Source organism: Musa acuminata, chromosome BXJ1-11 (genome assembly GCF_036884655.1).
Source record: "Musa acuminata AAA Group cultivar baxijiao chromosome BXJ1-11, Cavendish_Baxijiao_AAA, whole genome shotgun sequence".
NCBI lineage: Eukaryota > Viridiplantae > Streptophyta > Magnoliopsida > Zingiberales > Musaceae > Musa > Musa acuminata.
Window position 1 is genome coordinate 25,257,193 of NC_088337.1, and position 71,115 is coordinate 25,328,307.

General features: G+C 39.0%; 6 protein-coding genes and 1 long non-coding RNA gene across 14 annotated transcripts; 6 read left to right on the forward strand and 1 right to left on the reverse strand.

Moving 5' to 3' along the window:
• The first annotated feature begins 4,289 nt into the window (after positions 1–4,289).
• Positions 4,290–27,469, forward strand: LOC135597356 (uncharacterized). Of its 2 annotated transcripts, none has more exons than XM_065090190.1 (7): positions 4,290–4,478; positions 9,381–9,475; positions 9,983–10,062; positions 10,269–10,321; positions 10,392–10,504; positions 26,214–26,275; positions 26,927–27,469. In XM_065090190.1, exons 1-7 carry the CDS (start codon positions 4,370–4,372, stop codon positions 27,219–27,221), a joined length of 807 nt encoding a protein of 268 aa, XP_064946262.1. In that variant the 5' UTR covers positions 4,290–4,369; the 3' UTR covers positions 27,222–27,469. The 2 variants fall into 2 exon arrangements, with proteins under 2 accessions (XP_064946262.1, XP_064946263.1); XM_065090191.1 differs by having other exon boundaries at positions 26,194–26,275; positions 26,927–27,275.
• A 379-nt stretch (positions 27,470–27,848) lies between these two features.
• Positions 27,849–28,887, forward strand: LOC135597357 (small ribosomal subunit protein eS27y-like). Its single transcript, XM_065090192.1, has 4 exons — positions 27,849–28,082; positions 28,216–28,317; positions 28,414–28,442; positions 28,551–28,887. Exons 1-4 carry the CDS (start codon positions 28,080–28,082, stop codon positions 28,675–28,677), a joined length of 261 nt encoding a protein of 86 aa, XP_064946264.1. The 5' UTR covers positions 27,849–28,079; the 3' UTR covers positions 28,678–28,887.
• Positions 28,888–32,902: 4,015 nt separating this feature from the next.
• LOC103971542 (OVARIAN TUMOR DOMAIN-containing deubiquitinating enzyme 1) lies at positions 32,903–43,097 on the forward strand. Of its 3 annotated transcripts, XM_065090199.1 has the most exons (10): positions 32,958–33,268; positions 33,375–33,395; positions 39,359–39,424; positions 39,548–39,631; positions 39,742–39,864; positions 42,005–42,057; positions 42,178–42,227; positions 42,303–42,403; positions 42,619–42,894; positions 42,979–43,097. In XM_065090199.1, exons 1-9 carry the CDS (start codon positions 33,023–33,025, stop codon positions 42,871–42,873), a joined length of 999 nt encoding a protein of 332 aa, XP_064946271.1. In that variant the 5' UTR covers positions 32,958–33,022; the 3' UTR covers positions 42,874–42,894; positions 42,979–43,097. The 3 variants fall into 3 exon arrangements, with proteins under 3 accessions (XP_009383861.2, XP_064946271.1, XP_064946272.1); XM_009385586.3 differs by lacking the exon at positions 42,979–43,097 and having other exon boundaries at positions 32,903–33,268; positions 42,303–42,455; positions 42,619–42,822; XM_065090200.1 differs by lacking the exon at positions 33,375–33,395.
• Positions 43,098–44,166: 1,069 nt separating this feature from the next.
• LOC103971543 (probable protein S-acyltransferase 7) lies at positions 44,167–52,757 on the forward strand. 5 transcript variants are annotated; one of them, XM_065090195.1, is made up of 6 exons: positions 44,167–44,306; positions 44,548–44,907; positions 46,207–46,389; positions 51,049–51,345; positions 51,609–51,842; positions 51,927–52,757. In XM_065090195.1, exons 2-6 carry the CDS (start codon positions 44,806–44,808, stop codon positions 52,461–52,463), a joined length of 1,353 nt encoding a protein of 450 aa, XP_064946267.1. In that variant the 5' UTR covers positions 44,167–44,306; positions 44,548–44,805; the 3' UTR covers positions 52,464–52,757. The 5 variants fall into 5 exon arrangements, with proteins under 5 accessions (XP_064946267.1, XP_064946266.1, XP_064946269.1 ...); XM_065090194.1 differs by having other exon boundaries at positions 44,168–44,306; positions 44,541–44,907; XM_065090197.1 differs by lacking the exon at positions 44,548–44,907 and having other exon boundaries at positions 44,194–44,306.
• Positions 52,758–64,412: 11,655 nt separating this feature from the next.
• LOC103971577 (bidirectional sugar transporter N3-like) lies at positions 64,413–65,618 on the forward strand. The gene is made up of 4 exons (XM_009385634.2): positions 64,413–64,646; positions 64,734–64,895; positions 64,996–65,115; positions 65,199–65,618. The coding sequence occupies exons 1-4, from the start codon at positions 64,413–64,415 to the stop codon at positions 65,616–65,618; spliced, it is 936 nt and encodes a 311-aa protein (XP_009383909.2).
• Positions 65,619–66,447: 829 nt separating this feature from the next.
• LOC135596624 (uncharacterized) lies at positions 66,448–68,275 on the reverse strand. The gene is made up of 3 exons (XR_010480981.1): positions 68,124–68,275; positions 66,759–66,814; positions 66,448–66,687 (listed from the first exon to the last, which is right to left on the reverse strand). It is a non-coding gene; the product is annotated as an uncharacterized LOC135596624 (long non-coding RNA).
• A 2,045-nt stretch (positions 68,276–70,320) lies between these two features.
• Positions 70,321–70,722, forward strand: LOC135596465 (auxin-responsive protein SAUR71-like). Its single transcript, XM_065088509.1, has one exon. The coding sequence runs from the start codon at positions 70,321–70,323 to the stop codon at positions 70,720–70,722; it is 402 nt and encodes a 133-aa protein (XP_064944581.1).
• Positions 70,723–71,115: the final 393 nt, after the last annotated feature.

Sequence of the window (71,115 nt, forward strand, 5' to 3'; positions counted from 1 at the left end):
TTTGAAATAACTTAAAATTATTACAACTAGCATAAGCAAGGAGAATCATTATGGCTTCAAGTCTAACCACAGGAGCGAATGTTTCTTTATAAATGATACCTTTTTTTTGGTTGAAATATTTGGTTACTAGTCTAGTCTTGTTTATAACCACGATACCATATTTATCTTGCTTGTTTCTAAAGATTCATTTAGTACTAATTACCAAACGGTCACTAGGTCTAGGAACAAGCTTCCACACCTCATTTCTCTCAAATTGATTTAATTCCTCATGCATTGCAAAGACCCATGAATCATCTTTTAGGGCTTCGTCAATGCATTTAGGTTCAATTTCAGATAAAAAGGTTGCATTCGTATAAAATTTTTTAAAAGAAGAACGAATTTGAATACCTTTTAATATGTCTCCAATGATTAGCTCCTTAGGATGAGTATCTACATACTTCCAATCCTTATGTAAGGATTCTTTGGAAGAAGATACATCCAAGTTGCTTGGAGGAGGAGAGTGTTCATTCGATTTTAAAGCATCAAAATCAAAATTATCATCAAAATTATTTTTCTTAAGTTTGGGAAGCTCATTAAAAATAACATGAATATATTCCTCTATAACCAAAGTTCTTTTATTAAAGATACAAAAAGTTTTAAACATAGACGAATAACCAAGAAAAATACCTTCATCGGATTTTGTATCAAATTTTCCTAACACATATTTTTCATTTAAAATAAAACATTTACAATCGAAAACTTTAAAATATAAAATATTAGGTTTTTTGTTATTTCACAATTCATAGGGAGTTTTAGAAAGTAATGGTCTCACGAGAACCTTGTTCATGACATAGCTTGCCGTGTTAACGGCTTTAGCCCAAAAATATTTGGGTAAGCTATGATCATTTTAACATGGTTTTTGTCTTTTTGTAAACTTCTATTTTTTCTTTCAACTGCTCTATTTTGTTATGGATTTCTTGGAGTAGAGAAATTATGATTGTACCCATTTAACTCATAAAAATTTTAAAAATCATAATTTTGAAATTCACCACCATGATCACTACGAATAGATGAAATTATAAAACCCTTTTCATTTTCATCAAGTTTACAAAATTTTGAGAAACATTTAAAATAATCACTTTTGTAAGCTAAGTATGTCCAAGTTATCTACTAAAATCATTAACAATTACAAAGGTATATTTACTATCTCCTAGGCTTGTTATATCAATTCGTCCAAATAAATCCATATGGATCAATTGTAATGGTCTAGAGGTGCTTATTTGATTTTTTGATTTGAAACTATTTTTTATTTATTTTCCTAGTTGGCATGCATCACAAACTTTGTCTTTGATAAATTTAATTTTAGGCATACTTTTTACAAGTTCTTTAGTTGTAATTTGTGAAATTAGTTTCATACTTGCATGGCCTAATCTTCTGTGCCAAAGTCATGCATAATTATTTAAAATCGAAAAGCAAGTTTCATTACAAAACTCATCAAGATCGATAGTATAGACATTGTTGGTCCTTAAGGCAATTAAAGATCTATTTATGTGTGGTATTTCTATAATGCAAGCATTAGATTCAAACATGATATTGTAACCTTTATTACACAATTGACTAATATTTAACAAGTTATGCTTTAAATCATCTACTAATAAAATATTTTCAATCAAAATATTTAATTTATTACCTATATTTCCTTTTCCAATAATTTTTTCCTTTATTGTTGTTTTGAAGGTGACAAATCCTTTATCTTGGCTAGTAAGCTTAGAGAAGTGTGTTGGATCTCCGATCATGTGCCTTGAGCATCCACTATCAAGGTATCATCTCTTGCTCCTCGCTTATGATTGTAGACATATCTACAAGAAAGAGGGATTTTCTTTTAGGTACATACTTAACCTTGGGTTCCTCATAAATAGGTCTACCTATCATTGAGTGATTTAGGGTTCCTTCAGGAACTCAAACTAATTTATGTGTGTTAGGATCAAGAACGACACTAAGAGGGGGGGGTGAATTAGTGCAGCAGAAATCTTTCGCGATTTCAGAAAATTGTTCGCTTTGTTTAAAATCGATTATGACGAAAATAGTTTTGATTCAATCTGTTTCAGAGAGAAGTTGAACTTGAATACTTTCGTAAAAGTGTAAGAGAAGATTAAGGAGGTTTGTGGTAAAGTAAATTGCATAAATAAAAAGTAAACTGGAATTTAGAGTGGTTCGATCAAGGTGACCTACATCCACTTTCGGATTCCTCTTCCGATGAGGTCACTTGCATCCACTAAATACCTTCCTTCAATAGGTGAAGACCGAACATCTCTTTACAGCACTTTCTCCTTTTCCCAAGTTTAGGAGACAACCCTTATAAGTCTCACTCCTCTTTCTTAGATGAGTACAAGGCTAAGAGATGAAAGAGGAAAACTCTAACTTTTACAACACTTTTACGACTCAAGAATTCAAGATTAAGCTAATACTTTCATGCCCTTTCATGCAAAAAAGGGTGAGATTTTTATAGGCCCCAATGGCTTTACAATTGAAGTCAAAAAGTGTCACATCCCTAGAATCCGGGGTACTGACGGTACCACCATCGTTACTAGGCGATACTACCTTCGCTGATCTGACTCTAGGCAGTACCATCGCTAAACAGGGGCGGTACAACCGCTGGCAGCATTACTACCGATGGTACAACCGCTTGCAGCATTACTGTCGGCGGTACCATCACCCAATCTGGGCGGTACCACTGCCCAGAAATCTAGGGGCACTACCTTCCAAGCGGTGCCACCGTAGGCCTTTTTAGGGGCTGAATTGGGTGCTCAATTTGACCCGATTCAGCCCTGTTAAGGGCCCAATTGGCCCCTAATTAAGTTAGTGGGATTACTTCCCAATCCTAACTTAATTTACGCTCTAACTACGATAACTAAGACATGATTACAGTGCTGCTTGTTCCGGTGCGTCAATTGCTCTTCCGACGAGCTTTCGGCGCACTTCCGACGAACATCTGACGAACTCTCGGTAATGTTCCGGCGAACTCCCGGCAAGATCCTGGTCTTTATGATGATCTTCTTGGCGAGTTCCGATGAGCTTCTTTGGCAAGCTCCTGGACTTCTCGGTTGGTTCCGGTAGAACTTCCGATGAACGTTCGGACTTTCGTCGAACTCTCGAACTCCCAATAAGATCTTAATCTTGACTCTGGCACAAACCCTGCTTTATGTCTTACTGCTATCGTAGTTAATCCTACATACTTTTCTCAACATATAAATTAGATCAAACAATTTACAATTGACTTCATTATCAAAATATGAGATTCAACGATCTTCCCCTTTTTGATTCATATATATTTATATATATATATATATATATTTGTATATATATATATATACACATATGTATATGATATACATATATGTATATGATATACATATATATATATATGTATATATATATACATATATGTATATGTATACATATACATATGTATATGTATACATATACATATAGGTATATGTATACATACATATATGTATATATATATACATACATATATATATATATATATACATACATATATATATATATATATATGTATGTATATACATACATATATATATATATATATATGTATGTATATACATACATATATATATATATATATGTATATATATATATATATATATATATATATATGTATACATATATATATATGTATATATATGTATATGTATACATATGTATATGTATATGTATACATATGTATATGTATATGTATACATATACATATGTATACATATACATATGTATATGTATACATATACATATACATATGTATACATATACATATACATATACATATGTATATGTATACATATACATATATGTATATATATATACATACATATACATATACATATGTATACATATACATATACATATACATATGTATATGTATACATATACATATATGTATATATATATACATACATATATATATATATATATACATACATATATATATATATATACATATATATATATATATGTATACATATATATATATATATATGTATACATATATATATATATATATATGTATACATATATATATATATATACATATATATATATATATATATACATATATATATATATATATACATATATATATATATATACATATATATATATATATATACATATATATATATATATATACATATATATATATATATATACATATATATATATATATACATATATATATATATATACATATATATATATATATATATATATATATATATATGTTTCAGATACACAAATTTGGCTATCTCAGTCATCCGCTACCGACTCCCACCGCCATCTGGGTCGAGGTCGAGCCCGGCGCCGATTTCGCTTCGAGATGGTCGTTCCCCCTTCTTCCTCCGTCGAGGATGGTCCACTTCCTCCTCCTCCGTGCCCCATCTGCCTCGAACCTATAGACCAAGAAGCCTACTTAGATCGTTGTTTCCGTAAGTCTTCTTTCCCCTCTTTTTTCTCCGCTCACCTTGGTCTCAGACTTCTATCATCTTCGCGAGTTAGATCTAAATGTCGACCGCGGTACCGATCAAGAACCGTTTTTGTTGGAAGTGTACCTTACGAACATTGCAACATCTTCGAGTAATCGGTTTTCCTCCTATCAAACGCTAGGGGAAATATCTTTCATAAAGGTTTATCTATCCGTCCTCGAACAAGTTAGAGATGCATCGCATCTCTAAATAGTTTACGGCCTCAAGTAAAAGATATTCAGTATTAGGATGTGCGAAGGCAAATCTAGGAAATCAAGATTATTGTGCCCAACAAGATTGTACCCATCGTTGAACTGACTCTTTGCCACTATCTGATTCCAATAGAATTGGAATTCCTTGTGAATAGAAGGTTTGTAAAAGCAAAGGTGTCGGGTAGCCTGGAGGTTGTCTTCATAAAGAGGAATTCAGAGTTGACCATGCAATAGTCTGCGTAGAGTGGCTCGAGAAACATGACCTTCTGATGAAAAATGATTTATGAAAGGCATGATATTCCATATAGACTAAGAAGGGTTGATAGGTGATTGTAAGCGGCTGCCATTTGACTGATGGAATAGGAGATTGAAATACAAAGCTAGTTTATACAACACTTCCTTGAGGGTAAATACAAATCTACAGCAAGGGCGATTTGAGTACAAGATTGATTCATGTAATAGTTCATCTAGATTTCTGTGGTAAAGACATTTTTGTTTATGGAAAATTGTCACTGAATTTATCTTGGTAAGTCGAACTTCCATGTTTGAAGATAAAGTTCCAAACAATTCATTTTATTAAATTTTTTATTTGAATAGTATTCTCCTGTGAGACCACACCCAAAGTCTTGGCCCCCATTTATGGGAACTTAATTTTCATTCCATATCACTTACCCATCATACTATTATCAATATGTCGACTGTGAGAGTCCTACTGCAATCTGGTAGACTTATTGGTCCAAGAAGCTGGATAGGATAGGCCTTAAGAATATGACTCAGAATACTTAAGCCTAATTCACTAGTACTCGGCCCATGTAATCATATATATGAGTTCGATCCATCATCATCTTCTGATGAGACTGTTCATGGTTTACGAATCCTATAATAATCATGTATATGATTCCCTACCTGTGGATATACATATGTATACCCAGGTTTCAATTCTTTATAGTAGGAAGTTTCACATAATGCATAATTGCAAATGACTATGTATAATCACAGTAATGTTATGTATAATGGGCTTCATTATTTATGTGTATTTTCCATCCTTAAACAGAAGACTAAATGTGAAACAATTTTGATCTAACGAACAAGAAATTGTACTTTTCATATATGAGGGGCTGTAAATAAAGCAGTCAAAGAAAGGACAATAATTAAGTACTCTTTTCTTTTACTATTACATCTTGGATTTTTTTTTTAAGATCACATCTTTTCACACATTCAGAGTCAAGTAGATGAACATCACTTTATTCATAATTTATAAATATTTATTATAATTTATTTATTCGTCAAATCATAAGTGAAAAAGTAAACATAGTGATGTTAATTTGATGAATCATCCAAGTGGCTCTATCTAGTAGTAGAGGAAGGTTCTCTCTCCACTGGAATTCGATTTAGTATTAGTGGGAGGCTGCTTTGAAAATAAAAAACAAAAAAAATTCAGCAACGTTGAGTAGGAACCCTAAAAGTTAACTGAAAATGAATGCATGATAAAAAATAAATCATTCCATTGGCATATATCAAATACCCGAAGGAGTACTTCCTCAACAGCGGATAGAGAGGTTTTATCCTACGGGCTACGAGATGAGTTTGTATTCTCCCAACAACGAATGGAGGCAAACTCATATCGCACTCTCAACAACGGATGGAGTGGTGTCCCTTACCTGCCAAAGTGGGGACACGTTCCTCCAGACAACAGATGGAGGAACCGTCCAATCATCACGTTTGACGGCCCGTTAATTCCCGGAGGGAATCACCCTACTTGCCCTCGGTAGGGAAATAACATAATCTCACACTGTTCATGTCTATATCGGGATGAAACAACACATTTAAAACATCTCTTTCAAATGTCAACAATATCAAATAATACAAATTAGCTCTCAATTGACTTGAACCCTAGTTCAATCGATCCCATTTAAACTTGATTTACTAGACCATAACTGAACTGATCTCTAATACTCATTTAACTAGTTTGGAACTATCCTAGACTAGTATAATTTGGACTAGATTAGGTTTAATTTAGGTTAAATTGACTTGAATAAGTCAAACCAATTCGGAATCACCCTGAATTGATCTAGACTAATCAAGTTTGGTTTAGTTCAATTAACGTTTGAGCTCAAATCTAACAATTACATAATATTAGACTAGGTTAGGTCGACTCATATACTGATCATGTGCACTCCACATAACTGTGCATGCACCATAGTAGGTTGGGCCAACCTTGGCCCATGGACTGGTCATATGCATCACACATGACTGCCCATGTTGGGCTGGGTTGGGTTAGCCTGCGGTCTAGGGCCTGACCCGCGAATTAGGTCGGGCCTACGGGTTGAGCCTAGTCTACTGACTGAGCCTAGCTAGTGGGCTGTGGCCTGACCTATGGGTTGGGCCTAGTTTGCAAGCTGTTTTAACCCTATGCCTATCCAATTTTATCAATATTGAATTATGACAGCATATATTCATTAACAATAATACATTAAAACGTAACAACAGATTAAAGAATAAGATTGAAAGATAAATTTCAATACAAGGAAATGACATTTTTAATTTAATACAAATTAGAAATCATATTTTCAATACATATGACATGAATAATTTCAACATGATCTAATCAAACAGTAAAATTCTAAATTTTAAAAAAGGATAAAAATTTTCAGATAATATATTATAATCTAACAATAAAAATTTTAATAATTAAAGGATTAAGAAATATTTTTTTTGAACTACTCATAGTATATTTTAATCTAGATAAGATTAAAAGGTAAATTGCAATACGAGGAAATAACATTCCTAATCCAAATATAAAAAATCAAATATCATGTATTTAATACATAAAATATGTATAATTTCAGTGTATTTAAACCTAAAGAAACCTTTAAAGAGGATTGAAGAATCCCTTAAAAACTTTAGATAATATATCTTAATCCAACCATAAGTATTATGACATTAAAAAATTAATAAATATTTTCAAATTATAAAAATTTTAATATTTAAGCAATCGAAATAAAAACTTTTATTTTTAAGAAAGGTAGGGAAACCTATATCTCGTCAGCAGGATGTAACTTTTCGTTCCTCCCGCTGTTGGGCCCGACTAGGTGAGGAACGAAGGAGAGATCTCTCCCCTTAAATAGGAGGAGGTGAGCCTCCATTAAAAGAAATTTATCTTAATTTTTATATTTATTTAATATGAATTATTTCTATTTAATATATTAATAAATGTGATATCATCCTATTTGGAATGCTTAATAGTCATTTCCTAATTCGTAATGACAAACAAGGAAACAAGATTAATATTTCCTAAATTACAATGGTAAGTAAGGAAATAAAAATTGATTCCTAAATTAAATATTTGATTTGATTACATTTACTTTCTAGACACTTTTTGTCTTTTTTTATTTTATATTTTTGCATCTATTTTTTCCAGATTGAAGGAAATTTCCACATGGATGCATTTATGTAACTTGATGAAAGTAAGATCTTGGTCCAGAGATGAGATAACTGTTATTGATTTTAGACCTAAAGTCTATGAGGGTTTTAGGTCCATGGTAATGTGTGCCAATGTTCATGTGAAAAATTAACAAACGGTGGGATAGGAGGAAATAAGGTAAGAGATGCAAACATTGGTTTGGGTTCTTCTCGTCTCACTTTCCTTTTTTTTCCCTCTTCATCTGTTATGAGTAGAGCAGATTTAACAAAACACTGACTATATTTATTTCTCTAATATATTTTTGTTAGTGTCCTGAGTAGTACACAAATGTAACAAACTGATATTTATACTACAAATGGTTCTTGTATTGATATAATTGTACCTAGTAATCCTGAAGTTTGTTACTCGCCAAGTACATGCCTACAGATCTATATGATCTTTAACCATTTAAAGATTGTGAAATTCCACAAGCAGCAAATGTTGCAAACTGTTTGATGGAAATTATCGTGAAGGTTGACTTCAAATTAGGTCAAGGTGATGGAGGACCTTTGGTCATGCTCAAGGAGACTTCCTCTTTAATTATCAACAGCTGTAGTTTGTTCAATAACTTAAAGACACTTTGAGTGGGATGGTCTCTTTTGTTTTACCAACAAATCGTAGATCCCAACTATTTAGTATTGTCTACATGAATGTTTTCTTTGTCATTGATCTCTGCTGAGGACAATATGAATAGCATTCTCACTTTTATAACACGCTATAGATCCCAACCATTTGGGTTTTGCAACATGGATCCTTTTTTACCCTTGTGCATCCATTAACATTATCACCTTCGTGGTATGACTAAACTAACAGGCTTTGTTCCACGAGAACTTTCTTTCTTTGTTAGCTTAGATAAATTTGACTCTAGGAAAATTAAGCATTTCTCCTAGAGTTACCTGTGTTTCAAGTGTTTGTGGCTTGTAATACTTGTTATGTTTCAATTTTTTGGATGTATTTGACTTATTAATAGTATGCAAATATCTATAAAAATATTCATAATGGGGAAAAAAAATTGAATGTCTTATAGTTAGCATTCTTGTAAGTAAACACTGTTTTAGAATGTCATAGAAGATATTCTCAATGATTTTCCTGCTATGATATTTTTAGAAGATCAACAGTTATGATGGATCATTGGTATGCATAATTCTTATTCTTCTATATGATGTGTCACTTTTCACTATTCACTTACAGATGCATTTTGCTATCGGTGTATTTCTCAGTGGATTAGATATGTTGATAGCAAACACGTACAATCTGTGACTTCAGTCAAATGCCCTCTTTGCAAGGTGAGCTTATACATCAAGACATTTAATTAATGAAGATTAAGATATTTGCCAGGGAAGAATTATATTATTTATATGATTCTTTAAAATTTAGGCAATGTAACATGAGATTACAGTAGAAAGATACAATGAATCTCCAATCTAACTTCATTGATCATAATTATAATAACAATGACCTAGACAACACATCTTAAATCATATATCCATCTTCGTTAAAGGGTATACATTAATAAGAACACTCTTTCTAAAATGTTTTTATTATTTTTTGATAAATATTTTCAGATGAAACTGAGTTTTTAATTATTATTTAAAGAATAAAAGACCTCAATGAAGCATATGGTGACAGCCTTTGGAAACAAAATAAGTTCCTGCTGTACTTACAGAAGTGCAACATATATTTTTGTTTGAGCATGACCAACAAGTAATTAATAGTACGTTAATGATATTATTCTTAAACTTGTTTCAGATATTTCATGTATGAGGTACTTTGTTTTGTTATACATCTTGCAGATTGAGAATTTTTCTATTGTTCATGACTTCAATGGTAAAAGCTTTCAGAGACACTATGTGAATCAAGATTTTGGAAAGAGGTTTGTGGGCTGATCATCTTTCTTTCTCTTCTTGATGGGTAAAAGACAAAAGATTCATGATTGATGTTGCTTGTTAGAATATCAGTCCATGAACTTTATAACAAGAATAATAGGAACAACTATTCATAGTTGTCGGTGGTCTTCTATGTGAGTCCTCCGTCACCATTGAGCTTAGCTCACAAGTGTTGTGTTTGTTAATTCTGCAGACATCTTTCAGATGCTCATGATTTTAGAATGAAGTTTTATGTCAGCCAAATAGGTACTTTGCGGGTTATTACTTCCAGTTTCTTTCATTATCTCTTATAATATGAACTGACAAATTTTAGCAGATCATGCAAATGATATGTTCAATGTGGAACAATATTGGAAGCGGCGTAAGTATTTCCAGAAAAATATTTGGATTCAAGATTGGCTAAAGAGGGAAGTTCAGACTCTTACTCAGGTATTTGATCATGACTGTCTATAATTTTTTTAATTTTGTTAATTAGGCATCTAAATTTGAATTTTGACTTGTAAATGTTTTTTTACCACCCAGGCATCTATATTTTATATTCAGAATGATATCCTTTTTTTAATTGGTTCAGAGCTTCTATTGATGAAATATTCTTGAACAATGAGGGCGTAGAAGACCAGTTGACACTCAAGGATGTCTATTCTGTTGGCTATGCAGAACTCATATCGACAACGAGAAATCTTCATGTTTCCTCTGGTCATGCAATTAATTTAAAAGGAGGAGATTAGGAAACATCTTATGACTCAATTCATTTTTCATCAAGGAGTACTTTTATGAAATAAAAATTTATTCATGTCATTTTTTTGGAAAGGGAAAAAAATATCATTTAAAATTCCCCCATTGGGCCATGGAATCACATCAGAGTTGCTAAGCAGATTCGTAACGTCTAGCAAATTACGATGAACTCAACATTGTGGAAGTCTTCCTGGCTCCATCACTAAGAGTCCAATTCTCAGCCATAATGGGTTATGCACCTTTCAAGGGTAATGACTCGCTGGCCCCTCAGATGAATCAACAGGATGGTCCCCATTATTAGTAAGGGTAATGACTCTACATTGAGTAGCCTAGTTAATGCCAATGAATATATTTGATGTTCCCATAAAAGCACCAAGACTATAAAAGCTGTAGCACTTGTTGATAAATATCAACATACCATGTTAGTCATTTTTTAAAATTTTTTTTTGTTAAATCAGGTGTGTCTTAACTTACAAATATGATTTAGATAAACCTTCTTTTGTTGTTTTTAATTAATGAAAACAATATATAGAACAAGAGAATGTTAAACTACAAGTCAGATGCCCTGCTCGAACCATGATTTTGACAATGTATACAAATATTGTCCCGGTCTAGTGATAGAGGACAGAGTTATAAGCTTCAAGAAAGGTTTGACATGAAAGAATCAAGCATTTTCTGGTACTCCTTGATACTTTAGAATGGAAGAATACAAGCATAATAAGTGATTCCTTAGCACAGAAGCATACAAGCATAGTCATTGATAGTCTAGCACAGAAGCACACTTGTAATCACATGCTTGATGATATACCTAGGCATGTCAGTATTAGTATAAGTTCATCTAACACACACTAGAAGTGTCTGATAGATGCTATGTTATGGTTGGCATTAGTTTATTTTACAATAATAGTTGTATTATATGTCTTACTCAGAAATATGAATATTCATCCATGTGAAGAAGGCTTAGAATAGTTTTGTTTACAAATATGCCACTATCAGATTTGACATCTGGTCATATTCTTAAAAGGTGACTATTAAGAACATTGCCGATGATGAAATTTTATGTCTCTTTTGAATGCCAGAAGTTCCATTCTAGTGCAATAAAGTTGTGTTCATTTGTAACTTTTGGAACATATGTTGCCTGTTGGTGTTGTGGAGACCTAAAGTGGCTTTGCCATAATGGTTCTCATAAATATTTCCCTAATTGTTCTGATGGATTTGTTAATTTAGTGAGTTAATCCTGACAGATAGTAGGTACTTATATACAAAGTTTTTAATTTCGAATGATACCGCTCGTACCGGGCGGTATGTATCGGTCCGCCGGCAAACTGGTACGCGGACCGCTCGCTATCGGGCGGTACCGTTGATTGGAGTTGTTTCTGCCTCATTACCACGCGAAATCGGTCAGTGACGGTCGATTTCGACCGTCGCCGCCCACCACGGTGTCACGCACTTAGTTGGTTTTGCCCAAGTTGTGTGGCACCCTTGCGAGTCCGTCCGCAAATGTCAGCCTTCCCGAAACCTCCTATCGTCCCTTAGGACCTACAAAAGAGAAAACGAGTTAGAGAAAGCATCTTACTTGGGATCCACAAGCAATCACTTTAGCAAACACTTCATAGTCAATGCAAATTACAAACATACTATACAAGCTCTAAACGTTCGCACAACAAAGGGTCCAAAATGGCCCACTATAGATCGAAATCCCCACAAGTGCTCACATGACACAACCTTTGTTTGCAAGCCTAGGACGTCCACCAAAACCAAAGAAAATGGGGCTGTTAAGCCTACTGCCAGCCCTTTACATGCTGTGTAAAGCATGAATAAAATCGAAAGACACGGACATACATGAGCATTACATCAAACACCCCATTTACAGTTTTATCCATGACATTCTCCCCCACTTATTTCTTTGATGTCCTCGTCGAAGCCTTTGCAGACACTGCATCTCCTCGCCTTTGCTGAGTCTTCAATCTTCTGCTCGAGTTGCAATGCGTCTCTTGGCTCCCAGCTGGACTCCGCCGCTATTGTTGACCAGTCAAACTTTGATCCACCATGTTGCTTCAGCTCGTCAAAGACTCTTGACTCTGGTGTGGGGTCGGTTGAGTTGTGTTGATCCCTGTTGTTTCCTACGGATCCCTAAGATGAAGGAAAAGACCATCTTTAGTATTTACTAGTCTCTCAAATGCTTCATGCTGCTTGAACTAGGTGGATGCTTATTGGAGTTTTAACGAGCATCGCCTCGCATACTTTAAAGTTTTTGGGTCATTCCTTCGTAAAATTTGCCCATCGATTTTTCTTTCACTTAGTCGTCACTTTCAGGTAGGTTCGCATCACTTCCGTTTTCAATTGACATTCTGTTGGGAAATGAAGCGGATAATCTACTCTCAGTAGTACTAATCACTAATGGTGAGGATTTGACAACTATTGTCTTCTATTCAATTTCTTCGAAGGGTCTTTGAACCTGTGCAGATCTCCTTTGCTGGATAGATAAGATAATTGGGGTACTTGGTTTCGTCCATTTTCTTAAGAGTTGAGAAGGCAAAGGCTACTTGACTTTGCCCGTCTCCTCGAGGGTTGTACTCCATGCATCGAGTTGGTTACTAGCCTTCGCTTGCTCTTTGCTTACACTTTTGAAGCACTCGAAGTGTTTGCACTCCTTACGGTGAGTTAGTTACTATGGTTCACCTTCTCAATGCCATCAAACTTTTGGAATGCAAGAAGTTGTTTTCACCCCAACTTAGAGTAAGTCTTTAGTAGTTTTGGTCGCCTTTGGGATTGCACTGTATTCTCCATCATCTTTGCCGCCTACTCCTCTGAGTTGCAAAGGTACAGCACTTCGTACTATTTACTTCGTTCCGCGGTCAACCCGAAGTCCTTCACTTTCAGTTATCTTGATGAGAAGCTCGTTGACACCGGTCTTACGAAATTTCTTGACCTCTGCCCTTCAGCCTTGTCTCGATACTTGGAGTTTGCCTCTGCATTCTCCACCTTCTCGGCCCCTTTTACGACCAAGCGCTTTCCCTCCATGAGAATAAGGGCGATGACTTCACGGAAGTCCCACCTCTGCGGTATTATGGCGGTGCCATGCCCATGACCCTACTATCCGTCGCCTCACATCTACATCCCTTTCTTCGCGATCGGTAGATATGCCTCTATGGCACTGTAGCACTCCTCCGAGTCCACCTCCATTCTAATTGATGCTTGGCTTTGGGTAGCTAAGGCCCTTTGGACTTGTCATCGCTTTCTCGCCCCTTTCGATCCCCTGCTTCAATACCTTTGTGTTCTTCGAGCAGTTCTTTTGGTCGATAGAAAGACAGACTACGACTCCTATGCATGGCCTCCGCTATCATGTTGCAGAGTTCGCACTGATTCTATTATCCTTAGCTTCCTTGATAGCAACGTTCACTTACTCGGTCTTGTCCTCTGACTTATCAGGCTCCCTTAAGCGAATATGAGCTCTAGAGTATTCCAACTCTTCAGCCGCTGCAATCATACCTCTGCATGATTAAGTCCCCCCTATGGGACTCATTGGTTTTTGGGTAGCTAAGTCCCTATGGGCTTGTCGTCGCTTCCTCGCCCCTTTCGACCCCCTGCTTTAACACCTCTGTGTTCTCCGAGCAGTTTTCCTTGGTCGATAGAAAGACAGATTACAACTCCTATGGATGGCCTCCACCATCACGTTGTAGAGTTCGCGCTGATTTTGTTCTCCTTAGCTTTCTTGGTAGCAATGTTCGTTTCCTCGCCCTTGTCCTCTGACTTACTGGGCTCCCTTAAGTGAATATGAGCTCTGGAGGAGTCAAACTCTCCAATTGCTCCGATCATACCTCTGCATGATCAAGTCCCCCCCCTTCCCCCCATGAGACTCATTGGTACTTGCATTCGGTATACTCGTTCGGTGGTCCACAACCCTTATATGCTGATGACCAAGGTTTTTATCCGATGCACCCACGAAAGACATGCCTCTGCGGTACTATGACATTTGCTCTTTGAATCCATAGCCTTTCTTATCGTCATGTTCGCCGAAGTGGAGCTCCCAATAGCTCCCGATCATACCTCCGTATGATCTAGTCCCTCGCGGAACTAGTTTCGTGTGTATCGCATTGCCACGAACTGTTCCACCACGATCCGCTGCACCATGTCGCCTCTTGGTGACATCTCCATTGCATTTTGATTATTGTTAGATGAACTCAAATTGCGATCCCTCCATGTATGGCCTCTGCTAACACATCATAGGGCCTCTTTCACCTTCGATTGTGTTCGCTCATTTGGCAATCGACTTTCGTCCACCCGCTCTTGGGTCACACCTAGACGAAGCACCGCTCAAGGACAGTCCATCCCCTAGAAGCTCCCAAAGTCCACTGACTTTGCTAAAAATGGTACACCATTGTCTGGATCCTAGGCCTCTACCCCCCACCAACACAATCTCCGTTGCGCATTGCTTCCTTCATGGCAACTTGAATGGCAGCATTGTGGTGTCTTTTCTTCGAGAGTACCCGCCTCTGTGTCCTCTTGTCCCATGCCAAGGCCTTCTGAACCCAACTTCGTCTCCGCAAGTTGAGTCTCCTTAGTTCCTCCATCAAATACGTCTTCGAGATAGGGTGCATGTGCCTCGAAGCTCCCTTCGTCTTTAGCACCATGCAGGATCAGTCAACTCCATCAGAATGAAGGACCTACGGAACAATATGATCCTGCTCTCGCCTCTACAAGAGTTCATGTCCTTAACCTCTGTCCAAGGAAATCTTTGTGCCTCCGCTCCATGTTCCATCTTCTATGTCGTTTTTCGTCATGCGGCTTGGGTACTTCACTAAGTTACACCAAAGTTGCTCTGCTCCTCGATTTGCATTGAGTTGATGGTGGCACTCGCGCCTGTCATTCCACGGGTCAGCCCTCCATTGAGTCCGATCTCCATATCAGCTTCAAGTGTGCCTTCATTTTGTGTTGCCTCGGGTCGCTCCCCCACTTGATCTCGCAATGCATCTATCAATGCATTACCTCATGTGAGATCATGCGATAACCCCTCACCACTCGCTCGGTCTGTTGAGCTTTGTGGGGTTGTTGTCTTGAGGTACTCCTTAACATGTGCGGTCCGTTGTACATGATTCCTACTCTGGAGAACTGAGACTTATCCCTCCGAGGTATCTGTCCCATTGGAGCAACTTCTCTCTTTACATCCTTCCCTCTAGAAGTTTCGGAGATCATCCCCTTGGACTATTTCGCCTTGCTGAACAAACTGTGCATTGTTCTGCCCTCGCAAATGCACTTGCTAGATTGGGACTCCTCGCAAATACAGCCCCTGCTGCACCCCTCAAGGCCTAGCAACATGCTGAATTCACTGCACACTTCAGCCTTATACGGGCGTATCCTTCTCATGCCGAAGAGAAAGTTTCAATGCTCCATGGCACCGAGTTTCGGTCATCTTGGGATGACCACGAATATTCTATCATTCTAAGCCCTCGCATGAGTATCGAATTCTTTGAGTTAGCGATTCCCCTCACTGCTGTGAGCTTTGTATAACTCTTTTGGTCGCTGAACAACCCATTTCACCTTGCATGGTCTCATCCTTTATTAAGCGTCTTACTTGCCTTGAGCACCATCAAGTATGGTTGCTAACGTCGAGCCGTAGCTCGAACTCAGCTATCCTAACCTTTGTACGCTACGTATTCTTCCCAGTTTGCTCATCTTCATGGTGCCTCTTGTGCGAATGGTTGGCCATTCCTCTGAATGCCAATCTCAGATGCTCGCTCCTCTAAGCGACTCATTTTCCCTACATCTCCATGCTCGTTTCTCCCAAATGCAGCCTCGCTAGGTCCCCCACGTTTGCATGCCAAGTGTTTCTATGAGTGCTCGTCCCGCTCTGATACCATATGTCACATACTTGGCTAGTTTTGCCTAAGTCGTGCGGCACCCTTGCGTGTCCGTCCGCAAAGGTCAACTTCCTCGAAACCTCCTAGGGTCCCATAGGACCTACAAAAGAGAAAACAAGTTTGAGAAAACATTTCACTTTGGATCCACAAGCAATCACTTCAGCAAACACTTCATAACCAATGCAAATTACAAACAAACTATACAAGCTCTGAATGGTCTCACAATAAAGGGTCCAAATTGGTTCACTACAAATCGAAATCCCCAAAAGTGCCCACATGGCACAACCTTTGTTTGCAAGCCTAGGACGGTCACCAAAACAAAAAAAAATGGAACTGATAAGCCTACTGCCAGCCCTTTACATACCGTGTAAAGTATGAACAAAATCGAAAGACCCGGACATACATGAGCATTACATCAAACACCCCATTTACAGTTTTGTCCGTGACAATGGGGCGACATTAACTGAGGGAGAAGGAAAAAGCGTTATAATACCTAGAGATCCGACGCCACACTCCCTTGATGATCCCGATCCGTCGCTGCCCTCCCTCGTCGAACGTTGTAGATGAGATGTTGCCTCCTCATTTGAGGCGACGAGGCCTCGGCGTCGTCGGCGACTTCTCCTCATCTGCGGGGGGAGAAGAAGCCTCAGCGACGTCTCTAAGGCTTCGCAGGGAGAAGAAAACAAGGTTTCTTCTCCCCATGCTATCATGGACTTAGTTGGAACTGCCTAAGTTGTAAGGCACCCTTGCGGCAATTGTCACACACTTAGCTGGAATTGCCTAAGTTGTGAAGCACCCTTGCGCCAACTTCTCAAACTTTGCTGGGATTGCCTAAGCCATGAGGCGCCCTTGCGATATATGCGTACGCAAAGGGGCAACCTAGTTGCAACCTCGTGCAGGTCCCGAATGACCTATAAAACAGCAAGTTGATTAGTTCGAAAATGAGCGGCGGACAAGTCCTGACGTTTCGCGAAGAGGGAAGCTTTACAAGTAATTCAGTGAGCACTTTGAGTGCAAGAGAAAAAAAGAGAGGAAGGAGAAAACAAGGACTTTAAAAGGTTGAACGAACAGTTGTAAGTCCGCAAACAGCTGCTTATCGAGTGTCGGGCACGAAGGCAAGTTCTCAACAAGTTAACGTGCGAACTTGTGTAAGAGTGTTTAATGCCCGACACTATCTTGAAGCCCCATCCCCCTTGGTGACACCCGGGGGTTCCAGGGTGTTAATATGGTTGATGTTTCACGTGCAGTTGCGACCTGCAGAAAATAGACCGTGGCACATGAAAATGGAGCCATTTTGGGGTAGTTTTGCTTTGCGCGGCGAGCGGTCGCACTATAGCGCTGCAACCTGTTCGAGCTTATATTTTTATAAGCAAAACACACAAAACCAAGGCAAAACCTGTTGCCAAGCATCTGTACAAGTATGTAAATGCGACGAATGGTTCGTTGAACGAAGTTGTTGTGGGTGTGCGACGACCGTTCGTGACATTCTTCCCCACTTAAATTGTCGACGCCCTCGTCAATGCTTGTTGGTAGGCTTTGATGGCTGCTTCTTCATGTCCTAGGGTGTCTTCAAGCTCCTAATTGGCTTCAGTTCGAGGAAGCTTTCACTACTTCTCTAAGTATTCGGTTTGCTCAGCTCCGGTGGGTAGCTTTGTTTGGTGATCCGCTAAAATGGTTTCAACTCGCTTCTCGTAGGAGGCTCTGGTGGGGGGGTAGCCGAGTTGGAACACTTCGAGAAGCAACTTACGGATCTGAGTGGTAGGCTTTCAAGTTGCTGTCGTGAAAAACATTATGAATTTAGAGCCACGTTGTTAGCTACAACTTGTAGGAGACGTTGCCCACTCCACTGATAATTGGGAAGGGTCCTTTATACTTGCGGACCAATCCTTTGTTCACTTTATGCCTAAAGAACTGGAGTGACGCTGGTTGGAGCTTCACCAACACCAAATCACCAACTTTGAACTCCTACGGTTGCCTTTCCAAGTATGCCCACTTCTTCATCTTTTTGACCGCCTTCTCCAAATAAGCCCGCACAATATCTGCATTTTGGTGCTATTCTTTTGCAGTGATATGCCAACGGACTACTCCCAGTATAACCAATAGCCAAGGTGTGAGGAGTCGACGATTGTTGTCCTGTAATGATCTCGAAGGGGCTTTTGTTGGATGCAGAGCTCCGCTGCAAGTTATAGGAGAATTGAGCTATGTCCAACAACTTCACCTAATCTCGTTGGTTGGCACTCACGTAGTGCCAAAGATATTGCTCAAAGAGCGAGTTTATCCTTTTAGTTTGGTCATCTGTCTAGGGGTGGAGGCTTGTGGAGAAGTATAACTTAGACCCCAACAATTTGAATAGCTCGGTCTAGAATCGTCATAGGAATCGAGTTTCTCGATCACTGATGATATTTTGCAGGACTTCCCAATACTTCACCACATTCTTTATCATAAGCTTGGTCACCTCCTCTGTTGAACAGTGTAGGGGTGCCGTAATGAATGTTGCACTTTGAAAATTGATCGACCACCACGAGTATTGATCCGAGTCCCCCTATTGCTGACAAGCTTGATATGAAGTTCAAGGAAATACTCTCCCATGACCTTTTTGGTACGAGCAACGACTCCAAAAGTCCGACCGGCTTCCGTTGCTTCGCCTTATCTTGTTGGCAAGTAAGGTACGTTCGAACATATTCCTCCATATCAGTTCCTATCTTCGACCAATAGAAGGCTCTCTCCATGAGAGCCAATGTTCGATGAATGCCCGGATGTCCAGCCCAAAGGGAATCGTGACACTCTCTCAAGAGTTTACGCCTCAAATTGTCCACTCGAGGAACATAAACCCTATTCCCTTTTGTGTAGACGAGTCCCTCCTTGACCCAAAATCGTCGTGCCTTGCCTTCTTTGATTAGTTGCATTAGGGTTATTGCCTAGGGATTATTGTACAGTCCATCCCTGCTCCATATCAGTTCCTATCTTCGACCAATAGAAGGCTCTCTCCACGAGAGCCAATGTTCGATGAATGCCCAGATGTCCAGCGTAAAGGGAATTGTGACACTCTCTCAAGAGTTCACGCCTCAAATTGTCCACTCGAGGAACATAAACCCTATTCCCTTTTGTGTAGACGAGTCCCTCCTGGACCCAAAATCGTCGTGCCTTGCTTTCTTTGATTAGTTGCATTAGGGTTATTGCCTAGGGATCATTGTACAGTCCATCCCTACTCCATATCAGTTCTTATCTTCGACCGATAGAAGGATCTCTCTACGAGAGTCAATGTTCGATGAATGCCCGGATGTCCAGCCTAAAGGGAATCGTGACACTCTCTCAAGAGTTCATGCTTCAAATTGTCTACTCGAGGAACATAAACCCTATTCCCTTTTGTGTAGACGAGTCCCTCCTGGACCTAAAATCGTCGTGCCTTGCCTTCTTTGATTAGTTGCATTAGAGTTATTGCCTAGGGATCATTGTACAGTCCATCCCTGATCCTGGAAAGGAAGTTGGAGTGCAACTGACTTGCTTGGCCTTCGCCCTCCAATTGCATAGCATTCACTCGCTCCACCTTCCTGCTCAATACATCGGCCATGGCAGTTGCTCTTTTGGGCTTGTACTCTATTATCATATCAAACTCAGCTAGGAAGTCCTACCATCGCACTTGCGTTGGGGAGAGTTTCTTTTGAGTTTGGAAGTAACTCAAAGTGATATTGTTTGTCCTCAGCATAAATCACGATCCGAGAAGATATTGCCGCCAAACTCGTAGACAGTAGACCACCGTTGTTATCTCCTTCTCGTGCATCGGATACCGCTGCTTAGTCTCGTTGAGCTTGCGGCTCTCGTAGGCCACCGAGTGACCCTCCTACATGAGTACTCCTCCAATAGCGAAGTCTGAAGCATTTGTATGGACTTCGAAGGGCTCCCTTTACTCCGACAATTTGAGCATTGGTTCTGTAGGGAAATCTAGGGGCGACATCACATGTGCAGCGGAAGAACAGAAAACAAAATCCCCAAATTCCCAAAGATGTGTTCGTCGTCGTGCGAAGATTGGTGCGTAAAATCCGCAAAACTGAAAACCAAGCGTGAGATAGTTGTATTACCTAGGGAGATCGTATATCTCTGAATCCCTGTTGATCTGTAGGAGAGGATGAAGGAGGTCAAGCATCCTCTCTAGTGGTGATCCATGCAGTAGGGCTGCGACGACGCCCCTCAAATCTCCAGACTTGTTATCTAAGGAGGAGAAGAAGAGAGGAGAATAGGAGGTGGCAACCAAGAAAACCTTTGGCCTATAGGTGTTTGGTTTCCTCCTATTTATAGAGGCCCCCTATCAACTTAACCCTAATGGATCATGCCCTATTGGGTATTGGATCTCCATCCAACTACCCAAGCCTCTTAGATTAGTAGATCTCTATCCAATAATCTCTTATTGGCTCTTATTGGATCTCATCCATAGGATCCAATAATTCAAGGGTTTATTGGATATTTAATAAGATAGGGGGTCCGGCGAATATCTCATATTCGAACCTTTACTCGTCGGAATGTCTACCATATGTGTGTGACCCTCTAGGTCTAATATCGAGCTGAGCGTGAGTTATACCTATCAAAACTCTTTCTAGCTTAGTGACTCATCGACTGCTGACGTACTAGGCCACTACGCCGTAGTCCCCAGACGATACAGGGGAATCCAATCCTTTGGACCTATTTGTCCTTAGTTACCGTGTATCTATAGTCCTTTATACATCTAATACCTTAGATATCATATACTGGGCATGGTATTGTCGGGCCCATACAGTTTTTACTCGAATCTCGCTCTAATCGGATTCTCCTGGAGAACTCTTTCTCTCTCAATCCGAATAACCCTGGCCAGGGATTTGTTTGAGCAAGAACACATGAAATATTTTTTTCATGACATCGAGAGCGGATGATCCTCTATCGACACTCAATAGCCCTCGTAAGGTTGACTACCACTCCCGATGATCGGTTGTGCTAGATCTGGAACCTCCAGACCTATAAGTCCGGTATCAAAGAGTGGAGTATTAAACTATTAATAGAGGACATCCTTGGTGTCTCAAATCTAAGGACCAAATACACCATTGGGACGACGGAATCGCTGTATGACAATATGGCATCATCAACCATCCAGCATTCCGTGAGCGGATCAATTAGTTAACTTAATTCTCCAATGAGCACCTACATTGTATCCCTAGTGTCCCTACATGAGCAGCTATGAGATCAGCTGCATCCATCATATGGACGGGTATACAGCACACCAGTCTGTCCGGTTATCTCGATGTCCCTCTCGAGTAACCTATGACCGAGATTATTTAGGATGAGCGGGATGGGATACTTGTTCTTCACCGTCACTTTGTTGAGGGCTCGATAGTCGACGCATAGTCGGAGGCTCCCATCTTGTTTCTTTTAGAAGAGGACTGGAGCTTCGAATGATGCTTTGGAACTACGGATGAGACCGCCACTTAGCAGTTTGTCTAACTGCTTTCTAAGCTCTCTGCCAATTCTGGAGAGGACATGTGATATGGTGGTCTCGCTAGAGGCTTTACTCCCGGCTCCAGCTTAATATGATGATCCACGCTTCTGCGTGGCTGCAGAGTTTTCGGCAACTCGGGTGGCATAAGGTTTATGAACTCCTTCAGAACGTTCGCCACCACAACAGGTTCATGAATGGCCTCCCCATCGAGACATAGGGAGTTTAGGAATGACATTAGCACCAACTTCGTCGCTTGTATGAACTTCATTTCGAGAATCACTTGGAAGTCGTCTGGTGGCACCGCCATCATGCTTGTGCTCCCGCTCCACATTCCGATCTTGATGGGACTCCCTTTGCCAGCCTGAAGATTCGCTTGGCCTTTGAGTTCACCACCTTCTTCCGACTTTGGTTCTTCTTCAAGATTAGCCCAAGTCGCTTTGCTTCTCGGTCGATAATAAAGTTGTGGGTAGCGCCCGTGTCCACCATTGCACGGGTTGTCTGGCCATTGAGCTTGATATCCACGTATATCAGCTCGTTGCTCCTTGCTTTCTGTGGCTTTGCCTTCATGTTCTCCCCTACTTGACCTCACAAGACATTCAACAAACGCATTGCTCTCATCCGGGGTCCTTGCGACTCCTCATCGTCATTGTTGGATTCTGAATTACTTGAACTAAGAGCGACGACCTTGCCCTTCTCCGATTAGGGGGGGTGGATTGAACCTGTTAAGGTGTTAAGTGTTTGTTTCTATGGACAATCTCTCACCATGTGTTATCCTTTGCATAAGAAGCATCCGTAAGATTTTGGGGCCTTGATTTTTGAGTTTGACCCTTTGTGGGAACTCTTCTTCCTTTGTTCGCCCTCGGACTCCCTCCCTCGAGAATATTTCGGTGAGCAATTTTCTGAAGGTTGTTTCTTTTTCCCCAAGTCCTCCGAGGAAACAAAGTCATTGAGCCTTTCCACGGCCGTAATCGTCCCGATCACATCGGTGACATTCCTTGCAATTCCTATTGTGCCCACGATTTCAGGCCATCGAGGAAGCTGAATAGCTTATCCTTTTCGGACATGCCCTGTATGTCCAGCATCAGTGCGGAAAATTGCTTCACGTAGTCCCGAATGGAAGTGCTTTGGCGGAGTTGTTTCAGCTTTCTCCTTGCAACGAACTATGTATTCTTGGGTAGGAATTGAGTTCTCATCTCCCACTTTAAGTCCTCTTATGTGTCAACTCGACACCGACCTTGTTGGATCTCCTCCCAACGGGTTTGCCACCAAAGTTTTGCAACCTCATTCAGATACATGGTTGTTGTCGAAACTTTGGCATCTTTAGAATCGGGCCTTGTAGCCCGAAAATACTGCTCCATGTCAAACAAGAAATTCTCTAGCTCCTTTGCGTCCTTGGCATCCCGTAGCAATGAGGCTCAGGTGCCTTAAGTTTTGTGGCGGCGCAACATTGGTGTTGCTCCCCCCTGCATTTAGTGCCCTTGTGAGCAATGTCACTCTGGAAGTGAGTTCTGCCACGACTTCGTGTAGATTTTGCACGGAGTCTTTGGTGTCTTCTATCAGTCAATCGACTAGGGACTCAACCTTGTCGATTTAAGATTCAGCTTCTTCTTTCAAGCTCTCTACCCCAAGAAGTCTTCATTGGCCTTGGTAGAATTCCTCCAAACTCGCTTCGGGAACATCTAGGCGGGTTTCCGCTATTGTGAGTCTCTCCTTATAGCTCTTTTTCCCAGTTGGCGCTCCAGATTGCGCCTTCTCCGCTCGCGTAGAGTAGCCAACTTCTCGCTCGTCATGTTCGCTGTCGTGCTCCTCCTGAGCAGTTCCAATAGCATGAGAGTGAGTCTGCACTTGCAGCCCACCTATGGCTGCTTGGGGCAATGGTCCGACTTGCCCCGTCTTGTTCGCTACAATGCTTTGCTATGGCGAGATTGTGAAGTTTCTTTGTTGCTTGCTCGAATTGCTTGCCCGCTCTAATACCACAATGTCACGGATTTAGCTGGAATTGTCAAAGTCGTGAGGTGCCCTTACGACAATTGTCATGCACTTAGTTGGAGTTGCCTAAGTCACGAAGTACCCTTGCGCCAACTTCTCATACTTAGCTGGGATTGCCTAAGCCATGAGGTGCCCTTGCGATATATGCGTCCGTAAAGGGCCAACTTAGTTGCAACCTCGTGCAGGTCCCAAAGGACCTATAAAATAGCAAGTTGATTAGTTTGAAAACGAGTTGCGGACAAGTCCCGACGTCTTGCAAAGAGAGAAGCTTTATAAGCAATTCAGCATGCATCTTTAGTGCAAGAGAGAAAAAAGAGGAAGGAGAAAACAAGGACCTTAGAAGGTTGAACGAACAGTTGCAAGTCCGTAAACAATTGCTCACCGGTGTCGGGCGCGAAGGCAAGTTCCCGACAAATTAACATGCGTACTTGTAAAGAGTGTTCAATGCCCGATACTATCCCGAAGCCCCATCCCCCCTGGTGTCACCCTGGGGGTTCCAGGGTACTGAGATGGCTGATGTTTTGTGTGCAGTTACGGTCTACAGAAAGTAAGCCATGACATGTGAAAACGGAGCCATTTTGGGATAGTTTTGCTCGGTGTGGTGAGCGATCGCATTGCAGCGCTACAACCTATTCGAGCTTATATTTTTACAAGCAAAACACATAAAATCAAGGTAAAACATGTTGCCAAACATCTGTATAAGTATGCAAAAGCGACGACCGGTTCGTTGAACGAAGTTGTTGCAGATGTGCGATGATCGTTCGTGACAACGCGAGGAGAAGAAACGAGGTGACGTTGCCTCGACGACGTCTCCCTTTTTTTTATTTTTAACTTTATTATATATATATATATATATATCATTTAACAGGTTGAATGTATGGCTTTAAACAATGGGAACAGGTAAGTGGGAAATTTTCTATTTGTATTTGCAACTTTTTAACATATGTACAAGTTTGTGAATGGCTAAATACAAGCAATTTGGTTTTATTTTGTATCTGTTTCGTGATGCATCCCCTCACAGTTCTGCTCAACGATTGACAAACGTGCATGTGTTCCTAGTTGGACATATGCTTGTTAGGCTCAAATTATCAAATTATAGTAGCCTAGCAAAGAATCTCACAAGTGGTTAAAATAAACTGCAACTTTGGATATTGGAACTTGGAAGTGAGGTTAAGATCATGAAAAGGCCATGTAAGGCTCCAATTTTTTTGATGCTTATGAGAATTTGTGATTGTTTAAAATTAGAAGTTTATAGTCCACGTTATGTGCATGTATCCCTTTGGTTAAAAGAATAAACAAGAGTAGCTTACTTAGAAAGATATTATCAAGTGAAAATGGAAGAAAAAGGAGTTGAGATGGGGGATTAGGTAGATGTTGATGATTAGATTCACTTTAAGTAGAAGAAGGGGGATATAGGATACATCTGGGGTTGAAAAGTTTAATGTCTATTCTTTTATATAAAATGCTACAATTTAAGATGCTACTCTATATCCGCTGGGCCTAAATTTTAGTTGACAGAGGATAGTACTATAATATTTCAAGTTATCATAGTGCATCACTATTGTGGTTATAGTTTCTTGAATGCCAATGTTAGTGCTCCAAAACTTGCCACCATACTCATGACATGTATTTAACATTTGGGGTGTGAAAAGTTTTTGTCTATTCTTTTATAGAAAATGCTACAATTTAAGATGCTACTCTCTATATACACGGCCTAAATTTTAGTTGACAGAGGATAAGACTTTAATATCTCAAGTTATCCTAGTGTATCACAGGTGACATGTGAACCATGCAAACATGCATGCCATGGATAAAGAAGGCAGTCGTTTGATCTTTTTGTCTCTGATATTTAATTTTGATCCCTGTAAGAATACATTTGAAGGAAACAGACATGTAAAAATCCTGGATATGTTTGTTTCAGTTTCATATTTGGTGTTTGTGTCAAATGAATACAAATGGATTCTATATTATCCCAGTATGAGAATGAAATAAGTTTGTCTTCTTTCTTAAAATTTCATTTAAGGCCTTTTATGTTAATTCTTACTTGATTAGTTTGTTCAATTTATCAGGCTAATAAAATTTTATATAGGACAAAGATGTTGACATTATCGTGCATCACATTAATGGTGTTGCTGAGACTTTCTTTAGAAGGTAAAGTACCAAACTTCCTCGTGACTGAAAATTGTATTGATTAATGTTAAAGAAATAGCCTCTCTAGTCATAGGTAGCCACATGCATTGATTCACCTAATTTTACTTGAAGTGATTTGTACTGTTTTGTTTTCTTATTATTGCAAATTATTGTTAAATAACATAGAAATTCTGATTTTCTAAATTCTTGTTATGGGGCCTTTTAGCCCTTGACCCATTTTTCTTCTGTTGGCATCCCCAAATCTGGCTCTTCTAATGGATCTTGCATAGACCTTGAAGCCCATTTCTTGCTCATCTTGGTTAGATCAAGTAAAATTTGGCTAATCAATGCCCATTTGTGCCTTTTACGTACATGCTCAACTACATCATTCACCTTTCGTTGAGCAATCGAACATTGCTTTTCTTTTTCTTTCATGAAAATTGTCACTTGATCGTGGATGGTTTGTAGGGAGGCAAAGATTTGGTATAGTAGATGCAAAGTTAAATATCTAATGTTTGTGTGTTTAGTTTTTCTATGCTACGAAGATAAAATAAACATTGAAATTAGCATTTCTTTTGTTATCAAATTATGAAATTAGATTCCTTCTATTTTTGTCATGTTATGTTGAAGGTCTGCAAACATACTAATCATGATCAGAAATTACTGTTGCAGACAACAAAGGGAGGATAACAAGGCCATGGCTGAGCAAAAACGTACCGAGTTCAGGACTTTGCTATCTGAAGCTGCACGACCATTTCTTGCTGGATACACCAAGAGCTTCATCGACGAGCTAGAGTTGTTCCTTGTTTCAGGTTTAAACATGGAAGCATATGATAGATTGTGCGTGCAGCGAATGGGTGAGCTTTCATCTGGTGAAGCAAGTGCAGATGACAGGGAAACGTATGATCAGACTCTTCAGGGTCCTTTCTTGCAACTTTTCAACGAGGAATTAGGAGAATCTGAATAATGTCATTATGATTAACGATGATTAATACAGTTTACCATGTTTAAAATCGAAAAACCAGTGTTTCATAACGGCAAAAACTCCTCATGTATATCTGTCCAGCTCTCCCAGGAATAGCAGCAGTTGCAAATATAGCCATTTATCATTTGGTAGGCTTGCTGACAGTGGAGACAACTATAATGTGAATCTTGTGATACAAATTATATTGTCAAATGGCTGTTGATTTATAAAATTCTTTTAGTTACTTGGAAGGGAGATGGTTTATGTGGCAAACAGCTTGACAAATCTGTTCTTGTTGAGTAAATCATTCTTGTGTGGATTGTAGTCAGTTGAATGCAGGTCATGGTTTCAAATTTGGGTTGTAGTCAACTGGAATGGCATTATTACTATTTGGGTTCATAAAAACTGAGATCTGATGGGGTAGATGAAATCGAAAAGGTGTCATCTTACCATTGTGTGTATTAATCATTTTTGATAGATTGTTTTTTTAATAGAGATATTAAAGTTAAGCTCTTATATTGACAATCTGTATTTATCGGAACCTTATCGACGTATGAAAAGTTCAGCTCCTATTGGATTCGGGTTGACACTAGCGAATCGAATTCCGCCGACGTCCCCATCGTGCAGCGCGCCGTTGTATCAAATGCCACCATCCACGAGAAATCGAGACGAACGGTTTTGATCGGACACGGTTCCATCCTGCGGTTTACGTTTGCCAGACGACTCCTATATACATATGATACCCGTCCGCTTAGGGCGATTCCTCTTCGCTATCGCTCGCCGCCGGGGCTGCTCACTTCCGCCTCTCTTGTGGCCACCGTTTCCGTAGGGTTTTCAAGGTCTCCCTACGCTTTCAGCAGGATGGTAAGTCCCTAATGTCTGTGCGGATTTCGGTATTTTATCTCGTCTGATGCTAATTCGTTCCCGATTCTTTAGATCTTCTACTTTCTTTGTTCTTTATGTTGCTTTTGTGTGTCTGTGTTTGTGCCAACAAAAGGTGCTTCCGAACGACATCGATCTGTTGAACCCGCCGGCTGAGCTCGAGAAAAAGAGGCACAAGCTTAAGCGTCTCGTGCAGTCGCCCAATTCCTTCTTCATGGTGATTATCTACTGTAACATTGTGTTTATTGCCTTTGATTGTTTCAACCCTGTAACGATGTCCGTCTTGGTGTTGGTTTTCCTTTTTTGTCTTTAGGATGTGAAGTGCCAAGGCTGCTTCAACATGTAAGGCTTCTTTTCCATCCTGTAATTTTCATTCATTCTAATTCGAAGATACAAATTTTATTCGTGTTCTTTGCGATTCTTGATTGCCGTCGCGATGGTGTTCTGCAGCACTACGGTGTTCAGCCACTCGCAGACCGTGGTGGTCTGCGGAAACTGCCAGACGGTTCTCTGTCAGCCGACCGGAGGCCGTGCGAGGCTCACCGAGGGATGCTCGTTCAGGCGCAAGGGAGATTGATTTGGTATTGTGGTTCTTCATTCACACCGCTCTTCTATTGATCATCCGTAAGGGACACGAGTCTTATGAATTCAGATGCTACTGCGTCTGTATTCTATTTAGTTTTGGGACACGATTGAGTATGTTGCATTTTGTTATTGGTGATACTTTCAGTTAGACATTTGCTAATCCGCATTTAAATTCAATTTCATCTTTTGCACTTGGTTCTAATTCCATCATGAGTATTAGTCTTAGATATTGGTAACAGTAATTTCTGGAGTTTTGTAACATGATTGAGTATGTTGCATTTTGTTATTGTTGATCCTTTCATGCTGACATCTTCTGATCCACATTTTAATTCAGTTTCATCTTTTGCACTTGGTTCTAATTCCATTATGAGGATTAGTATTAGATATCAGTTACAGTAATTTCTGGAGTTTGGGGACATGATCGAGTATGTTGTCTTTTGTTGTTGGTGGTCCTTTCAATTTGACATCTTCTGATCGACATTTTAATTCGGTTTCATTTTTTGCACTTGGTTCTAATTCCATTATGAGGATTAGTCTTAGATATCAGTTACAGTAATTTCTGGAGTTTGGGGACATGATCCAGTATGTTGTGTTTTGTTGTTGGTGGTCCTTTCAATTTGACATTTGCTAATCCGCATTTTAATTCAGTTTCATCTTTTGCACTTGGTTCTAATTCCATTATGAGGATTAGTCTTAGATATCGGTTACAGTAATTTCTGGGGTTTGGGGACATGATCGAGTACGTTGTGTTTTGTTGTTGGTGGTCCTTTCAAGCTGACATTTGCTAATCTGCATTTAAATTCGGTTTCATCTTTTGCACTTGGTTCTAATTCCAGTACGAGGATTAGTATTAGATATGGGTAGCAGCAGTTTCTGAAGTTTTAGGACATGATTGAGTATGTTGCGTTTTGATATTGGTGATCCTTTCAAGTTGACATTTGCTAATCTGCATTTAAATTCAGTTGGATCTTTTGCATTTGGTTCTAATTCCATTATGAGGATCGGTATCAGATATTGATTAGAGTAATTTCTGGAGTTTGGGGACATGATTGAGAATGTTGTGTTTTGTTATTGGTGGTCCTTTCAATTTGGCATTTGCTAATCCACATTTAAATTCGGTTTCATCTTTTGTGCTTGGTTCTAATTCCATTATGAGGATTAGTCTTAGATATCGGTTACATTAATTTCTGGAGTTTGGGGACATGATCCAGTATGTTGTGTTTTGTTGTTGGTGGTCCTTTCAATTTGACATTTGCTAATCCATTGCTAATCCACATTTAAATTCAGTTTCATCTTTTGTGCTTGGTTCTAATTCCATTATGAGGATTAGTCTTAGATATTGGTTACAGTAATTACTGGAGTTTTGGGACATGATTGAGTGTGTTTCATTTTGTTATTGGTGATCATTTCAAGGAGACATTTGCTAATCTGCATTTAAATTCAGTTTGTTCTTTTGCGCTTGGTTCTAATTCCATTACGAGGATTAGTACTAGATATTGGTAACAGTAATTTTTGGGACATGATTGAGTATGTTGCATTTTGTTATTGGTGATCCTTTCAAGTTGACATTTGCTAATCCACGTTTAAATTCGGTTTCATCTTTTGCACTTGGTTCTAATTCCATTGTGAGGATTAATCTTAAATATTCGCAACAGTAATTTCTGCATCAAGTCCTTGTTCTGCTTTGAGTGGAGTTGGACGAAATAGTTTCTTTAATCTCTCTCACATGGTGTATGGAATTGTTTATATATCTTGGAAGTGAAAAAATCAGGGAGACTGATTAATTTACAACTTGGTGTAAATGTGGATTATTTAATTTGGCCCTTTTGTTGTGGAATCTTTGGTTAGAATGTTTTTTTTTTATTCTTAGTTGATGGGTGTAATTGAAACAGTAAAATATACTTAAATAAGGTATATATGCCAAAGCAAATGCTTCTAATGTGTGTATATAAGTGTGTGTGCGTGTGAAATCCCAGAGAGCAATTTCACAGTAGAGTTCACTAGGATCGATGTGGATCATTAACCCAAACCATCATGAGGACCGTTCAATCCATACGAGAACCAAACGAAACTGGTGGTGTTCAACGCGACGCGGTGGTTGGCTCGGGGAACTGGTAGAGCCGAACTGCCCCCGTTACCTTCCCTGGATCACGGCCGCGTGTTCCAGCTACCATGCCCCTCGCACTCAGCCGGTGTGCATCCGCCACGCGTCTCCTCGTTACCTTTGCCTTTATTAACCCTGACCCGAACGCTTCATGCACCGCATTGGTTCCGTCAAAAAGCTATCGTCATCATCTTCGATCATGGCTTCGATGTCGGCGGTGGGTTCTCCGTTGCCCATAAGCCATCTCCCCCTCGTTGCTCCACTTGTTATGATGGTCTGCTTTGTGATCTCTGTAGTTTTATTGGAGGTCGGTTGCTCGTCAAATGGGATCGGGACGACGCCTGTCGACAATGACCATGTCGCCTGCAACTGCTGCTGGTATGTCAGATCATCATGGAAGTAAGCCCAGGTCTGATTGATCTCCACGACAACGTCGAAACCTACAAATCCTATATGCATCGTCTATTTGTTTGACCGAATGGATTCATCAGGGAGTCGAAGGCCGAGTTCACGCCGATCGCGGTGGTGTTTGGGATGGTAGTGGTGGCGCTGTCCATCGGCGCCCACACCGCGAAGCAGCAACTGGTGCACTAGCCCAGCGTTTGGGTGAGCAAGAAGAAGCGGGAGTCCATCCCGGAGGTGGAGATGCCGGATCAGGTGGTGGGCGAGGCCGGCCGCTTCGTCAACAAGTCCTTCCTCCGGAAGGTGGCTCACATCCAAGACTTGGACGCCGCCCGATCCGGCACCTCCGACCCTTTTTACACGTATGATCGCCTTCTTTTCCTTCGTTTCCTCCCTCTTGTTGTATGTGTCTCCCTCGCCCTCATCCTCCTCTTTTCGGAGCGGGCCACGAGCTACGGAGAGCTTAAAGTCTGTTGGGGTTAATCCACGGGGCCATTGAGCAAACCCTTATCTTATGCTTCTTCTGCATTATGGATGTATGCATCGGCCCATCTATTTGTGTCTCCTTGGCAAGTAGAGAGAGGCTCTGTTTCTTTCCTTCTGTTGTCCTTGAAATAACTCGATCCGACTCAACCGTGAATGGTTGTATATTGATTTCAAATTGAAATAAAATAATTTCCGTTTTTTACGTTGATTTTATTTTATTTTAAATATGAGAAGACTACATCCATGGCCGAATACATTTAGATGCGCATGGCCGTGTTCATTGCAAATAGGGTTTGTTCTTCTCTCGATGTTTATAGCAGCGATGTTCACATCTTTTAAATCGAACACCAACTTCCACTGAACGGCCGCCCAACATTTAAGTACAAGTATCTACGATGAATAGAGAGAACCATTCAAATCGCATGTGCTTGTCTTAGTTTTCTCATCGCTTCTATCTCTCGTGCTATTGTCATCACTCTCACAAATAACTAATTCTCTTATCTCTCGTGCTCTTGTCATTACCGTCACAAACAACTAAGTGGGTATATAAAAGATAATTAGTTATCTTTAATATTTTGATCCTTATATTTTCTAGAATTATATTAAGATTCATATATTTAAGAAAATAGAACATTAATATATTGTTCCAACAAAATCTTTCTTTATTTATTTTTATTATTATAAAATTATCTTTTTAATGGATCTAAATATTTTATTTGTATAAGTATAAAGATCTCAATATAATTTTTAAAAATGTAAGGATCGAAACGTTAAATAAAAATAATTACATATGATACTATATAATTAGTTAAGCACAGTGGATGACCAAAGCAAAGAACTGTTAACAAAAATTTATATTTTTTGAGTGGAGGGTTAAAAGGAGTCACTCTAAGACTAGCATTGATGTTGATTATGGTGGCACTCGTCCTTTCGATCTCGACTCACAAGTCCAAAGGCAAAAGGTTATTATCATGTGTTGTGCATGATATTATCACCTTCGGAGCATGGCAAATGCCTCACGCGTTATGAGATCGAACCAAGGCAGAAAAATATGATAGATAATTGAGGATTGTATTTAATAAAAAAATATTATTTTATTTTTTAATGATTGTATGAAGTAAAGATTTACGAATAGCAAAAAAAAAAAAATTGCTTAACCATTTTTTTTCTTTCATTTTCATAAAAAAAAAAGATTGAAGCCCGAAACGAAATGTCCAACGATTACTTCGCCAACTCAGCATCCTCACGGTTCGGAGGTTGTTAAGGTTTGGAACCGCCTTTCTTTTGCTCACTCCCCCTTTTGCTTTCTGGTTCCTGAAACCGGCGGAGAAGAACAGCAGGCGACATGGCGCAAGAGGCCGAGGCGATCACGAACAAGCGAAAGGCCGGAAACGACTTCGTCGGCGATGGAAGCGGCGACGGGGACTGCGCCGAAGGTGATTTGCCGGCGATGCCGGAGGTGCCCTCCTTGGGGGTCGATCCCAAATCGTCGGCCGAGGCCCCCGGTTCCTATCCTGATCTTGTTGATGTCTATATTGCCAGCTTGTCTGATGGTCGGTACGGTGACTCCAATAACCGGTTTGGATATAAGGTGAGGAATCGCCCTACCATTTTGGATCGTAGTTCATTTCGTCTTTTATCTTTGGAGGGACCTGACGCAGCATTTTTTCGGCATCTGCGACGACGTGGCCATCAAGAACCCTTGCGTTGGAGACAAGGCGAGCGAATGGCCCTGCCCTTTTGGATCTTAGCTTCTTTCATCTCTTATCTTTGAATTTCTTCATGTCGATGTTGCACATTTCCCGAATTCTTGGAAGAGTATTTTGCCCAACTTAGTAAGTAAAACCAATAAAGAGAGTTCGCATAGAATTTGAGATCAATTCTGAATCCCATGATATATCTCCCTTCTGCGTCATATCATGTTCATTTTCCTCGAAATGTTAGGCTACTATTTTTCCTTTTCTTTACACTTCCAGTATCCTTTCTTTTTCCATTGTATTGAAAATGAACAAAACAATGCAATAATGATGCCAAACAACAAAAACAATGGTTATAATGGCTAGTGAACGTAACAGTAGCAGTATTTTCTCTATCTCAACCATTGTCATAAGTTTCCGTTTCGTTTCTCTTTCACGTCAACTTTCTATTTTTTGCTATTCTTCCCTTCCACTATTCTCCTCTTCTTTAGTCGATTAAATTTCCTAGAATTAGATAGAATTGACTAATTCTGGCTGAGTTCAATTTTTTTTTTGTTGCTAATTTTGATCATTTTTTTACTATAAGACGGAAAGTCCTTTTGAATTTGTATCTCGTGTGTTTAACTTTTAGCTAACTGCCATCATTGATTAATGAGCCTACATGACCCATGTCTTGCTTTGTCAAGCACACTGTAGTAGCAGGAGTGATGGTTAACGTGAGTTGTTTGGATCAGAGCTTTGATGTTGAGGCTTGCCTCCGACCTGTCACGGACAAACTTCGAAACAGGGTGTTTGATGTAATGCTTATGTATGTCCGTGTCTTTTGGCATGTTCATGCCTTGTACAGCAGGTAGAGGGGCGGCCGAAGGCTTAATAGTCCCATGTTAGTTGGGTTGGTGGCCTCTTTAGGCTTGTAAATAAATGTTGTGTCATGTGGACACGTTCGAGAGCTTTTCGGTCTGTAATGGACCATTTTACCCTTTGTTGTGCCACTGTTCAGAGCTTGTAAAGTCTGTTTGTATTTTGCATTGTCTATAAAGTGTTTTTCGGACATGTCTGCTTGTGGATCCCGATTGAGGCGTTCTTTTTAACCCGTTCTCTCTTTGGTTGGTCCTAAGGGACAATGGGAGGCTTCGGGGAGGCTGACCTTTGCGGACGGACGCGCGAGGGTGCCGCACAACTTAGGCAACTCCAGCTAAGTCCGTGTCATATGGTATCAGAGCGGGACAAGCACTCATAGAAACATTTGACATGCAAACGTGGGGGACTTAGCGGGGCTGCGTTGAGGGCAGTCAGCACACGCGCGACCGTTTTAGGGAAAACGGGCATGGAGATGTAGGGAAAAGAGTCGCTCAGAGGAGCGGGCATTTGACATTGGCATTCAGAGGAATGGCCAACCCTTCGCGCAAGAGGCACCACGAGAACAGGCAAGCTTGGAAGAATGCGGAGCGCACATAGGTTGGGATGGCTGAGTTTGAGCTACGGCTCAACGTTGACAACTTTACTTGATGGTGCTCAAGGCAAGCGAGGCGCTTGGCAAAGGACGAGACCATGCAAAGTGGAATGAGTTGCTCAGCGACCGAAAGAGTTGTGCAAAGCTCACAGAGGTGAGGGGAATTGCTAACTCGAAGAATTCGGTACTCATGCATGGGCTTGTATGCGGACGATGGATTGTTCGTGGCCATCCCAAGGCGGTCGAGACTCGACGCCATGGAGCATTTAAACTTTCTCTTCGGCATGCGAAGGATACGTCCGGAGGAGGCTGAAGTGTGCAACGAGTTCAGCATGTTGCTAGGCCTTGAGGGGTGCAGCGGTGGCTGTATTGACGTGGAGGCGCAATCTAGCAAGTGCGTTTGCAAGAGGCAGAACAATACACAGTTTGTTCAGCAAATCGGAGTAGTCCAAGGGGATGGTGATCTCCGAAACGAAGAGAGATGTTGCTCCAACGGGACAGTTATCCAGGAGGGATAAGTCTCGGCTCTCCAGAGGGAGAATCATGTGAGACGGACTTCACATGTTGAGGAGGAGTACCTCACAAACAACAACTCCACGAAGCTCAATGGACCGAGCAAGCAGCGAGGAGTTGTCGTATGATCTCGCTCGAGAGAATGCATTGGTGGATGCATTGCGAGATCAAGTGGGGGAGCGACCTAAAGCAACTTAAATGAAGGCACACTTGGAGTCGATGTAGAGATCGGACTCAAGGGAGGGCTGACCCGTGGAATGGTGGGCGCGAGGGCCACCATCGACTCAATGCAAAAACGAGGAGCGGAGCAACTTGGGTGTAACTTGGCGAAGTACCCAAGCCGCATGAAGGGAGCCAGCAGAGAAGTTGGAACATGGAGCAGAGGCACAGTGCTTTCCTTAGACAGAGGTCAAGGACATGAACTCTTGTAGAGGCAAGAGCAGGATCATGTTGTTTCATGGGTCCTTCATTCTGACGGAGTGGACTCATCTTGCATGGTGCCAAAGACGAAGGGAGCTTCTGGGCACATGCACCTTATCTCGGAGGAGCATTTGATGGAGGAACTAAGGCGACTCAATTTGCGGAGGCGAAGTTGGGTTCAGAAGGCCTTAGCACGGGGCAAGAGGACGCAGAGGCGGGTACTCTTGAAGAATATGCCACAGTGTTGCCATTCAAGTTGCCATGAAGGAAGCAGTGCGCAACGGAGATTGTGTTGGTAGGGGCAAAGGCCCAGGATCCAGGCAATGGTGCACAAATTACAGCGAAGTCGGTGGACTTCGGGAGCTACTAGGCGACGGACTGTCCTAGAGCGGTGCTTCATCTAGGTGTGACCCAAGAGTGGGTGGATGAAGGTCGATTGCCAAAGGCCACACATGGAGGGTTCACAATTCGAGTTTATTCCACAAGGATCAGAATGCAATGGAGATGTCACCACGAGGCGACATGGTGCAGCGGATCATGGTGGAACAGTTCGTGGCAATGCGACACACACGACATAGTCCCGTGAGGGATGAGATCATATGGAGGTATGATCGGGAGCTACTGGGAGCTCCGCTTTGGTGAACAACACGACGGCAAGAAGGGCTATGGATTCAAGGAGTGAAGGCCATGGTACCGCAGAGGCGGGTCTTCCGTGCGTGCATCAAATTTTTCATCAGATGAAAACCTTGGTCATCAGCATATGGGGGCTGGGTTCCACCAAGGGAAAAGTTCGAATGCAAGTACCAGTGAGTTCCATGGGAGGGATTTGATCATGCAGAGGTATGATCGAAGCAACTGAAGAGTTGGACTGCTCCAGAGCTCATATTCGCTTAAGGGAGCCCGACAAGTCAGAGGACAAGGTCGAGTAAGCGAACATTGCTACCAAGGAAGCTAAGGAGAACAGAATCGGTGCAAACCCTACAACGTGATGGCAGAGGCCATGCATGGGAGTTGCAGTCTGTCTTTCCATCGACCAAACAGACTGCTTAGAGAACACAGAGGTGTTGAAGCAGGGGGTCGAAAGGGGCGAGGAAGCGACGACGAGTCCAGAGGGACTTAGCTACCCAAAATCAAGCAATTAGTTAGAATGGAGGTGGACTCAGAGGAGTGCCACGGAGACATCTCTACTGATTGTGAAGAAAAGGGATGGAGATGCGAGGCGACGGATAGTAGTGCCATGGGCATGGCAGCGCCATGGTACCGCAGAGGCGGGACTTCCGTGAAGGTCATTGATCCCTTACTCTCATGGAGGGAGAGTGTTTGGTCGTGAAAGGGGCCGAGGAGGTGGAGCATGCAGAGGCAATCTCCAAGTACCGAGACAAGGCTGAAGGGCAGAGGCCGAGGAACTTCGTAAGACCGGTGTCAACAAGTTTCTCATCAAGATACCGTAAGTGAAGGACTTCGGGTCATGCAAGAGTGCACGACCAAGGAATGAAGCAAGCAGTACGCGGTGCTGTACCTTTGCTACTCAGTGGAGTAGGCGGCAGGGTTGATGGAGAAGACGGTACAATCCCAGAGGCGACCTCATCTATCAGAGAATTACTCCAAGTTGGGGTGAAAACTTCCTGCATTCCAGAAGTTCAATGGCATTGAGAAGGTGAATCACAGTAGCTAACTCAACGCAAGGAGTGCAAACACTTCAAGTGCTTCAGAAGTGTGAGCAAAGAGCAGGCGAAGGCCAGTAACCAGCTCGATGCATGAAGTACAACCTCGAGGAGGCGGGCGAAGTCAAGTAACCTTTGCCTTCTCAACTCTTAAGAGAATGGGCGAAACCGAGTACCCCAATTCTCTTATCTATCCAGCAGAGGAGCTCTGCACAAGTTCAAAGACCCTTCGAAGAGAATGGAAGACAACAGTTGTCAAATCCTCACCAACGGTGATCAGTGCTACTGAGAGTAGATTGTCCGCTTCATTTCCCAACGAAATGCCAATCGAAAGTGGAAGCGATGCGAACCTACTTGGATGTGACAACTAATTGAAAGAAGAGTCAATGAGCAGATGTTGTGGAGGAAGGACCCAAAACTTCAGAAGTTTGCGAGGCGATGCTCGTTAAAGCTCCAACAAGCATCCACCCAGTTCAAGCAGCATGTGGAATTTTTGAGAGACTGGCGCAGTAAGGATGGTCTTTTCCTTCATTTGGTGGATCCGCAGGAATCAACGTGGATCAACACAACTCAGCCAACCCCACACCAGAGTCAGAGTCATTGGCGAGTTGAAGCAGCATGGCGGATCAAAGGTTCGACTACTCAAAAACAGCAGCGGAGAGCAGCTGGGAGCCAAGAGGCGCATTGCAGCTGGAGTAGAAAATTGAAGACTCAGCAAAGGCGAAGAGTTGCAGTGTTCACAAAGGCTTCGACGAGGACGTCGAAGGGATAAGTGGGGGAGAATGTCACGGACAAACTTCGAAACAGGGTGTTTGATGTAATGCTTATGTATGTCCGTGTCTTTTGGCATGTTTATGCCTTGTACAGCAGGTAGAGGGGCGGCCGAAGGCTTAATAGTCCCATGTTAGTTGGGTTGGTGGCCTCTTTAGGCTTGTAAATAAAGGTTGTGTCATGTGGACACGTTCGAGAGCTTTTCGGTCTGTAATGGACCATTTTACCCTTTGTTGTGCCAGTGTTCAGAGCTTGTAAAGTCTGTTTGTATTTTGCATTGTCTATAAAGTGTTTTTCGGACATGTCTGCTTGTGGATCCCGATTGAGGCGTTCTTTTTAACCCGTTCTCTCTTTGGTTGGTCCTAAGGGACAATGGGAGGCTTCGGGGAGGCTGACCTTTGCGGACGGACGCGCGAGGGTGCCGCACGACTTAGGCAAATCCAGCTAAGTCCGTGTCAGACCGGGCTCCAAAGTCAATGTCTGACCTGCAAGATGATCCAAGAATTGGAGCCAATGGGTACGATGTGCAGTTAAGAGCAATAACTGCAAGGTTATTGTTGAGAAATAAATGTTCAAAATTTAGTCAGTGCCAGTGTGCCAGAGGTATCAGGGTCTGTATGATTGGAGTGAGGACTGGTCTCTATGGCTGCCACTAGAATTTGTGATCAAAGAGTTGTTTGGCAGTTGGCCTTTAGTGACATATATCGACAGCGCACTGGGTATGTAATCGTTTTTATTGCTGACTTCGGGTAGATGGCTCATGACCCCTTCTTTTGCCATCAGTGCCAGTCTTAAATAAGAATATAAATCAAGTGCATTGTACCAAAGTTGGTCTATAACACAAGCTATGTTTTTTAACCATATCCTTGCCATCTTGTATTATACAACTTATGGGGGTTCATTGTATCAGTGTCTATTATATGTTGTCTGTGTGTCCATATCTCCTTCCATGCATTGAACATTTAAAGACATGGCAAAATGTTTGTACACAATTTTAGGACTTGAAATTGCATTTCACCGGTCAGCAACTGTTCAGAAGTTATAATGTTATGTCATGACTTCACTAAGCTGATGTTTTCACTGTAAGTACTATAAAAAATTTTGTAACAAATTATACAATGTGGTCATGTAAAAACAATACTTTTCTTCTTCTGACTGTGCAGGAACCTCTTTCCTTCTTAGCTGCTGAGATTCGGTCAGGCGACCACATCCTTCAGGAAAAGATCAAGGTACATTTTGGTGGGGTGACACACAGACAGTTGCTGCTGATCTATTCATTATGCTTGTTGATAGTTTCTGAGCATTACACTGTTTTCTATTTTGTTTGTATCCATATGTTATTTAACTTGCAGCTCCTTAACAATAAATATGCCGCACTGAGGCGAATACGGGGTGATGGAAATTGTTTCTATCGAAGTTTTATGTTCTCCTACCTGGTAATTGAAAAAGAAAATTCTGACAACCCTTGTGAACTTTGTATTTTGTGAGTTCACTGCAAACGATGTTCTGAGCATGAGTTAGTGATGTTTATGTAATATGAAAATAGGAACAAATTGTGGCAACACAAGACAAAGCTGAGGTTGATCGTATTCTTGCAAATGTTGCAATGTGTAGGAAGACACTACAAGTTCTTGGAGATCCAGATTTTATGGTTGATGAATTCTTCTTCGTAAGTTTTGTAACTCCTGATTTTTACTTATATTTAATTTAATTTCTGCAGTGTGATCTATGCATGTTTCTAGTTAGTATACTGAACCAACACAAATGCTGGTAACTGATGCTAGATGTATTCCTGTTAATTCTCTCAGATTAAATAGAGCATGTAAAAATGTTTAGATCTCCCTTTCTGATTTATCCTCCAATTCAATGTGCCTATATCATTGTGTAGATGAACAATACGAGTCTTTTAAGTCAGAGAAACTGCTTGAACTTTCTCATTAAAGAATTTGGGGATAATATGTACTTCTCTAGGAGTCTTCTACCAAACATTCATAGCTAGAAGATTACAACTCTTTGATATCACTGCATGTATCATTGGATATGTGTCAGGACCAAGAATCGAATGAACATTTTCTTGTTTCTTTGATGAACAACTTTCCAAAACTAAAGAAAGAAGCACAAGCAAGCCCTCATTTGTAAATTAGAAAGCAGCCATTTTAGGACTTTATTCATTATTATGCACTGCTGTTGTTTTATGGTGTTTTAGATGATATATTGGTTCTTTTCATTTTACCATATTAATGTTCCACCCGAGATTATCAATTGCAACAAGGTGATTTCTTCTTTGAAGTATAAGCCTCCACCTAGGCGGTATCTTGAGCTCATAACCAATGGGGTTCTTTAACATGTTACTATGTATTTGCTTTTCACAAATACTAGACTGCTGGTCATAGAGCATTTCTTTCTTGTTTATCTGTAATGTGATATATAATATAGTTGTCGATGTCAGTAAACTTACTCTTTAATCTAATTTTGCGTTCACTCGAATACAGTAGGAAAGTTCAAATGAAGCATAAATTCCCTGATGGAGGACATTGGAAAAGGTAGCCCAGCCCAGTCAGCCAAGGAATTAGGCTTTTGATGGACATGATTGTTCAATACAATCCTTGGTTCCTTGGTCTATTTTTTGGTGTAAGCAGTAGTTAGATATCCCCAATAGTTGGGACGTTATGACTTGTTCTTTCATTGTAAGCAATTAATAGATTGCTCCATTGAAAGCCTAGCGTATCACTAGTTTCGATTGTGCAGAATACCCTCAGCATCCATAGGCATATGCAAAGCAGTCAAGCTAGTTGATTGGTCCAGCTAGCTGACCCAGAATGAATAATAAATTAGGCCACGACTTCAGGCAATGGCTTGGGTTTGAGATTTTAGGTCCAAGAAATTCTTTTGATAATATTTCTAGATCCTACATCCATTTTAGCTGACTTTCATATATAAACATAATATAGCGTCATCTGGCCATACACTATATTCTATGTATGATTTAATTAGGTTTGAATTGAGTGCTGCTTAGGTTTAGTTCTGAATTTTTTAGGTTGTCTTTTTTATTTTTTTAACAGATAATCTAATTATTGTTTGTGACGTTGATATAAGAGCCTAATACGTGTTGATTACATGACCTTCATATGTAATTGTCAATGGCCTACATAGACAATATGATATACATGGTTTTAGTTTTTGTTTAGGTGATGTAGTTTGGTTGAGTAGCTTGACCCTTATCCTCTCTCATATTTGTTTTTTTTTCTCTCATTTCTTCTACCTTTGCCGTTTCTGCTCTCTGGATGTGATCAACAGCAGACATGCTCATCTTTGCCTACCTATGAAATCCCAATCAGCTCTCTACTGATTGGTTTCGCCCTTCTCAGAGTTTTATTCAGACTGATAGTATCGAGATACTGGGTGATTGAGAAAATAATAATAATTACCAGTTGGTATGAAATGGCCTAACTGACATAGGGAACTGTGGCTTCAATTGTGAAATTATCTGAACACTTTTTGTGAGGTAACTAACTAGAGACCATCTTGCTTTACTGGTGACCAATCACTTTCAGTGGATCCATATCCTCTGGCATGTTGTAAGAATTTTTTAATTGGCTTCAGTATTTACTCTTTAAGGTATATCTATTATGAACATATAGGAGTACTTCTTGGCGGATTTTGAACAAAGAACCCCCTTCTACTACATATTGTTGGATCATATACTGCTTCCTGCTGAAATTCTCATTGTGAAATTTGTTTCGATAAGGACTAAAAAAAGGTCTGCTTCGGTGAAGATAATTTTCTGATAGTTATGAGTATTATCTCAGATGTTCATTAGCCTGCTGGAAAATGTTCTGAACGAAAGCTGTCCTCCAATAAGGTAGGATTTCAATTGCAAGTGTCTTGTATTTGCCACCAAGAAACAACATATATTTTTCTGAAAATAACTTTTGAGTTTTCTGCCATTCAATGTCATAACATGCACATTTTGCATTGACAGTCATGAGGAGCTTCTGCAGATAAGCCGTGATGAATCGTTCTCAGATAACCGTAAGAAATTTGCTCCAGACTGTTTGTCCTTTTCTGTAACATAACTCTTTATCTTCTAAGCAAGTTTTCTGGCAGTTGTTTTGTTCTTCAGAATTGTTGCGTCTGGTGAAATACGCAGAAGAGCAGCATTTTTTGAACCATTTATTATTGGCTTAGAGAATACAAGCGTAGACCAGGTTATTTGTGACTTCTCATCCTCGTTACATGCATGTTTGGTTGCATCCGAAGGTCAGATTGCTTAATGTACAACCAATATGTATTTTTGGTCGTAGACTTTTTTGTGTTAGGCTAGTATCATGCAGTTGCGTGTGTCATCGAATGTATTCCACTTTTGCAGTGTCCAACTTGTTGGTGAATAATTTCTTATCCATCTATTGTGTCTTGCTTACAGTTCTGCAAGGAGTCGGTGGAGATGTTGGGGGAGGAAAGCAACCATGTTCAGATCGTAGCTTTATCTGATGCTTTGGGTGTGCCTATAAGCGTGGAGTATCTTGACCAGAACTCGTCCGACGGAGGTGCTCTTACTCCAAGTGACGTCGTGACTAATGGGAGCAATCCAAGTAGGACGTTTCTGTCATCGACACCGCGGGTGAAGTTGCTGTGTCATCTTGGCCACTACGATGTTCTGTACCCCAAGTGCCAGTAGTGTTTAATTTCTTACAGGCTTGTACGTTCTCTAACTGCATAACTTTCTTAACATCCCTTGGTTTCCATCGATTGACTTGCACTTGCCATTTTTTGTGAGTTGCAGATTGCTTATCATGGCAAATCGCGAGGCGCTTGTCATTCCAAATGTATCAAAACATTTGTAGCAAGGGAGTCTTTTGGGCGACTACTCGTAAATGATAATCCGCATCCAACATTCACGCACAGACATGCCTTGCATGCATTCTCAACACTTTCCTTGTTTTTGCAATGAGCTCTTCACAACGTTATTTTTCCCCTAATTGCAACTGAATTTCTCGAAGTTATTAGAACTATAAAGCCCCAGTTAAATGATTGTGTGCAGGCACATTGATTGATCAGAAAGTTGAAATTCTGCAACAAGCCAAATTTTACATCTAAAATCTCGTCATCATTTAAATATCTCTTATTCAAATTTTATTTAATTTGTTTGGAATTTGTTTTTGACACTAGGAATAAAACGAGTTAAACATGCCAATTCAGGCTATTTTTAAAAGAGTATGAAATTTTATCTAATTCAATTTGGTTCTTGTTGAGATGTTCTTTGTAATGAGCAGTATAATGAGTAAGATTTGGATTAAAAAAAAATTTCAAGAACGAGCTGGTTACCTTATTTTCTCAAAAATAGGAGCCTTTAACCTTTTTCACTTATTTCACATTTTAAAATATCGTTGTGTCAAATTAAACTGATTGAAGAACAGAATCGTACTCAAGCTTTTTATACTAGGAGTTTATGATGGATAAATTCAAATTGACTCAATTTTGAATTTGTTTATTTAAAGTTTACCCACAGAATCTGATTATTATTTAGTCTCCCATTCAAATTTTATCCAATTTGATCTTCTGCGTGTGAATTTTTGGAAAGTTTTTATCACTAGATCCGTCAAAGACAAACCCGGTGCTGAAAGTACCAATAAGAGCACGAGGTTTTTGGAGGTTTTCCTGTGTCGGTGGAGGCAGGGAGCACTGCCAGGTCTCCCAATTCACAGTGATGGTGTCACTACAGGATCGCCAGCCAAGAAAATTCATGAAAGAAAATCATAACTTTGGATTTTTCTTGTATAGGTTCATAAGTTTGAAAAAAATTTATAAATTTTTTTTTAAAAAAAATTGATTATTTTATCTCTATTAGTTATCACCCTCCATCCATGTCTTTATGTGCAAGCTGATAAACAATCCAGTTGTCTTTTTCTTTTTTCTTTTTTTTTCTCTTGATCACTTGTGTCTTTTTACATAGGTTGACAGGCAATGTCGATCACCTTCTCTCTCCTTAATCGCTCATGCTTTTATAGGTTGACAACACCGATCGCTCCTTCTCCTCTAGTTGCCTATGCCTCCGTACGAGAGTTGATGGGCGGGCGAGGATCAACAGGATAAGCGGCTAAGTGTGAGGAGGTACAATTAAGAGTTGAGGCTATGATAAATGTTTTTTAAAATTATAGAGTTAAAATGATTTTTTTTATATACACACGAGAGTAGTACTCTGTCAGAATTTGTTTGGTTACAGAGAAAAAAACCCAAAGTTCACAACTTTTTCCGGGAAGTCTCCAAGGATATTTATATGCAATTTATCCAATAAAAGATACTTTCAGACATTCAGTAGAATACTCTCACTCTCTTCTGTCCAAGGCACCAGTCTCCACCGATGCTCTCGTCGGTCTAAAAGCCAACCGCCTGAGGCGGCGGCGGCTGGCGGCAGAGGTAATGCGACACACGATCGAGGATGAGGCAGCTGGAATCCGCGAGACGGATCGGGGTAACCCGGTGCCTGTCTTAGCAAGGAGCAAGTCGGAACCCTAGGGAAGATCCCTTCTTCGTCCGACAGCGGAAAAATTCTGCAGGATCGATCGAGGTCTCTCAGTAAGGACGATACGAGGTGGTTTGGAGGTGATTAATGCACGTCGGCCCGCCTCCCCGCGGCTCGGATCTGGCCGCCCGCGGCATGGCGGCGGATGCGGAATCGCCAAGAGTGTTTGAGGCCTGGAAGGGAAGCAACGTAAGTGTTGTTGATCTATGTCCTCAAACTTTCATCGACGCCTCCGTCCAGCTGGATTGGTGGAATGGCTGCGACTTGCTTATTGGGCAAATTCGGTTTTGATTGCGTGATTCGTGTCTAGGAGAGATCGGAAAGTTAAAAGTTTCTGAAGTTTTCTTATATTGTTTCTTCAAATCGTCTGGCGTTCATGCGTGAGTGTGCAAGTGTGTGTTATTGGATATGAATTTGATGTGTCAAGTGAATTACCTTTTCCAATCTTCACCTTGTGTGCATTATAAAGTTCTCTACTTTCAGCTTATTTTTCCTTATCGAATGAATCCGAACTGCATTGTATGTTGGGCTTGATTCTTTTGCTAATTATATTTAGCTACTGGCTTCCTTGATATCCACTGAATGTAGAGTTCCGTTGCTGTGTTTGATTTTATCCAAAAAATGTCATAAGCTTGTAACATGTGTAGATTAGTTTTACCTTGAAGCCGATGGAGAACAATGTTCAGAAGTCTTTAACTCATTATTCTGCACTGCATTTACATTTGAAAAAAATAAAGGTTTATACTGATCCATACAAGACAGTCATTTGCATGCACTATTGTTCATAATAAAATGTAAGAGTACTGTGAGACCTATTTTAGGCTTGTCATATCCATTTAGTTTCCTGTTCTGTGTAAATTGAATTATTATGTCATTTGTTAGTAAATCATTTTGTGTTTATGGTGCATTAGTTCCCTGTATGGAGAACTTTTGAAATTGAAACAAAGAACTCATTGAATAAATTGCTATACTAAAGATGTAGTCATTGTCTTTACAATCAAGACAACCTTGAAAGTACCTTTTGTTAACTTTTGGCATCCTTCTTTGTAATTATTTTGTACATGTATGTGCAGTAGAACTTATGAGGATGTGAAATGCTCGAGATTTTATGTCAGGCTAAAAATGGCTTAGTTGTTGGTCGGCCTTGTTCTACTTGAGAGCATAATTTTGCCTGTTAACACCTGCAATAATACTAGGAAGTTTCTGCATGTACTGCATTTGGATTGAATATTAAAGTTTTTATATTAAATAAGTCAACTGTAGAACCTACTAAGAGTCTTGGCATTCCATGTAGTGAGTGAGTACTAGCTTACATTGATTCAGTTTCATGCATAATTTTCTGATTGCTCTACCTTTCCTATTAGTGAGATGAATGGATTGTTTTTACTCTTTGTTTTCAATGCTTTTATGACAATCATGCAGAAAATTCTTTTTTTAGAAGTTGAACACTTGGTTCCTTCATTGACATCTTTGCCATATCTTGTGCAGATTTTTTTTCTTCAAGGGAGATTTATATTTGGTCCTGATGTGAGATCATTGTTTCTCACCATATTCCTGATTGTTGCACCTGTTTCAATCTTCTGCGTGTTTGTTGCCAGAAAACTAATGGATGAATTTTCCAGTACTCTGGGTATACCAGTGATGGTAATAGCTGTCCTGTTCACTTTATATGTAAGTACTTCATTATCCTTGTCCCCTTATCATGACTTTTTTCCTTTGGTATTTAGATGCTCCATTTTGGTTGCTGCTTCTATAGTATCCTATAGAGATATCGAACATTGGAACATTAAAACAAAGGATATGGCATCCCTAAAACTCCTACAAATATGGAAAGCTTGCTAATAATTTGGATTTATTTTTCCAAATTTTAGCCATAAACTACACTTGTTGCTCTTCGCTCTCTACTCTCTGAACCATAAAATTCTGATTTGGATCTCATGACCTCGATAGAAGTTTTTACTGAAGATACAAGCTTCCAATTTTCCTTGTTTATAAGTGCTATAGTAAGCATGTTTGTCATTTATAATTCAAGTACGAAGAAAAGGGAGTTTCTAATTCATCAACTTCTTCCAGATGATTAGTTAAGGTATTTTGCAAGTATCCTTGTCGGCTTCAAGTTCCCATGCATAAGAGGGTTTCTGGATTTTTGTTTTTTTACTTTTCTTTTCCGTTTTTCCGTGTTAAGACATCCTTATCCCAATCCACTATCATAAGTGTGATGTATGTTTGTTGCTAACTACTAGTTGAAGTACAAATTCAATAGTTGCTCAAACTAATGGATTAATCTCCATAATTCAATGCTATTTGTTATATGAAGATTCTTCTGCCTATGATTTTCTTATTACCTACTAACTGACCTATATAGTGACCCCTATATTGATTACATATTGAAAAAGTGTCATTTGACAAGGTTAGTATCAGTGATTTACAAAGTGCTAGGCGCTAAATGACGCCAAAGTCAAAAAACGCTTGAGGCGCTAGGCGCTTGCCTGAGCGAAGCGAGACGTTAAAATATAAAAATATATAAAATAATTAATAAATATAATTATTTAAATAATAATATGATATTAAATTAAGAAAATCTATAGTACAAAGTCACAATGCCACATTAACAAAAAGCCTCAAAATTCAAAACAAAAAAATTTTACATCGAAGTCATTCATCTTAGTCAATATTATCGTCATTTTCAAACAAATCATCTTCATTGAGTTCGTCATCTTCCTTTTGTCCTTCCTCTTCATCAAAATATATTTCATTCTTTATGTCTTCAACAATGGAAGGAGTCAAGCTTGATGTTGTTGTATTCATTTTTCTCTTTGTCATATGTCTTGTATATGTTTGTAATTCTCCAACACCTGAAGCTCTTGTCACATCTTCCCATGTCAATCTAACATCTTCAAATACAAGATCGCCTTCGACATCTTACAAGTTGGCACTCATTTTGCCCACCAACCGCTCATTTAAATCATCAATATCTTATGATAAGATTGGATCAATTCTATTTCGCAAATCATGACGAGCCTTCAAAGCTTGATTATACTTTATGTAAACAAGATCGTGTAATCGTTGATGTTCCAATTGATTTATTCTCTTTAAGTGAATCTGTCATATCATATAATTTAAAAATATATTAATACATATATCTAAATAAATAAATTAATTGAAACAAAAATATTTAGTGATCCTTACATGTTCAAAGACACTCCAGTTTCGCTTACAACCCGAAGCACTACATGTCAAACTAAGTATTTTGATAGCAAATTGCTGCAAGTTTGGGGTGAAATTTCTAAATAGACTTCATCATTCAACTGCAAAATTTATGTTATTATTAGCAATAACATAGCAATATACTATAGATGAAATTAATTATATCAAATTATTAATACCTAGCGATATAATTGTCCTGGATCGAATTGTCATTGGAATTCCAAAAAGACCTTCGACATTTTTATATAGAGATAATTCATGAATAATCTTATCTTGCACTACAAGGCTCGGAACTAATCTTGCAATGCATTGATATAACTCATCCAAAACTTCTGTATTAAACCTAACATATTTAATCTTATAAAAGAATTTTGGGTTCAAATAATATTCTACTACATATAAGGGACGATGAAGTTGATAATTCTATCTTTTGTTAATGATTGTAAAAATTTTCTCATGTGTTTCTTCATTTTCATTAAAAGAATTTTTAATCGTTTTCTTTGCTCTATCCATAGTCTCATAAATATATCCCATTGCAGGTTTATTTTAATTATCTACCAATTTGAAGGACTCGAACAAGAGGGCCCATTATCTTTAATATATAAACTATATGATTCCAAAAGGATGACATTAAGATGATATCAGTGGCCCTCTTGCCTTTTGCTTCTTTTGCCCATTTTCTTATTACCAATTTCTCAGAAGTAAACATATTTCTTAGGTTATGTTTTTGACGATGCACGCTGTATAATGTCAAGAATGAAATAGCAAATCGGGTGACACCATATCTCACCAATTCTTTATTACCTGTGAGTTCTCTTATCATATTTAAAGCCTCAGCATGATTAGTTAGGGATCTTTTCATTATCGTCCAACATTAAATCAATACAATGTACTGCACATGGAGTCCAATATAAGTGTTGTCTTTTTGTTTCAAGTAATTTACCTGAGATAAAGGATAAGAAATTTGATAAGACTTAAGAGTTTAACACATATAATTGAAGATAAAGTAATTAAAAAATTTAAAATATAAATTTTATAAGCTAATACATAGTTGCTTCTATTGTCATTTATGATTTGAACGATATTTTGTTCTCCAATTTCTTCCATGAATTTGCAATTGTCTTCAGATTTTACAAAAGATGAAGCATCTATCGACTTCACAAACATGGTCCATAAAGAACAGTTAATCATAAAATTAGTTATACTCCTGCATCTCTTGTTGATTTAAACATTTGACATAATAGAGCAACCATGTGTTGCCCATGATTCTTTATGGCCCTTTAGTAAGCCATTTGTATAATTTGACTTTTTTTTCAATAATGAAACTCGCATCTCATAATAAATTGACGGTTTTAATCCTGCATCATATATTCCAATAGCTTCAATCATCTCCTTAAGACTGTCTAAACAAATTGTATTAAGGGGGAAGACTAGTCTGATAGAATAAGCGAGCAATGTGCTGAATTGTTCTTTTTCTTATTTCTTTATCACAAGCATCACTTATATTTGTTTATCTTAATTTTGAACCTCCTGCTTACCCTTATTACTTCTGTGATCCTTGAAACATATATAGATCCATCTTTTCTTTTTTACACTTCTTGGTACTCAACTTCTTTTCTTTTGTTGTCGTGTACTTTTTTCCCACTTGGGTTGACACTTATCGAATAATATTCTTCTTCATCCCTGATATGTTTAACATTATCCTCTAGTAAATTTCCGTAAGATTCATTCTTTTGCATCTTCTTTTCATTCATATAAGCCAGCTACTTTTCTTTTACCTCAGGTGGACACTTCTTGCAAGTTATTGTATTCTTGAAATTTCTTAATAGATGTTGTTTTGTACGAAAAATACCACCTCTAATAGTCTTATCATAGAAGATACAAGTCACTGCATTATGATCTTTAGAATTCTTTAGATAATTATACTTCCACGCAGGATCTTTTTTTGATGTCATTGGAGAATCTATTGAGTCGCTCTGTACACTTGCCATTTATCCTGAAATCCTAACAATAATTTTAAATAAATAAAGATTAGCAGTATTAAATTAAAATAATATATTATTAATCTAATAAATAAAAAATACTGTTAACAGTATACTAAGTTGAGTTGATGTAAGAAGAGTGTAAAAAGAGTAAGGCCGAGGCTGCTGATTAAGAGCAGTGGCAGCAGCGAACAGCGGCGAGCAACGATAGTGGTAGCGGCAACAGAGAGGAAAAGTCGACGGTCGAATTGTGAGCAAGGTTAGGGTTGGGGAAGTCGCAAGGGAGGCTGATATCGGTGTTTTAGTTGGTTTGATTGAACCAACTAACACAAATGAGATCGAACCAGACCTAAAATGCTAGTTCGGTTGCATGATTTAACCCGGGCGCTTGGGCTCGGGCGAGCGCGCAGGCGACGCCTCTTTGAACTGTGCTACCTGGACATTAAATGAGGCGCTCAGGCCTCGCCTTACCTCGCCCGAGCGCCCGAGTGCCCGAGTGCCTTTTGAAATCATTGGTTAGTATAACCATGCTTACATTTAAAGGTTTGACATGGCTTTTGTTACCTGGAAATATTGATTTACTAAAGTAGCATAATTGTCATGCTGCCAGGTCAATTACCAGATTAACTAGATGGACATCTCTTACTGAACTGGTAGTCCAAGTTGGTGCCCATATGCATTATGTTGATCTGGTCCCTTGAATTATGAAGTGCGGGTGTTAAAATACACATAACTTGTATCTGCATAAAATATAATACTCATCCATAAGAAGGCACTTTAATAGAACTGAAATGGCACAAACCTATATTGGACTGCATTTCAGGAACCCTATGATGCATACATACTATATATTTCTCCCAATTGTTATCCTATTTGGTTTATGGCATTTGCAGATTTCAAATGCATTTCTTGCTCCATTGTAGCACTTTACTAGCCAAATATTTCTTCTTTTAATAACATTACAACTAAGTGTCGAACCAAAATGTACATAGACTTTGTGCATGATATTATTGCACTTGCATTTTGCTATTCGAAGTGTGATAGCCAGATTTGTCAATGTACATTGTCTTTGTGCATGATATCACTATACTTGCAAGTATTTTTATCCAAATCAAAGTGTGATGTGGGCTTGGCCTTTCAGGATTTGATTCTTCTACTTGTGACATCGGGTAGAGATCCGGGTATAGTACCTCGTAATCCACATCCTCCAGAAGCTGAAATCTTTGAGGATAATAGTGAAGTTGGAGGTGCCCGAACTGCACAATTACATTTACCACGAACAAAGGATGTAAATGTGAACGGGATGACCGTAAAGGTGAAATTCTGCGACACTTGCTTGCTCTATCGGCCTCCTCGTTGCTCACACTGCTCAATCTGCAATAACTGTGTGGAACGTTTTGATCATCATTGCCCATGGGTTGGCCAATGCATTGGGCTTGTAAGTTGCAAATTTTTTGTATAATTGTTTGAAATTGTCTTATATGTTAATGTGAGCCAGCTTGATTCACAAATGAATATGTTTAATGACTAATGAAAACCTGAAACTGTAGACCATCCAGGACTGTTTGCCAACAACTAGAACATTATTATCAAAACTAGTGCTATTACTTGCATTTGACAAAGATGACTTCAGATAAAAGACACTTTTTTCATGAGATAGTTTGTCTCTGGCTATTACTGATACTTGTATTCTTGATGCAGAGGAACTATCGTTTCTTCTATATGTTTGTTTTCTCAACAACTTTGCTCTGTCTCTATGTCTTTGGTTTTTCCTGGGTGTGCATCGTGAAAATTAGAAATGCTGAACAAATATCTCTTTGGAGAGCAATGACTAAGACTCCAGCTTCCATTGTCCTCATAATCTACATTTTCATATCAGTTTGGTTTGTTGGCGGCCTCTCAGTCTTCCATTTATATCTAATGAGCACCAATCAGGTATTATTCCTTGTAACTTCTTATTGACAGTTCAGTGTATATGCCCATGCTGTTCTTTGATCATTTTCTTTGTTCTTTTGTTAGACGACTTATGAAAACTTCAGATACCGTTATGATCGGAGAGCTAACCCATATAACCGAGGAGTAGTAGAAAATTTCAAAGAGATCTTTTTTACAAGCATCCCTCCATCAAAGAACAAATTCCGTGCAAGGGTACCACGGGAACAAGAATATCAACAACTTACTATAGGTGGCGGTTTCATGAGTCCAAATATGGGCAGAGCAGTGGGTGACATCGAGATGGGTAGAAAGCCTGTGACATGGGATGAATTGAGGGCAGTCACACAAGCTGGTGATCTAGAAGGAGGTCTAAGCAGTAGAAACATGGTGGATGACAAGGACAGTGAGCTCGGTGAAGTTTCCCCGGATTTAAGAAGGGAGTTTCTGTCGACAAGGGGTGTGGAAGTACAAGCTGCATTGCACCATAGGCGCTCAAGCTGGGGAAGAGGTGGGAGCTGGGAGACCATGCCTGAGGTTCGAGCTGTGGCATCTGCAATGTGGGAAACAAGTAGGATAGGCAGTGGCAGTGGCAGCCGCAGCATGTCTGCGGCAAACTTATGAGGTGTTCAGATAGCGACACGCTCGTAAAGGCATGGATCTTGTGGATGCCTTTTGGTGCATTGGAAAAGGACTGGTGTCTCCTAGTGTTGCATAGTTTGCGAGTGATCTATTGGGTTTGGTTGATACACATTTGTAGAAAATTGTTTTGTGCTGATTTGCTGTGATACCGGCATCGACTATTTTTTTTGTAGATCTGAAGACGATAGATAGTCGAGGACTGTATTCGCTTGCTTGGCATGTGTGTATATATTTGCGTTTGTGGCTTCAGTAAAAGTTGTTATCCATCTGAGCGTACTTCAGGTTTTTCTCTCTTCCTTTTTTCTTTAGAAATGGTTCAACATTGCTATGTGTCTAGTGGGTCTGTTGTTTTCTTCTTTTCTCATATTAGTTAACAGGATTATATTAGGGATTGCAGTAAATGATACTATTGATTGATGGTGGGTTTGGGTAACAATCTTGTCATAAACTAAGCATAAAAATCTATAATATGTTATATTAAATATGAAAATAATTTTTTATATTATGATTGAAATCAAATAATTAGATATGTTTAACGATGCATACCTTTTTCTTATCCAGTGTCTTGTCTATTTACAGATAAGAGTAGAGAATCTAGAATAAGTTATTAGAATAATTCCTTTCAGCAATTGATCAATATATATCATCAGAATCTAATTAGTTATATTATATATATCTTATCCAATTATAAAGGGTTATAAAATCTAATATATTATATATATCTTATCCAATTAGAAAGGACTATAAAATCTAATATTCTCTCACTTGCCCTTGATAAGATATAAAAATATTTAAAATTAAAATAAATAACATAAAATTTGTTTGAAAATAATTTTATCAAATTGGATTCCAAAGAATTTTGAAAAACATATTTTATACATAGTCATGAATTTTAAAACAAGCTAATAAGTCAAATAAACACAATAATATTATATTAAGTTTAACTATCAATGCGAGTAATAGCGGTTGTATATCATTAATATCATACTCCCTTCTATATACCACAACATTATTAGTATTTATCTTGTCAAGATAATCATATTATTACATTCAACTATAATATGCATAAATATAAATGTAAACAAAGAAACATATAACTTTAATTAAGCAAGAAAAATATCAATAATAGCATCTACCTAAACATGTATCATCATATCTTTTATGACTTGCTCACAAGTCTCATTCTAAAAATATGTTCTTTTAATATTTTACATTATAAAGCTTTTGTCAATGGATCAACAATCATCATAGTGGTGCTCAGGTTGTCAATTGACACTTATAGTTTCTGAACTCTTTCTCTAACCATCAAATACTTTATCTCGACGTACTTGGAACCACTAGAGTACTTGTCATTCTTAGAGAAGAAAACTGTTGTGATGTTGTCACAAAATATCTTTAGTGGCCTGACAATTGAGTCGACCACAACAAGAGATGAAATTTCGCAACCATAAAGCTTGATTTGTGGCCTCAAAGCATGCCACAAATTCAGCTTTCATTGTTGACGATACAATAAGTGATTACTTTACACTTTTCTAAGAAATTACCCCACCAACTAACATGAATACAAATCTTGAAGTGAACTTTCTATTGTCGAGACAATTTGCAAAATCAGCATCTGAATATCCTATCACTTCAAGCTGATCTGATCTCCTGTATGTGAGCATATAATCTTTTATCCCCTGTAGATATCTCATTACTTTCTTTGCAACTTTTCAATGTTCCATTCTTGGGTTGCTTTGGTATCTTCCCAACATTGCAACTACAAAACTAATATATGGTCTTGTATAGGTTTGAGCATATAATAGACTTTCAATTAGGCACCCATAAGAAATATTCTTCATTTGATTCTTTTTTAAGTCATTTTTTTGTCATTGGTTTTAACTAAAATTTTTACATCTAGTAATAGGTATATCATTGGTTGAGCAAAACTGCATATTAAATCTCTCGAAAATATAATTAATATATCATTTCTGAGATAATCATAATAATCTTTGAGATCTATCCCTGAATATCTCAATGTCAATAATTACATTGGCTGCCTTATTCATATCAATCATCTTAAAGTTTTTGTTGAGAAATATCTTGGTTTCATGCAATAAACCAAGATCACTACTGGTAAGTAAAATATCATCCACATACAAGACCAATATAATAAACTTGCTCTCACTTATCTTCAGATATATGCACTGATCAACAATATTTTCTTTAAATCTGAAGAAAGTAATGGTATTATGAAACTTTATATACCATTGTCTAGAAGCTTATTTAAGGTTATAAATGGATTTCTTAAGTTTACAAGCCCAACTTTCTTTTCTTTTTTCCTTTTATATGAATCCTTCAAGTTTTTCATATAGATTTTTTTTATCTAGATCTCTATTCAGAAATGTTGTTTTCACATCCATATGATGTAACTGAAGATCATAATAAGCTACTAATACCATGACGATTCTCAATGAGTCCTTTCTAAAAACCGGAGAAAATGTCTCGTTATAATCGATGCCTTCTTTCTGATAAAAATATTTGGTCACAAGTATGGCTTTATATCATTCGATATTGCCCGTTGAATCACATTTTATCTTAAAGACCCATTTACAACCGATTCTTTTATAATTATTGGGCAATTCAATGAGTTCCCGGACCATTGATTTTAACTCTTCTTTCATTACATCATATCATTTTTTAAAATCGTTACTTTCTATGGCTTGTGAAAACGATAAGGGGTCTCCTTTCATTACATCATCATATCATAAAAAATGATATGTTTCCTTTTCCTTTGAGATATTCTCAAAGCTGCCAATTATGATTGTTCTACAAGATCATCAACAGCAACATTAACATCATATGAGAGTTCTTCGATGTTATTTTGTTGTTGAACCTCGTAAATACTTTCATTGATCTGAGGGATAATTTCTCGAATAGGAGATGATATAGGAGAATTAACCTAAATCTCCTCAATATCAAAATTGATCCTTCGAGATTTTTCACTCCCATTGATTTTTGTCATTTTCTAGGAATCTTGTATTACCAGATTCTACTATCCTCTTACTATGATTAGGGCAATAAAACTTGTATCCCTTAGATTTTTCTGGATAACCAATAAAATATCAAGAAATAGTTCTTAGATCCAATTTCTTTTCATGTGGATTGAATACTCTTATCTCTATAGGATATACCAAATATGTAAATGTCTCAAAATAAACTTCCTACTAGTCCACAACTCAAATAGAGTTGATGGAACTGACTTACTAGAAACACTGTTCAAGATGTACATAGCTGTCCTAAGAGCTTCACCCCACATCGACTCAAGTATAAAGGAATAACTTATCATACTGCTAACCATATCCATAAGAGCATGATTTCGCATTTCAGCAACATCGTTCTGTTGTGGCACACTTGATAATGCATATTGAGCACAAATATCTCGTTGTTTTAGGAATCTAGCAAAAGGACTAATATTCTGACCAGATCCATCATATCTACCATAAAATTCACCACCCCTATCAGATCTAACAATTTTAACTTTCTATCTAATTATCTTTCGATCTTATTTATGTACACTTCAAAAATGTCAATGGCCTAAGACTTTTTATGTATTAGATAAACATAGTCATATATAGACATGTTATATATAAATATGTTGAAATACCTTTTTCCATTAAAACAAGGAATATGGAATGATCCGCATATATCAGTATAAATAATCTCAATGAGTTCTTTACTTCTTGTGACATTTTTCTTTGTATGTTTAGTTTCCTTTCCCTTAATACAATCTATACAAACATCGAAATCAGTGAAGTCTAAATGTTTCAAAATAATATCCTTCACTAATCTTTAAATTTTTTCCTTGGAGATATGCCCCAATCGTCTATGCTACAATATAGAAGATCATTCATTATTGAAACTACGTTTCAATCTAACACTTAGATTGTATGGTCAATAACATCTTTGCAAACTCAAGATTCAAATTAATTTTGTACAAACCATCACATAGAATTCTAGAACCAAATTTTATTGAATCATAAAATATACTTAGTTTACCATTACCAAAAGAAAGACAATATCCTAACTTATCAATTCTAGATAGAGAAACTAAATTTCTAGAAATAGTAGGAACATAACTGCTAGTCATAGGTGCCCAGCAAGTCAATCACGTGAGTGATGACACGTGTGACTTGACATAGAATCTTTTTGCTTATTATATTTTGGTATTTATCACTTTATATTGACTATTGCATATATGCATATATATTGTGATGTCCTTGGATCTGTATAATGAAAATCGGATCGTGATGAGATCACGATAATGAGACCGATTCGCCTTTAAACACAGATCCTAAATAATCTCGGTCATAGGTTACTCGAGAGGGATATCGAGATAACTAGATAGACTGGTGTGTTGTATACCTGTCCATATGATGGATGAAGTTGGTCTCATAGCTGCTCATGTAGGGACACTAGGGACACAGTACATGTGCTTATTGGAGAATAAGTTTACTGATTGATTTGCTTACGGAATGCTGGATGGTTGATGATATCTTATTGTGAGACAGCGATTTCGTAGTCTTAGTGATATATCTAGTCCTTAGAGTTAAGACACCAAGGATGTCCTGTATGAGTGCTCCATTCTTTAATATCAGACTTATAGGTTTGGATGTCTCAGATCTTGTACAACCAGTCATTGGGAGTGGTAGTCAACCTTACGAGGGCTATTGAGTATCGATAGAGGATCATCCACTCTTGGTGTCATGAGAGGAATATCTCATGTGTTTTTGCTCAGACAAATCTCTAGCCAGGGTCATTCGGATTAAGAGAGAAAGAGTTCTCCGGGAGAATCCGATTAGAGCGAGACTCGAGAAGAAACCGTATAGGTCTGACAGCACCATGTCCGGTATACGGTCTCTGGGATATTAGATAGATGAGAGACTATAGGTACACGATAATTAAGGACAGATAGGTCCAATGGATTAGATTCTCCTATATCGTTTAGGGACTACGGAGTAGTGGCCTAGTATGTCCGTAGTCGATGAGTCGAGTGAATTATTTTGGAGATAATAATTCACTGATCCAGAAGGAGTTCTTGTTGGGAAATCATTGGGGGCGACATCATATGCGTAGCGGAAGAACAAGAAAACAAAAATCCCCGATTCCCAAAAAGATGTTCGTCGTCGTGCGAAGATTGGTGCGCAAAAATCCGCAAAACACAAAACTGCGTATAGAGATTGTGTTACCTAGGGAGATCGTATATCCCTGTTTCCTTGCAGATCCTTAGGAGAGGGTGAAGGAGGTCAAGCGTCATCCTCTCTAGCGGTGATCCACACAGCAGGGTTGCGACGACGCTCCTCAAAACTCCAGGCCTACTCTGAGGTGGAGAGGGAGAGGAGAATAGGAAAGGCAAGTAAAGACTCTAGCCTATGAGGCTGTGAATCCCTCCTATTTATAGAGATCCCATGTCAAACCCTAATGGATCCTTCCTTAGTGGGTATTGGATCTGCATCCAATAAGACAAGGGCTCCGTCGGATATCTCATATCCGAACCTCTACTCATCGCAATGCCTACCATATGTGTGTGACCCTCTAGGCCTAATATCGAGCTGGCCGTGAGTCATACCTGTCAGAACTCCTTCTAACTCAGTGAATTATTATCTCTGTAATAATTCACTCGACTCATCGACTACGAACGTACTAGGCCACTACGTCGTAGTCCCCAGACGATACAGGGGAATCCAATCCATTGGACCTGTCTGTCCTTAGTTACCATGTACCTATAGTCCCTCATCCATCTAATATGCCAGAGACCGTATATCGAGCATGGTGCTGTCAGACCCATACGGTTTCTACTCGAGTCTCGCTCTAATCGGATTCTCCCGGAGAACTCTTTCTCTCTCAACCTGAATGACCCTGGCCAGGGATTTGTCTGAGCAAGAACACATAGGATATTCCTCTCATGACGCCGAGAGTGGATGATCCTCTATTGACACTCAATAGCCCTCGTAAGGTCGACTACCACTCCCAATGACCAGCTGTACTAGATCTGGGAACAGCCAAACCTATAAGTCTGGTATCAAAGAGTGGAGCACTCATACAGGACATCCTTGGTGTCTCAAGTCTAAGGACCAGATACACCACTAGGACTACGGAATCGCTGTCTGACAATAAGGCATCATCAACCATCCAGCATTCCGTAAGCGGATCAATCAGTGAACTCATTCTCCAATGAGCACTGTACTGTATCCCTAGTGTCCCTACACGAGCAGCTATGAGACCAGCTGCATCCATCATATGGACGGGTATACAGCACACTAGTCTATCCGGTTATCACGATGTCCTTCTCGAGTAACCTATGACCGGGATTATTTAGGATATGTGTTTAAAGGTGAATCGATCTCATTATCGTGATCTCATCACGATCCGATTCCCATTGCACAAATCCAAGGACATCACAATATATGTATGCATTTATGCAATAGTTATAAAGTGATATACGCCAAAATATAATAAGCAAAAAGATTATGTATCAAGTCACACGTACCATCACTCACGTGATTGGCTTGCTGGGCACCTATGACTAGCAGTTCTGACAGGTATGACTCATGACCAGTTCGATATTGTGCCTAAAGGGTCACACACATATGGTAGGCGTTACAATGAGTAGAGGTTCGGATATGAGATATCCGCCGGAGTTCCTAACTTATTGGATATCCAATAAGCCCATGAATTATTGGATCCTATGGATGAGATCCAATAAGAGCCCATAAGAGATTATTAGATAGAGATTCACTAATCTAATAGGCTTGGGTAGTTGGATGCAGATCTAATACCCAATAGGGGAGGATCCATTAGGGTTTTACAAGGGACCTCCATAAATAAGAGGGATTTAGTGGTTTATAGGCTAGAGCCTTTGCTTGCCTCTCCTATTCTCCTCCCCCTCTCCACCTTAGAGAAGGCTTGGAGTTTTGAAGAGCGTCGTCGCAACTCTACCGTGTGGATCACCACTAGAGAGGAGGACGCTTGACCTCCTTCACTCTCTCCTAGAGATCTGCAAGGAAACATGGATATACGATCTCCCTAGGTAACACAATTTATTCTATATGTAGTTTGTTTCATAGAATTTTGCGTACCAATCTTCGCACAACGACGAGCATCTCTTTGGGAATTGAAGATTTTATTTTTTGTTCTTCCGCTGCGCATGTAATGTCGCCCCCAAGATTTCCCAAAAGAACGATAATATCCTAACTCATCAATTCTAGATAGGGAAACTAAATTTCTAGAAATAATAGGAACATAACATGTGTCAACAAGATCTATCAGATAACCCTAACCCATCTCTAAGCGTAGACGATAAGTCCCCACTGATATCACTTTCGATTTAAAATGATTTCCCATAATAATGAATCTTTCATGTTCTTTTGATTTCTAGATTGAAAGAAATCCTTACATATTATTAATAACATGAGTTGAAGCACTAGAATCAATCCACCAAGTATTAGAAGGAACTTCTGTAATGTTTAATTCAAAACATACAAAGGTTAAGTTAATACCTTTCTTTTCGAACCAAGTTGTGCATTTAATACGGTCATTCTTCACATGTCCTTTCTTACCACAAAAAAAGTACTTTACAGTAAATGCTTTCTTTTCATTTATCTGTTTAATATTTCTAAACTCGACGAATTTTTTTGATGAATGATGCTTCAATTTTTTTTTTATTACCAACTCCTTGAGTAGCAGTCATGACATTATATGAACTTTCCTGCTTTAATCTCGATTCTCCCTGAACACACATGCTAGTTAACTCATTCAAGTCTCACTTATCTTTATTTGTATTATAGTGAATCTTGAATGTGCCAAACTGAGATGAAAGGAAAATAAGAATGAACTGTATGAGGAAAGACTTATCAATATTCATGCTTAATGCTTTAAGTTTTGCAGCTTTATCAGTCATATTGAGGATGTGATCCTGAATTCCTCGAGTGCTATCATATTGAGCCGTAGTCAATTTTTTCATTAGTATGCCAACCAATGACTTATCAGCAGATTTAAATATGTCTTCAATAACCTTTAAATATTCTTGTGCGCTAGTTGTAATCAGTAATGAAGTCTTTATGTTATTTGCAATTGTTATTCTTATGAACATTAAGGTAAGTCTATCAGATCTTTCTCAAGCCTTCATTTCATTAACTTGTTCCATAGTACTTTCATCAGTCATGTCTATAGGCTTTTTAACAAGTAATACTAAATCAAGGTCTAATACGCCCAATGTGAATTACACATGCTTTAACCATTTTGATTAATTTGATCCAGATAGTACAAGGACACTAAAAGCATATGAATGTATGGACGGAAGTACCACTGCAAAATATAAAATAACATTAATGCTTTAAGTTTTTTTTTAATTAATGAACTATTGATATCATCTATATTACACCTTTGGGTGAAATATTGACATATCTAGTATTCACTTAGATCATCTATGGATGACTAATACCATCCTTGTGGAATAGTATTGTTACCTTTGGATATACAACCATAAACTGCAATGATATCCAAAACAGTATCATCCTACCGCATCACATAATTATTTGAAGTAGATTCTCCTTTGAGATTATCTAAATCTCTTAATTATGTGTGTCATTGTGAATATTATTTCCTTGATGTTATTTAGGACTGATTCCTTAATGTTATTTTATAAGTTATTGGTTTAGGTCACTTTGATAGCTATAAAACCAATACAATAATTTAAAATATCCTATAAATAATAAAACTTTTATTATAATTCATATTATAAAAGCCTATTATCCTATGCCACTTTAGCAGCTATAAGTCAGATAAAACTTAGAGGGACGAGTTACAAATAATATTCATCAAAATTTTTCAATTTAATTTATACTAAACATTTCAATAATAGAATAACAATCATAATAATTATTGAATATTAATCAGTAAAAGAAAAAACTCATATGATAATCATGATAACATATAAATCATGCATTCATCTGAAATATGAACATTATTTCATATTTTTAAATATATATATATATGAATAACCAAATGAATATCCAAGAATAATAATTAAATTTTATTTATCACATGTAAAAATATAATCAATAATTCATATGAGAAAAATATAAAAGTAAATCATAATTTATAGTTTTTTTAATCAAAATTAAATCCAATCAAATAATCAAAATATAATCATGATTAAATTCAATCATAATTATAATCAACCATATTTATCAATTTTATAATTGAGCATATAAATTAGAATTCTCAATTTCATAACGGTAAAATTGTAAATATGTTGATAGGACATATATATCGGTTATGAAATTTGTAAAGGGCAGAATTGTAATTTGATAAAACCTAGCCTCGAAAGCAAAACCGTAAATATATAAAAAAAATCCTACTACCTTTGTCGCCCGTGCGTGGTCGTCGCTTAGGTGCGGCCTACTCGCGCACGGCTATTACTTGTGCACGTCTCCTGCTTACGCACGGTCGTTGCTCGGGGACGGCTTACCTGTGCACGACCACCGTCTGTGCGCGGCTGCCCGGCGGCCACCACTTGTGCATGACTCCTGCTTGCACGTGGCCGCTGCTTGGGCATGGCCTACCCATGCACGGCCGCCACCGGTCCTGTTTGCCTTCGTGCAGTCGTTGCATAGACACGGGGTCTGCCCGCATGCGGCCGCCGCATGGGCATTGTGATGCCCGCTTATGATTGCCACTTGCTATGCTGCGGCATGTTGCCTAGTGTAGCCTCTACCACCAGCAGATTCGCTGGTTGTACGCAGTAAGGTCGACAGCGACCATTGGAGAATAGGGATGATTCAAGCTTTGTAAACAAAAATAATATATCTAATATATTTTATCTCAAGAACCTAGGCTTTGATACCGATTGTAAGCATAAAAATATGTAATATGTTATATTAAATATGAAAATAATCTTTTATGCCAAGATTGAAATCAAATAATTAGATCTAGTTTAACGATGCATATCTTTTGTTGTCATCTGAAAAGAGATCTTTGTTTGATCTACAAATATATTATTTTTAGATCCAAAATCACTATGAATCCGTAAAGAGAACTAGATCCTTCTTCTCTCTTCTTATCCTCTCTTCTTATCCTTTCACAGGACCACTTAGATTGATGGTTAGGGAGAAGAGTTGAGAGTGATACTTTAATCTATGCTATTCTTCTTATTCGGTCCTTAGAGATCCTGTGTATTTATATGCGAGAGCAGAGGATCTAAGATAAATTATTATGTAAGTTCTCTCATTAAAGTTATCCCATAAAAAATCCTACTTTTAAGTTCTATTGACCAATATATATCATCACAATCCAATTAGTAATATTATAAAGGCACAAAATCTAACACTTATTTTAACTCTCGTACAACTTTCAAATCTGGTTGTTTGCTTGTAAATTACATCTTAGTGACCTGTTTAGTTGAGATCTATCCATTAGTGATTCCTTTATTTCGAGATTCCTTTATTTCGAGATTGAGATAGTGACTATTGTTCTAATAGGCATAAATGGGTTAAGGTAATAGTATCTATAACAGCAAGAACAACAAACAGGCTGGCATGTGGTGTCCCTACTATTTGCATTTTAGGATCTAATTAAGTCCTTTTAGGTCTATTCTTGCGTTACTAATACTAGTTGGCTTACTTGGTCTAATTAACATCTCCTTTGGGCATAATCATATCATCTTTGGTTGATTCCGTGGCTTCATCTTACAACATCCAATTCTTTTCATAAGAAAAATATATTTTATACCTTATTACATCTTTTATACTTGTTGACAATCCAACACTAATCATAAAGCATGAGTGACATAATCACCGAATCAATTGGTCGAATCGCATGTTCAATTAAAATATATAATTAAAATATATACAATAATTTTAAATTAATAAAAATTTATAATACTAAAATTAATAAAAAAAATTAAATAATCTAAAACAAATTAGAATAAAACTGTATTCGTATAGAATATCATAAAAATAATAATATAAATCAAATATTATAAACATAGACTTTTATCTAGATTAAACAACTCGTAACATAATATAATCTAAAATAAATATTCATTGATACAAAAGAGAGTTTATCCAACATAACAAGTGGATGAGAGAGACTACTGTGTTGGTCAGGTAATTCTAATTCATGTAATATTATTAAGGTCTTTATCAACCAAGCTAACTAATATATTCCACATTTAATCTTTTCCTTTTTGACAAAGTAAAGCTTCATTCACATCCTTAACTCATCAAATAAAGTTACTTCTAATACAACATTTCCCTAACTATTGAACATAATATTCGAACCATCTTCTCAAAATGTACTTCAAAGTTAGCATCTATCCCACAACAAATTGAAACCGTTCACAAACATGAGGTCGATGCACCATTAGATGTTTATAACCAACTACGGTAAATTTGATTGCTTGATAATGAACCCCTACATCCTAACAACATGCTTAATTCCATATGTGTTGCAAAGTTAGTGACATTACTGCTATTTCTAGACTCCAATAACAAATGCCTTCTCGCTAGTATGAATCAAACAGCACCTATTAACTCCTTGCGAACTCGCCTTTAAAACATTTTCTCATGCCAAAGGAGACATCAAAGGAACCGAGAAGGACTAGGAAGAAGCCCTGTGCTCTTGCTTCAGCTCTCTACAGCTGCTCTTACGCACTGCTCGGTTGACAAGGAAGATGGAAAGCTTGTTGTTGCATCGAATTCTACCTTTCGCCTTCGGCATCTTAGGTGACCACCAAGTTCTTGGATCAAACCTGTCAACTCCGTCACTGATTGCTACTTGACCATAATAATTTGCAGGCAACATCGTCTCATTGATGGTTTTTCTTTCCCCAATGTAAGTATTAGAAGCTCCCAAGTCGGTCTGATTCATCCTTGATTCCCTGCTGGACTCATGTCTCTCGTCGATCGTCACAGTCTCACGTTCTACCGGATTTATCGGAACAAATCAACAGGAGAATTCCAATCGATGCCATATGTTTTCTCTTTATTCAGCTGCAGTTTGTGGATCTATTATGCTCTCGTCAAAACTCACTCGGTCCCCCTCATCACCAACAACGCATTCGAATGCCTCATCGAGGCCGCCTACATCACCATGTACCTCATCTACGCCACGAAGAAGGCTAGGGTTTGTGACTACTATTTGCATCCTCGGTGCATATATCTACGATAACATGTGCTAAAAATGCATGTCTTGCGGGATCTTGAGTCGCAGATCTTCACCATCCGAGTCTTCGTCCTGGTGAACGTGGTGGCTTTTGCTGCGATCCTTCTCCTCACTCAACCATTGATTACTGGTACTAAACGTGTGACGGTACTTGGATGGATCTGTGTCGCCTTCTCGCTTAGCGTCTATGCCGCTCCATTGGGCATCATGGTAACAACAGTACTACAATCTCTCTCTCTCTCTCTCTCTCTCTCTCTCTCTCTGTATCGCGCGCGCGCTCATGTCCCATTGTGCGAATTCAAATGTTCAGATGCGTGTTATCCGCACAAGGAGTGTGGAGTGTATGCCATTCAACATACCGCTGTTCCACATGCTGAGCGCGATTGCATGGTTTGGCTACGGCCTGTTTACCGACGACGTATACGTTGAGGTAAACCATCGCAAACACGACGCATGCGGAAGTCGGTCTTCTGTTCTTACGTTCCTGTTTTCATGGCGAACACATGCATGCAGCTCCCTAACGTTCCAGGGTTCGTGATTGGAGTCGGACAAATGGTGCTCTACGCGATATATAGGAAGAAGAGCGGTGCTGTGGTGGACGCGGCCGAGCACGAAGTCAAAGTGGCGCTGCCGACGCCGAGCCCAGCTTCGGTGCGACAGCACATCGTCAGGATTGCGGAGCACGTGGTCAGGATGGTGGAACTGGACCCGACCCTGGATTTAGAGCCTCAGGCTATCGCCGGCGAGAATGATCGCGAGAAGAAGAAGAAGATCGACGTGGCGGAGCCGCCCCTAATTTCAACTCCAGAGTTGGACAACCACGACGACAGGAAGAAGAAGGCGAAGGAGGAGAACGACATGGGTGTGAAGAAGCCAAGGATAGTGGTGGAGCACATCATCAACATCCGTGAGCTGATATCAGTAGTAGCTTAAGAGGAGGAGAAGCAGGCGAAGGACAGATATACCATGGACAGATATACCATGTGAGCTGAGAAGGGGCGTGAGAGTAGTTCATTGTGAGCCATGATCTCGCAACGAAGCCGTTCCCATTCCTCGCCTTTAGTTCCTATCATAGGAGGTTTATATCGATTTATATGAAGTGCGAATTCCATAATTCCATTTAGCTTTTCCCTATATTTATATTAAGATCTTTATATTTAAAAATATTTAGAAAAATAAAATATTTAATCCGATTGGTTTAACAAAATCTCTTTATTTCTAATCCTACAAAATTTACTTTTTAGTTAATTATCACTCATTGAAGTGACAAATCCATCCTTAAGATGAATCAATTATCACTCCACTCCTTCACGTATAAAATTTATGATATTATAACGTAAATAAATTTATTATATTTTTTTAGACCTCCATCAAATATATAGTTTAATCCAAAACAACAAGTGGCTTCAGAACTTAAAAGTAAATCAACTCATATGCTAGAATAAGATTCATATTTCATTAATTTAAAAACTTTTGTCATTTATAATATTTTTTAATAAACTTATAACATTTTAAGAAACATAAATCCATTCAAAAACATTATAATCTAAGAACTGGACTGATTCGACTGATGCATAAGGTGTATGAGAAAGAAGAATTACACTTCATGGATGATTATGGCAAAGAAGTGACACATATGAAAAAAAAATATCTCTCAGAAAAAACCAAAAAAAGAGAAACTCTTCTCGAAAATTCACCCCCTTAAAGAATTAGATGTGTATTACCGTTAACTCGAGTTCAAGTATTTTTAAAAGAATTATGCTCAATAAATTAATATCTCTTTCATCTAACGAGGAAACCAACATTAATTAGTTATCTTATACATAGAGCAGTCGACATATTCTGCTCACTTTCACCAGCAAAATGCTGTTTATGGCCATGACATTGTCGTAGGAATGTTGTTTTGCTGTATTCTTCGATGATGGGTGTCGTTAGAATAATAAGATCCACAAATGCACTAAATGATGCACGCAGAAACCTTGTCTCCACTGCTTCAAAGTGCCTGTGTTAACAGGCAAAAGAATAATAAGTCTCGAAAAAGAGACATTCAGCCAAAATAGACACAAAACTTACACTAGAAGTTTTCCATCCAAAATGGACATCTGCCTCTTAACCTTGTCAGGCTGCAGCTGCAAGTAAAAGCAAAAGAGACAAATTCACAAATTTATCAGCATACTGGTCTCAGTCTTCATCTCTCTATACATATATATTTATATATGTATAGAGAGAGAGAGAGAGAGAGAGAGAGAGAGAGAGAGAGAGAGAGAGAGAGAGAGAGAGATAGTCATCTTCTATATCTAGGTATATAATGGATGACAAGGAAATTAACAAGAGCTAGCTTTTATGAACCTCCTTATAGCATATATAATGTTCACATGTTCCTTCGATCCATAATCAACTTCAAAGTCAGTACTGACCAAAATGCTAGTAACTGAAAAATGTAGAACCATTTACAATAAGAATGAAAATCACATGTAGAAATATACATTAAAATCTATAATAAATAGAAGGCAAAGCTTGAATGTAAGCAAAACCAGAAATGAATATTCCCAAATAGTGGGCTAACAAAAAGGCTGAGAAGTTTTCTACAGCCACTTCACTAAATGGAAACATTCATGTGTGGGACAAAAACAAAACAAATAACCGGGCCTGGTATGCAATCATGTAATTGATGCAACCATTGAAGGAAGGCAGAAGAAAGAGCCAATAAGCATACATCCACCAAATGCTACTATCTTATTCATGAAATTCCTGCTTTGAACAAGATAGAGCTGCTGCACATGTAATGTTTTACCAGCATCCACAATATTTATTTCAATCCATAAAAACAAGAGTTTTGTTCTTACTAGGGAATTATTAATGCTACAACCTTTCTATTTGTCACGTAAAATTTGTGTTATAAAATTTCTGAAGTTTTCTATCCAATTAGAAAAAAATATTGGGCAATTAGACAAGGTAAGTCCATATTTCTTCTTGGTTCTTCCCAAAGGAAGGTTATAACTGCATAATAATCAGTGAAGTCATCCAGAATCTACTTCAACAATAATTTCTTAATCATACTCGCTTATAATCAAAATGGGATTCCTCATAATGTTCATGTTTCACGCATAGATGCCAATTTAGGACCATTCAATGGAAAACGAACGCCATCCAGTCTCTAGAAGCTAAAATATAAAAGCAACTCCATTCATAAATCAAAACCCTTGTTTGGCTAAAAAATCGCAGAGATTCTATCTCGAAACCACTGGAGTCTCCGTGAAACAGTAAAGGTTGCAACTTTTCGGTGGAAAACCCCCAGAAATGATATTATACATGTAGGACAGCGGGCAAATCCGTCATTTAAATCGGGTAAAAGATGCCACACGTTCCACGTTATCGCCGGAAAGAAACTAGTTATATCAACAGCAAGTAGGACAAGAGACGGAATGGAGAACTCACCATCTAAATTCCCACCCGGAAGAAGAGAGGGATCCGAAGTCGGCGTTGGCTCCGGTGTCGCAGACCATCGGATCCACCGATGGCGGTCACCGACTGGGGCGACGGGGATTACGAATTAGGGTCTAAGAGGGCGCCCGGCTGCGCCATTGAGAGGGACGAGATTAAGTGGGGGGTAGCGGGTTAGCGGCTTTAGATCCGTACCAGGCCGAATGGGTTGACGGGTTTGCCCCTTTTCACGTGGAACGCACCCGCCTCTGCCATTTGATATTACTGATTTGCCCTCCAAACTTAACCAGATGTCCAATACGCTAACCGTCTAGTGTCTATGTAATTAACGCTGACCCTTCCGAAACTGACTATTCCGGTTTCCTAAAAGCAGCCAACAAAAACGAACCGAAAAGTTTTAATTTGATTTCGATTTAAACCGTTATTTTTTTATTTTTCAATTGAAAATAATATATATATATATATATATATATATATATTATTTTAAACTTTAAAATTTGAATGTATAATGAGTGTAATAGCATAAAGAAACAATGAGTAAATATTTTTTGGTCAAAAGTTTGAAATAAATTATAATTTTTTTTCGTAAAAAATATGTACAATATGAGTAAGAGCAGTAGGAAGAACACATTAATAGCGGGATTTAAAGCGTTTTTTATAATCATCAATAAAAAAGACTTTTTTTAACCAGAATTAAAAAAATAAATGTTTAACTAAAATAAGTCTAACTAATTTCTTCATAATTATTTTAATAAAAAATAAAAATAGGGTTAGAGGGATAACCAGAAATTTGTGTTTGATTTTTTTTTTTATCGACTCTAGATTATGTTGATATGACCCGACAATTATAATTGGATCATATACCCTTCATTATTTCTTAATAATCAATATTATAGTTTAACCAATATCAAATGCACCAGTTCTGGATTGATGTCCTAATTTTGAGTTCCCAATTGACGTAATTGAAATCAGTTGCATCATATTTTAATATCTAGAATCTTAATCAAACACGAAAATAATCAATTGCATCAGCTGACCTTTTGCATGATCAATTTGCAAAATTGATTGAACCCAATTGACGTAAATTAAGCTCAGGATGATCACGATTGAATCTTTGGACCTAAATGACTCGTGTATAACACTCAACCCATGCAGCAGCTGTCGTCGTCTACCTCCCCAATTATGTGCGCCAACAACCTTTTTCCATGGATCATTTTGACCTCTCTTGTCCAAGTGCAATGCCTGTACATAGCTTTGAAGATACGGCAATCTCAACAACATCTTTCACCACTGCTCGATCGCCATTTACAGGTCAAGTAGGCTGAAACGTCATAATCCAGCACTAGCAATCAGTATACAGCAGCTGCATGTCTTCACTTGGAATGATGGAAAGTGTCCGGTGGCTCGCTCGGTATACTTTCTATGATGGCGACAACTTCCACAGAAGCATTTCATCGAGCACCATGAAGTCACTTTATGGACTCGACTGTGGATAGTCTCTGCAACATGGAACGCGTTGTAGAGCCAGGAAGAGTTGACTTCTTCATTGAGGCTCCTCCGTCGTGGTCTCGTCGGCACAAAGCCGAAGTAGGAGGAGCATGTGACGGCCACTTTGCATCATTCCTCTACCATATATGTTGCTCCAGGCATGGCAAGACTGTTGTCGGCTCGTTACAGATCGGTCATTTCGTCAAACACATAGGAACCGATGGAGAAGGACTCGCTGGAGTTGACAAAGAGCTCAAAGATTAGGACGCCCCCAAGTGCTATTGGCTCACCGGGGTTGACCATCGATCTCGGTGGGCGTAAAAGTCTCTTCTTCCATTGCCCGCACCTCTCCCCAAACATTGTGATCGACAGCACAGCCAACATCTCCCACTCCATATATTGCCACTGACATCTCTTGCTCAGCATCTTCGTCTCTCACCATGACTTCCAGCTAAACAAATCCTCACTCATGAGCAGATTTGCTTCTTCTTCTGCATCATCTCGACACATTCTGCATCAGCTAAGTCATGAGTAATCTGAGCCTCCCAAGAGCCATGATGATGTTTCATCAAGTTTACGACAGAGGTTAATAGCATAAGCTTCCAAGAGTTGGTTCTTTCCCCCTCACTCCGAGTGATCATAACAACAACAGAGTAATAGTCGGAGGAGTTGATCCTTCTTGTGAAGCTTTCTTTGCATGGAAATGGTTGGAGGAGATGGCAAAGAGAAGAGGGCGAAGGGGCTGATACTGAAGACCTTGGAACGGTGCCGGTCGATGGCCGGCCAGCGCAGAGGAGGAAGGCAGGAAGCGCCGCCGGAGGGGTGCTTCGCGGTGTACGTCGGGCCAGACAGGGAGCGGTTCGTGATCCGAACCGAGTGCGTGAACCACCCTCGCTTCAGGGTGCTGCTGGAGGAGGCGGAGATGGAGTTCGGCTACTCCAACTCCGGCCCTCTCGAGCTCCCATGCCATGTAGAGGTCTTCCATGAGGTCTTGTGGGAGATGGAACAGGAGGCGGTGGAGTCGTCTTGGTGCATCTTCGGCAGAGGAGGAGGAGGAGGAGGAGGACATGGCGGATATCGTTCTTTGAGGTCGGTCAACCGATGAAACATGCTACGTGCTCTTTGCTTCCTTGTTCATGTCTGAGGACACGCAGACTTCGATCTGCATGTCAATCTCTTTCCAAAGTATAATAACTGTGTTACGAGTTCTTGAGTTACAACTCGGTCTTCTTCTACACACAAGGATTCTTGTCTGCTTGATCACTTCTACTTGTAGAGTGATGTAGCTTGCAAGCATAGCCATCTGTGCCTACTGCAGACTTCTTCCTTTGAACTTACTGCAAGTGCTGTGCTTCTAAGAACTTGGTGAAATCAAATTTGAAAGAGATTATTATGATGTAAGAAGAAGACAAACAAAAAAAGGGGAATTCCCAAGCTTTTTTTGGTTGGCAGTAACTGGAGCAGCAGCAGCACTTGGAGACAGGAAGGGTTAATGGAT

Excerpts from the sequence above, each read along its gene's own strand:
- LOC103971543 (XM_065090195.1), top strand. The coding sequence starts at position 44,806 with ATGCACGTCGGCCCGCCTCCCCGCGGCTCGGATCTGGCCGCCCGCGGC. Across the intron at positions 44,908-46,206 it reads AGGCCTGGAAGGGAAGCAAC|ATTTTTTTTCTTCAAGGGAG; the intron begins GTAAGTGTTGTT and ends TATCTTGTGCAG. Across the intron at positions 51,346-51,608 it reads TTGGCCAATGCATTGGGCTT|AGGAACTATCGTTTCTTCTA; the intron begins GTAAGTTGCAAA and ends TTCTTGATGCAG.
- LOC135597356 (XM_065090190.1), top strand. The coding sequence starts at position 4,370 with ATGGTCGTTCCCCCTTCTTCCTCCGTCGAGGATGGTCCACTTCCTCCT. Across the intron at positions 10,063-10,268 it reads AATCAAGATTTTGGAAAGAG|ACATCTTTCAGATGCTCATG; the intron begins GTTTGTGGGCTG and ends TTAATTCTGCAG. Across the intron at positions 10,505-26,213 it reads AAGTTCAGACTCTTACTCAG|GACAAAGATGTTGACATTAT; the intron begins GTATTTGATCAT and ends AATTTTATATAG.
- LOC103971577 (XM_009385634.2), top strand. The coding sequence starts at position 64,413 with ATGTCTCTCGTCGATCGTCACAGTCTCACGTTCTACCGGATTTATCGG. Across the intron at positions 64,647-64,733 it reads ACGCCACGAAGAAGGCTAGG|ATCTTCACCATCCGAGTCTT; the intron begins GTTTGTGACTAC and ends CTTGAGTCGCAG. Across the intron at positions 64,896-64,995 it reads CCGCTCCATTGGGCATCATG|ATGCGTGTTATCCGCACAAG; the intron begins GTAACAACAGTA and ends TCAAATGTTCAG.
- LOC135597357 (XM_065090192.1), top strand. Across the intron at positions 28,318-28,413 it reads CGCCCAATTCCTTCTTCATG|GATGTGAAGTGCCAAGGCTG; the intron begins GTGATTATCTAC and ends TTTTGTCTTTAG. Across the intron at positions 28,443-28,550 it reads TGCCAAGGCTGCTTCAACAT|CACTACGGTGTTCAGCCACT; the intron begins GTAAGGCTTCTT and ends GGTGTTCTGCAG.
- LOC135596465 (XM_065088509.1), top strand. The coding sequence starts at position 70,321 with ATGGTTGGAGGAGATGGCAAAGAGAAGAGGGCGAAGGGGCTGATACTG.
- LOC103971542 (XM_065090199.1), top strand. The coding sequence starts at position 33,023 with ATGGCGCAAGAGGCCGAGGCGATCACGAACAAGCGAAAGGCCGGAAAC. Across the intron at positions 39,632-39,741 it reads GTTTTATGTTCTCCTACCTG|GAACAAATTGTGGCAACACA; the intron begins GTAATTGAAAAA and ends ATATGAAAATAG. Across the intron at positions 42,228-42,302 it reads TGAATCGTTCTCAGATAACC|TTGTTTTGTTCTTCAGAATT; the intron begins GTAAGAAATTTG and ends GTTTTCTGGCAG.